The sequence below is a fragment of the Artemia franciscana genome, chromosome 8 (assembly GCF_032884065.1).
Source record: "Artemia franciscana chromosome 8, ASM3288406v1, whole genome shotgun sequence".
NCBI classification, from domain to species: domain Eukaryota; kingdom Metazoa; phylum Arthropoda; class Branchiopoda; order Anostraca; family Artemiidae; genus Artemia; species Artemia franciscana.
Window position 1 is genome coordinate 7,959,301 of NC_088870.1, and position 64,347 is coordinate 8,023,647.

At 34.4% G+C, this 64,347-nt stretch overlaps 1 protein-coding gene across 1 annotated transcript; it reads left to right on the forward strand.

The window, feature by feature from the left end:
• The first annotated feature begins 23,641 nt into the window (after nucleotides 1-23,641).
• LOC136029931 (putative ankyrin repeat protein RF_0381) lies at nucleotides 23,642-56,214 on the forward strand. Its single transcript, XM_065708466.1, has 2 exons — nucleotides 23,642-23,746; nucleotides 54,224-56,214. The coding sequence occupies exon 2, from the start codon at nucleotides 54,324-54,326 to the stop codon at nucleotides 55,908-55,910; it is 1,587 nt and encodes a 528-aa protein (XP_065564538.1). The 5' UTR covers nucleotides 23,642-23,746; nucleotides 54,224-54,323; the 3' UTR covers nucleotides 55,911-56,214.
• Nucleotides 56,215-64,347: the final 8,133 nt, after the last annotated feature.

Consider the following 64,347-nt stretch of genomic DNA (forward strand, 5'->3'; position numbering starts at 1 on the left):
TTTATTTACTTTTCTTTGAAAAACTTATACTGTGGACAAAGTGTTTTTAAATTAATTTTGATAAAAACTAGAATAAAACTTGAAAGGAGGTTAAAATAGAATTTGATATTATGCCAAAAGACATGAGTTTAAATAGATACGGCTCTTTCTATATCAAACAGTTCGTGGTAACGAACTGTAGTAAGGAGCGACCCGGCTAAATAGTAACCGAAACTCTAAAAAATTTTGATACCAATAGTTACATCAAAAGAATCGTATTTTAATGCTGATTTTAAACATATAAGTTTCATCAAGTTTAGTCTTACCCATCAAAGTTTACGAGCCTGAGAAAATTTGCCTTATTTTAGAAAAATGGGGGGAAACACCCCCTAAAAGTCATAAAATCTTAACAAAAATCACACCATCAAATTCAGCGTATTAGAGAACCCTACTGTAGAAGTTTCAAACTCCTATCTACAAAAATGTGGATATTCGTATTTTTTGCCAGAAGCCTTCACGGGTGCGTGTTTATTTGTCTTTTTGTTTGTTTTTTTTTCCAGGGGTGATCGTATCAACCCAGTGGTCCTAGAATTTTGCAAGAGGGCTCATTCTAACGGGAATGAAAAGTTCTAGTGCCCTTTTTAAGTGACAAAAAAATTGGAGGGCACCTAGGCCCCCTCCCGCGCACATTTCTCCCCCAAAGTCACCGGATCATATTAGTACTTGTTGTATTTATTTTGTTGCTATGATTGTTTATTTAATTTCTGTTCGTTTTGGGTCTCATTTACTCTTTAATAGTAATTTCTGGTCATTTTGAGTTTAAATTTTAACAGATATTTGTATCTTGTAAAACTATCTACAATGTTCACCACGATGAAATACACTCAACGTTTAGCATATTTGTGTCTCCGTCATAAACCTCCAAGGTTTTTCCTGCTATTAAGTAAAAAGCTGCCCGTTTTGGCAAATCCTCAAATTCCTCTCTATTTCCCGACGAATATAACAATGAAATTCCTCTCCATAAGTGACGAAGGGAAAGAGCAGCGTTAAAATTCGTATCTGTTTGTATCTGTATGCAAATTGCATCTGTTTAATAAGGTCTTTACTTATTTTTGAAATACTTCTTTTCCGGAAAAAGAAAAAATCAAATCAGAAAAATCCAAGTAAAAAGAAAAACAAAGTAAAGAAAGCATCAAAGTAAAAAACGTATTGTAAGAATTCTTGTTATTAAATGTATGGTTTATTTACCATGGATTAAATCTCTTATTCGTATTGCCTTGGGAGATGTTTTGTTTTTACGAGTTGATTCATGTTATTACAAGTACCAATTGTAAACAACATTTTGTATACGATGCCCGAAAGGTTTTTGGAAAGAGTTAGTTGGTGGTGGGAGCTTGGCTAGTCCTCGTAGCTTGGCTTAGATGTGAGGACAAATAAATTTTTCCTTCTCAGTATAATAATGTTAACTTACTGGTTTCTACAGCGTGACATGAATCTCACTGTAATAATTTAAATACTCCAGAACATTTTGTTTGCTCACATATTGGTTAGTCGTTAGTTTATTTTAATATCTTAAAATTTTTATTTCAGTACGAAGGCTATGCAAGATGGTACTTTTATTACAAGTTATAAAACTATTTTGATTCAGCCTTTTCAGCTTTGATAACAAACAGAGGAATTTGGCCCTTCTTGTGAAAGGTGTATCCTTCTTTATGATAATTGCTCTTGGATAAAATTTTCTATTTTCTTGTAGTATGATGTCAGTTATAATTTCAAAATTTCAATAAATATGTGAAGTGCATTTTATTATTTGAGAAAGTCTTCCTTTCTAATTGGATTTAACTGGAAAAGTTTTAAAAAAATATCAAAGTTACTTTTCAGTTTACAATTACCAGTGAAAATACTTTCTGTAGTGTACAATAAATACACTTTACCGAATAATAGTCAACCATATATAGTCAACAATAATAGTCTTTGTTGATTATAGCACAGGCTGTAGCAAATATATCACCTTTTCTTTAAATCAGTAGAACCTATTTAACAAATTCAAAATAAGGATGTCTATCTATACTTAGGGAAGGGGGAGGTTCCAGTTCGGAGGAGAGGGGTGGTGGAAAGCATCTATGCAAAAAAACTGAAAAGATTAAATAAACCTAGAAATATTTACTTACAAAGTATTTGAATTGGATTAAATCCAAAGTCATCTGAGCATCTTTAGAAAAATTAACCCATAGTAACTATTCCTATAGCTGAAGTCAAAATTCAACCTATTTTAAATCTGTTGCCATTTTCCCAGATATAATGATCTTTTAATTAGTTAAACAGTGCACAAAAATTGTTACTACTAATACTACTGATACTATAGATTATACAATGATAAAGATGTAATTTGCTTTTGCAATTATTTTGTCAAATATTGAATATTGCTTCTGTGGTTATTTGGCGATTATTGAAGGGCCAACAAACTGACAGGAAGTCCTTTTTCCAAGCAAGGAATTTCTTGCTTGGAAAATCGTGGTGGAAATCGATTTTTCTTTTAATTTTGCTCTTGACAAAATCTAATTTTTCAGGTGGACCTAAGCTGTCAGAAGGATCTACTTTGTAATATATCGCAATCTCTTTGTTATACCAGGATTAAATACTGTCGATACTCAGAAACAAGTAGAGTTCTATCTGGTTGGTGCCAAGGACTAAACACCCAATTTATGACGCCATTGGCTGGTTGTCAAAGAAATTGTGTTACGAACTTTGTTTGAAAGTTCTATTTTCCACTTTTGGTTTTGTTTTCCTTCAAAACCCTCAACGACTAAATAATCAACAAAATCAGTCAAAATTTTCCAATATTGCTCAACATTCCCCTGAATGTTAATGACAATAACCTTTTTCCTTTCCTTTTTCTTGTTTTCAAGACAGATTAAGCCTTGACCAATCTCTATACCTGATGTCTCGATGGTTTTAAAAGAGGTTTTCAAATTAAAAATGTCTTCCATTATTCTTCCAGCACTGCTCTGGAATTTCTTTACTTGGCTTATTATAGCAATTCGTGGAAGCTTTAGATCTTCCCCGAGGAACTCATCATCCTCAAGTCTTTGCGTAATCCTAAGTAACTGTATAATTTCTGTATTACATATTGGAATAGCATATCTCGATTCAAGAAGAAGTCTTATAATTTTGACATTATCTTTGGGTGAATAAATGCCTAGAAGTTTGGAAATAGCAACATTTGTTGAGCTGCTTGTCTCTTCCACTTGAGAAAAAAAGTCTTCCTCTTCACCATCAGAAGAATCACAAAAATTTAAATCTAGACGACGGAGTAGCCTGTATGAAAAACTTGCTACTGCAGGAAGATAGTCAAGGATGAAGGATGGGTGATGAAGTTCTAATATTTTTCCTACATCGTTACTCTCAGTAGTGTCGTTTTCGTCCATTATTAAGTTTTAAAACCTGCAAAAGAAGAGACAACACTTCATTTTTAAATCCACCACCTATTTTAATTTCGACAAATTAAAATGAATCACATTAGATTGATTTAAAGCATTTGAAAAAAAGCTTCCCACCTTATTAGGTATCTTAATTCTCTTTTTGCAAACATTTGCTTGATTTATTCCCAAACCCAGCAAAACAAGTTTCTATGCTTCGAGTCATTTTGGAAATTCTTATTTTCTGATGTTTTTGATGACTAAGGATTTTTTTTTCTTACTCAGTAAATCTTAACTGGAGGCTTAGCTTCTGGAACAACAAACTTATTCATTTCTTAGCCATTTGGTTTCGTAGTCTTAATCCTAATTTCTGACCCCTTTCCTTACCTTATATGCCAGCCCTTGGCAAAATACTTGGAGGATTTTTTCTTAAATGTTATTTCAAAACCTACTTCACACCAATCAAACAAGTTGCTAGGTTTCAAGTTCTGGTAAAGATAAGACTTTGGAGAATTTAATCAGGGGAGTGTATGACCTTTCTTAATCTTGCAGTAAGTTGTGCTTCAGTCAAACTCACTAGGAGTGTGTGGAAAACATTATCAAGTATAGCAAATCTACAAATGATACTCTAAAAAAAAAAAAACAGAAACTATTATTTTAAGCTTTGGTAGAACGTATTTATTTGAACGTAATTTAGATGAGACTGTGCTTTATTTCCATGTTCTTGATAATGCAATCGCAAATAATATTCAAAACTCAAAAATTATAGCTCAACTATTACAAGAAGTTTAGGAAAAGACAAGTAAATATTCAGAAAGCCTACAACTTTCAGTAATGGATTCTAAGCGCGGAGAACAAGTAGAAATAAGCAGAAACGAGTTGACTGTTGCAAAAAAAAGAAATGGAATAACGCTGCTCTTTCCCTTTGTCATTTATGGAGAGAAATTTCATGGTTATATTCGTCGGGAAATAGAGAGGAATTTGAGGATTTGCCAAAACGGACAGCTTTTCACTTAATAGCAGGAGAAACCTTGGAGGTTTATGACGGAGACGCAAATATGCTAAACGTTGAGTGTATTTCATCGTGGTGAACATTGTAGATAGTTTTACAAGATGCAAATATCTGTTAACATTTAAACTCAAAATGACCAGAAATTACTATTAAAGAGTAAATGAAACCCAAAACGAACAGAAATTAAATAAACAATCATAGCAACAAAATATATACAACAAGTACTAATATAAATGAATAAATAAATCTTAAAACGAATAAGGCTTATATTGAATATGCAAATCAAGTTTAAAACAAAAATTCATTGGGTTATTGGAGCATAAATTAAACCCAAAACAAACAGAAATTAAATAAACAATCAATGCAAACAAACATACAATATATACTATTATAAATGAACACATAAGCCTTCGGGAAAAACAATCAGGAAAGGAAAAAGGTTATTGTCATTAACATTCAGGGGAATGTTGAGCAATATTGGAAAATTTTGACTGATTTTGTTGATTACTTAGTCGTTGAGGATGAATATGATTCTGAACCTGATGCTGATTATTAAATATTCGTTGGGAATGAATTTTTATCGCAATCTGGTAGACCGTCTCCTTTTATTCGCAAATAATCTAATGAAGTATCTCTACCGAAATTTATCACTGTTTGAATCCCAAGCTTCTTAAAAGTTCAGAAAATTTCAGATTTTCGTCCCTTTTGTCTTATTGAAGGATCTTCAGGAAAGCCCTCTGAATGTCAAAGATGAAGTTTTGACCGCTTACAGAACTAATTCAACAATTGTTTGCCTCGGAATTAATCTCTTGTGTGAAAATGATAAAACATCCTTATGGGAAAAAATCTGGGACGGGGCTAGAAAAAAAGCGACAAATTTAATCGATGCTACTGTTGACTGGTTAACACATGGAAGAACCAATGAAAATCCTATTGAAAAAATGGTCATTCCCATAGTAATCAGAGTAGCAACTGGAAAAAAATACTATTGTGATGCAGTTGTACACAATGTAATACAAGATATCGAAACCTTTATTGGGAGGCGGGATCAAAAGATAAATAAAGCAGAAAGAAAACGAATTCACCGGGCTGCATAACTTAAGAAAAAACGTTTGCCTCAGTCACCAAACTATGTACATAACCATATATATTTATATCTGATAGAAGAAGTCGAACCCAAAGGTATCAATGAAATATTAAAGCTAATTCAAAACTCCGTCGAGTTGAAAAAGCTTACTACTAGCAGATTGGTCAGCTGGGAAGTTGATTTTGTGCTTGGATATTGTACATGGGGAAACTTCAAGTCCCTTCTAGTATTTAGCTTGAGAGATGCATATCACAGTGTGTCTGAGGATGATGAAACCAAATCTTTTCATTTTTGTGACCTCTTCAAATCTTTCCAAAACTTTAACATATTTTGCTGACGAACTGGAGAGAGAAATGGATGCACTCGGTTGGATAGGATTAGAACAAATGTCCAAGCAATTTGAATTAAGACATATCGATGACATTGTCAATAAAGTGAATGCAACTGCTGCATCTGTAAACAAAAACTCAATTGTAAATTCCGTTTTAGTACAACTCATGGACAGTCCTCTTTTTGATGCGGGTTTTTGCACATCCTGTGAAGAAAAATGCCCTCTCTCTGAAAGTTTTTGCTTTCTTGAGCTTTCTCACGATGGCCGTCATGATACTTTTCACCAACCAATGGGTTTAACAGGCTGGATCTTCAGACAAAATGATACATTGACTGACTATGAGTGTAACAACAGTCCCGTTGATCAGCATTACTTTTATTATGATGGAACAGAAAAACGGTTTGGTGACTTCTCTAAGGACTTTAGTACTTGGCACCGACCAGATAGAACTCTACTTATTTCTGAGTATCGACAGTATTTAATCCGGAAGCATAACAAAAAGATTGCGATATATTACAAAGTAGACCCTCCTGACAGCTTAGGTCCACCTGAAAAATTGGATTTTGTCAAGAGCAAAATTAAAAGAAAAATCGATTTCCACCACGATTTTCCAAGCAAGAACTAAGTAAAAGGACTTCTTGTCAGTTTGTAGGCTCTTCAATACTCGCCAAATAACCACAGAAGCAAAATATTCAATATTTGACAAAATAATTTCAAAAGCAAATTACATCTTTATCATTGTATAATCTATAGTATCAGTAGTATTAGTAGTAACAATTTTTGTGCACTGTTTAACTAATTAAAAGATCATAATATCTGGGAAAACGGCAACAGATTTAAAATAGGTTGAATTTTGACTTCAGCTATAAGAATAGTTACTATGGGTTAATTTAACTGAAGATGCTCAGGTGACTTTGGATTTAATCCAATTCAAATACTTTGTAAGTAAATATTTCTAGGTTTATTTAATCTTTTCAGTTTTTTGGCATAGACGCTTTCCACCACCCCTCTACGAACCGGAACATCCCCCTTCCCTAAGTATAGATATACATCCTTATTTTGAATTTGTTAAATAGGTTTTGCTGATTTAAAAAAAAGGTGATATTTTTGCTACAGCCTGTGCTATAATTAACAAAGACTATTATTGTTGACTATATATGGCTGACTATTATTCGGTAAAGTGTATTTATTGTACACTGCTGAAAGTATTTTCACTGGTAATTGTAAACTGAAAAGTACCTTTGATATTTTTTTAAAACTTTCCCAGTTAAATCCAACTAGAAAGGAAGACTTTTTTCAAATAAGGAAATGCATTCTACATATTTTTTGCAATTTTGAAATTATAACTGACATCATACTACAAGAAAATAGAAAATTTTATCCAAGAGAAATTATCATAAAGAAAGATACACCTTCCACAAGAAGGGCCAAATTCCTCTGTTTGTTATCAAAGCTGAAAGTTTTTTTTTTTTGGGGGGGGGGGGTATATTTCCAATATCCTTAGAGATATTGTTACTGGAACGTTCTACTATTCTGAACAAAATTGTTGTCTCAAAATGATGACTGGGTGTATTTTGAAAATGAATGGGCTAGGGAAAAGGGCTGCTTGCCCTCCGATCTCTTTTTACTCTTAAAAAGGGTGCTAGAACTTTTGATTTTCAATCAAATTAGCTTATTTAAAAGTTTCACTGATATGTCCAGCTATTTTAGAGTGATGCTGGCTATGAAATCACTTATAAGCTATTTTGAAAACCTGCATACAATTTGTTGTTTAATTAACCCTTTCCCCCCTCCTAAACGTTCCCTAAAACATTCATCTTAATACCCTTAACCTCAAGTTGCAGCAACTGTAGTGAATTTGGGTGGTTCTTGAGTAATTGCTTTGTCACCCTTTTGTAAGTCAACATGCTCATAGTTTGCTTTGATTTAGTTTAACATCCACCAACGTGATTCTTAAAAGCTTCACTTTAATACCCTTAGCTGGAGTAGTAACAATAGTTGTAGCAGCATTACCAGCAGTGTGCACATTACAGCTTTGGTCTTTTCAACAAACGCTGAAAGTTTCAACTTAAAAATATCAACTATTATTGACAACCTGTGTAGATTTAGTGTATTTCGACTTAGTTCCATTCAGTTTCCATATATAGAAACTGAAGTGCGAATTAAGGTAATTAAGGTAATATCCTTAGTTTTGATAACAGTAGTAGCAGTAGTAGCATTGGGATTAATAGTAGTAGCCTTAGCTTTAGTGGCAGTAGTATAAGCAGAAGTAGTAATAATAGTAACAGTTGTAGTAGCAGATGCATTAGCATTAGGTTGCACATATTTTCTTTTTGGTTAATTCAATATCAATATCCCCTACAACAACCCCTGTTAGTTTCAACTTCAGACACTAAACTATCTCAAAGATATTGCTGTTAAGCCCTTACGACAGCCTTTATACAGACGACGTGTTATGATTCAGCTCACTTTCCCTTCTCAAAATTACATGAAAATTTCACCTTCATATGAATGAACATAGTTGTAATAGTTATCAAACTATTAGTATTGATAGTACTAGTAGCCATTAATATGACGTTCCTAATATGTCCTTTTGATAACCCGTATGATCGTTTACTTGTTGAAATTTTTACCTCAATACTCTTAGTCTTACAAGTAGTTGCAAAAGAAGTAGTAATAATAAATGTCGCAAAGATAGTAGTATTAGTAGTAGTGTTCACATATTGCCTTTTGGTCAGATGACGTTCTCCTTTAAGCATTCTCTGAAAGTTCTAACTTAATACCGAAAACAAATTCTTGAGATACGCTCTTTTGACAATGTGCATACAAATAGTATCTTTTAATTTAGTTCAGATTTCCCCTCAGTATTGTAAATAGAGTAGTGTGGTAATACTAGTCACAGTGGTTGTAGTGTTATTGGTAGCATGCAAATATTGTCTAATAGATCATTTCTTATATCATTTCCTGAAAGTTTCAAATTAATATAATTAGTCATTCCTGAGTTACGCCCTTTATACAATCCGTATAGATGTAACGTTCTTTGTCTTAGTTCAACACTCCCCTCAACATTTTATTCAGGACGAAGGACCTAAATGTCCATCGTCTTGTTGGAAAGTAATATTGCAACATGAATGCCTTTCCCAATAACCTACGATTTGTTAGCAATGAACGAATTGCCTAACTTACAGCCCTCGCCCTGAAGACTGTTGTTAGTTTGAAATCCCCAAAGACATACTTACTGGAACTTTCAAAAATACTTAATAAAATAGCTCTCTTAAATTCTGATCGGGTGTGTTTTGGAAAATGATAGGCTTTGGGGGGAGGGCTGATTACCCTGTAACTTTTAACTCTTAAAAAGAGCACTGGAACTTCCAACTTCCAACTTCCAATCTAATGAGCCCCACCCGGTCATTACGACCACCCGTTCCATAAAAATCTTATATGCCTCGGAGAATAGCCTACAACCTTTGCCCCTAGGCCCGCAGTGTTTTGTCTGCCCTGAAGACTTTGTTATATGTTGTTTGGACTATTGGTAAGAAAATCGCATTCTCACAATATCGATCGAATGAGCTTGGGAAAAAAAGGATGTCAGAAAGGGGATTTCCCTCCATCACGCTTGACTTTTGAAAGGGAACTAGAACTCTAAATGTCCAATCAAATGAGCATTTTAAAAAGTTCACAAAACGACCTCTTCTATAAGAAATCTTAAATGCCCCCACCCCCGAGCATAACATACAATCCTTAACCCGTACTTTCGGGGTTTGTATCATCCCCAAAGGTCTTTTTATGCGATCTTTGGTCCATTTTTAAAAAAAACAGCAATCTTGAAATTTCTACCAGATGTATTTGGAGAAACTACAACTTAGGGGTGGCTGCTTTCCAAGCACTTTGCTCCTAAAAAGGGCATTATAACTTCTGACTTTCAATCCAATGAGCACCTTCCTAAGTTTATGCGACTGTTGTTTCTATAGAACCTTATATGTCCCCCGGGCATAACTTACAGCCCTTGCCCTGAGGAATTTTGGGGGGATTATGATCCTCAAAGACACAAGTTCCAGACTTTTCAACCTCACTGAACAAGATGGCTGTCTCAAAACTCTGATTTGAAGTGTTCGAAGAAATTGTTTGTGTGTGAGAGAGAGGTTTGGTTGCCCTCAAATCACTGTTGACTATTAAACAGGGGCCTAGTCCTCTCAATATCCAATTACATGAGCCCCAATTAAAATTTCTACGATAATTCCTTCTACAAGAACTGCCCTGGTCTAAAACAAAAACAATAGATAATAGGCCCTACATTGTGCACACATCGCTCTTTAATTAAGCTGCGCTATTGCGCTGCCTATTATAATAATCAAGGGTAAAACACTTTCTTAGGATTGGGGAGTATTTACATTGAAACACTTGTCAGAGGGGACCGAAGCAACGAATATAATCTTTCTTAAAGGAAAATATATTTGAGCAAAGATGAAAAAATGTGAAAAAAAATACAAAAAGAACAGGAAAACGAGAGTGTTTTTCAGACAATTGGAAAAACAAAGAGAATTATGCATATTTATTAGTCTCTCTAATGAATTTAAGGTAACCAAAATCCATATGATGTCCTTGTTCTTGAAACAAAGCCAATAAATATGATAAATATGATGCTGACCAAGACAATGATCAGTACAACGAACTGTTTCAGATTTCACAGGTTAACTGTGAAGAAGGAGGGGGGAAATGTTAGATATACAAATGCCAAAAAAGCAAGACACGCTTTAAAAACTTGCTCTTAATAAAATTTCGCCCAAAATTCAGATGAATTTCCTTGTTTACGAAATCCCTTTACATAAAATTCATTCAAATTCCTTTGTCACGGAGAGTCTTAAAAATTCTTCTTTACTATCAATTGTTTCTTTACCGATTTTTGACTCGCGTTATGCTTATGATTAATTAAAAAAAAGTTTTTCAACTGAAAGTAAGGAGTATCGTTACAAATTAAAAAGAATATAAATTATTACATAGTAAGGAGGGGGGCTGCTCCTCCTCAACACCTCGCTCATTCCGCTCAAGTTTTTTAGTATTTTTGGAAAAAGCTCCTCATTGTTCTAATTAAACGAACATAGTGTTTCAGGAGTCTTCCTTAAAGAATTGGGACAATTCAAACCTTAAAAAGTTTTAATGTTGCTCCTTACTTCTAGTTGAAAAAAACTTTCTTTTTTATTTAATTTCTGATCGTTTTTTAGATAATACCGGGAAATCTTGACTAGACTTGACCTCCACAAAAAAATCCCTCCTCAATACGGATTTATTCTCTAAACAATTCAATCCTGATGAAAGTTTACTCCGGACAATTACCCTTAACATCTCCACGTGTAAAATTGAGTCGGCAAAAAGAAAACAAGACATAGGAAGAAAATTGTGTAGGAATTCTGGCTAATTCCCACACTGTAAAATTTCCCCTAAAAATTTCACTCCCTGGAAACTTCGGTCCCCATGGAAAATTATCCCCATGGAAAATTCCAAAAGCAGAAAATTCCCTCTTCCCCACCCAAAAAAATGTATGCAACTTCCCAATAGCATATGCTATGCGTAAAAAATGGGCAAATTTTGTAGCTTAAAGGGTCATGATATCAACGAAGGCAAAGTTATTCGGCCTTTCAGCTATGCTGAAGAAAATGGTTTTCTCGAAATTTTGGTCGGACAATTTTGAGAAAAAAGGGGCCTGGGAAAGGGCCAGCTGCCCTCCATTTTTTTGGTCTCTTAAAAAGAGTACTAAGATTTTCGTTCAAATGAGCTCTTTTTCAATGTTTTAGGGCCCCTGGATCAATACGATCATCCCTGGAGAAAAAAAATCTTTCTTTTGACAACAAAAAAAATACAAATTCCACATTTTTGCAGATAAGCGCTTAAAACCTCTACAGTTTGGTTTTCTGGTACACTGAATCTGATGGTGTGATTTTCAAGAGGATTATATGACTTTCGAAGGGTAAATTTATTCAAATTCAGGCGAGTTTTTTCAGGCTCGTAACCTTTGATCGGTAAAATTAAACTTAATGAAACTTATGAATTTGAAGTTAGCATAAAAAGCCGATTCTTTTGATTTATCTATTTGTATGAGAATTCCGTTTTCTAGAGTTTTGGTTACTCTTTAGCCGGATCGCTCCTGACTTACAGTTTATTTTATGCGAGTTTTTTATTCTTCCACTAAAATTATTTCTGGAAAAAATTACCTGTAGTTGGTCTTGACATACCTATTCTAAAAGGTCCAGACTCCCCGCACTTAAAACATTTCTCTGGGTTGCGATCTTAATTTCCTGTGTTTGTGAATTGGACTCTGGAGGTAGCTCTTTGTTCTCCAAGGGAAGTTTTGTCTCTCGATTCAACCACCGCTGCTCCCAAAGACATGTCCGAGAAGTTACAGCCTTCTTAAACTATGGGTCGCGACCCCAAATGGGGTCGCGTAGCGAATTTCTGGGGTCGCGAGAAATTCTAAACTTAAATATTTAAATACGGGATTTTATAGTATTGACGCTCATCTCAGTGTTACTATATTGGCTTATTCCTACGAGACTTTCTTGTTTTGATGGACACTGGCCAGACAATTCTTGAATTTACTCACCGGCTTAAATCTTAGCTAATTTTATTATAATTTGGCTTATTTTTTTATTGCAAAAAATACGATTTTGATGAAAAGTAGGACATATAATGATTGTAACTATACTAAATACAATGAAATTTTTAATTTTCTATTTTTGTATGTTTCTAGACAAATTCTAAGACTATATGTCTTCATATGTATATATATATATATATATATATATTGCTATCTAATAAGTAAATTATCAAAAGATATTTATTTATCTATCTCTTATATTTCTCTCCTTTCGATCATTGTTCATCGCTAGAAAATGTTGAAGAGGTCTTACGTCCAGCAGTGGACGTAAAACATTTCACCAAACATTTCACCAAGATTTAATTTGTTATGCAATAAAAAACAAGCAGACCCATCTCACTAAAGTTTTTCTTTTCATTTTAATTTAATCTGAACCAGTCACAGACTTCGTTCGAATATATTCGATCAGACTAAGACGGTGAGAATTTTCTTTTGTTTATGTTATTGCAAAAAACGGTAATTTGATGAAAAATAGAGCTCATAATTTTTGTAAGTATGATAAAGACAATTTTTCAACTTTTTGCGGAATTTTTATTTAGATTTTTATATGCTTCTAAACGAATTCTGAAGCTTTGTATTTCCATATGTATATGCATATATTTACCTAATAGCTAAGTCATCAAAAAACATTTATTTTTCCTTCTTTTATATTTGCATGGGGTCAATAGGAAACTCCCAATCATGAACAGGTTCGTGAATGAAAAAAGTTTAAGAAGTCCTGCACTAAATCATTAGATTCAAATCTTTTTGCAGGAGCCAACAGTTCATCTTTATCATTCGTTGATTTAGCTTGCTCTAACACTCTCCTTTCGATCAAAGGTAGCATGCTCTTTTGAAAAATGCTAATAATTATGTCATTTGCGCCTGCAAAGGAGAATTCTTGCCTTAGTCAAGTCCCTTTCCCCTAATTTTGGAGCAGAATTGATGGACTAATTCAGATGGTCTTTATTTCTCGGATAAAAGTTCTTGGAGTTTTTGTGAAGCTGGTTTTCCATGTAACCAAGCTTCTTTTAGAAATGTTTTTAAATGATCTAGATTCGTTATTTTAGAAACATCTAAACTTGTTAACAGTCTTTGAATGTCTACCTGTGTATAGCAAATGGCTTGATTTATAATAGCAGGATCATTTTTTTTTAAACTACGTTGAGTTTGTTTAAGATTTATAATCCATGAGTGAATATCACTAGGGTATGTTAGTAACAAGATCGGGGGTGCTTGTTCTACGAACAGATTTTGCTCTTCTAGAGCACAGATCATAGACAGTGCCATCTCTTCTGTTGTTATTTTTTCTTCCTGACCCTTTTCTAAGGCAATTTCTAGTTATCATATCCGGTTTTAATAAGAAGTCATTATGGCTCTTTATTCATAAGCCCTTAGTGTAGGAAATATTTTGACCTTTAAATGATTTTAAATTACTAAAGTGAACTAATTTATGAATCACGTAAGAATTAGTTCAATATTTCAATTTGAATTAGCCCTATTAGCTAGTAGTATGATCACACACTCTCAAAGATGATAAACCTAGGGTACTGGCACTAAAAGGACTTAAGCTACAAATGATACGGCTGATAGAACTAAAAAAAAAAATCTAGAATAGTCTACAATGTAAAAAATTACTACTCAAGTCAAACTGTTTCTAACCTTTTCGCCACTGTTAGGCCAAAAACAACTGCCAGACAACTCGAACACACACCTTCTTGTGTGAGAAGAGGAACTAAATCTGACCAAAAAAAATCCTCCCCAACTTAAACAAAGGTTATAACGAACTTTAGTACCGTTGTCACCAGTTCTAAGGTTGCCCTCTTTCTAGGACCAGGAAAGTGTCTGGTTGTTGCCTTAAGTAGACTTCGGGTAACCCTTCTTAGTAAATACCCTTCTTCACGTATTGATTTATATTTATAAACTTCTTTACCCAAAGCTCTTAAGGAGACAACCAATCAATTATTTTGGCAGCGTAATTGACTGAGGCAATTTAATTTTCTTATACTCAAAATTCGGTGACAACTTGATTTTATTGTTAAAATTTTACAAGAGTAAAAAAAAGAGAAAACCTTGTATTCCAGGTTATTTAATGAGCCTTCCCCAACGGTTTTCCTCGGATTTGATTGGTGTGGACTGGTGTGTGTCTGCAGTCCCAAGGAGGTTGTTTCTACTGCCCAAACATCGTCGCCGAAAAAATGTTTATTTCAAAGCTTAGGATAACGGAACATTTCTAATAGAATAAAATACTCTTAAATAACTAATTAAGGCTTGGGTCTGTGAAATTATAATCCTTAGTCCAAGCTATCAAATAAGGTAAATTCTGCTAATTGAGTTAGAAATGAGGGTACTACTATTACAAGTTTTATTTAATTAGGCCACATATATCAAGTAGAATGCGAGAGTACATTAAATCGTTCTAAGGTGAGCTACGAACCTGAAATAACCTTGATTGATTAGACAAAAATTTATCAGATTAACTCAAAACAAGGTAATTACTACTTTTTTTTAAAGAGAATAAGCTTTTCTTAGACCTTAGGTAAACCTTAACTTGAACAAGGAAGAACCTTGACTGAATTTCCCTAGACTGAAAATAACTTCAAATTTTTAGCTTAACTGATGACACTTTCCTACCCCTAACCTCTTTTTATAAACATATTGACTGGTGACTATAATGCAAGACACTAGAACTTTCAATTCCATATCGTTTGAGCCCCATCCAAAGTTTATGTGACCACCCCTTCATATGAAGTGGCTTTGCGAAATAAAAAATATTAATTAAAACATTGAAACCTTATGACTCTTTACTATTTACAACACTATTTTTTTGCCTATAGACTCTAAATAATTAAAATTCAGTAAGTTTAAAGTTACCCAACAAAAATAGGAACTTGAGAAAATTTGCCGAATTTTTAGGAAAATTTGGGAAATATCTTAATTGCAGCTCTGGTATAAAGTTTTATTCATCTAGATAAACAAACTCTCAAAAGGACGAAACGACCCTGAAAAGTTTTACCATAAAATATATACATAAGAAATAGAGCTGCAATTCTATTTTAATTTCCTGGGAACAATACATCTTAATAAAAAAAAACATGAAGCAAAAATATTTACTATTTTTAGAAGACTCTAAGTTTTTAGGAAACAACTATTGACAACTACTGTAATCAAATGTATATAAAAAAAAGTATATACAAATTCCATAAATGAGGGGGCTGTCACTTGCACAGTGTCTTGCTCTTCAAGTTCAGTTCTTAGCACTTCAAAAAGGTTCTTATTATAATTAAATGGTCGTTGCATTTCAGGTGTCGTTCTTAAAGGATTGGAACAAAAAATCAAACTTAGGGTAAAGAGCGATTTATTGAATAGGGGGCAACCCCCATATAAAAAAATAGCTTCTGTTCGTTTTAATTTTATATATTGCTCCTTACTTTCAGCTGAAAAATTGTTATTTATTTACTGCTGATACCCTCGTTTTGAAGTTGTTTATCTAATCTTTTTTTCAAATAATACCAAGAAATCCACCTCCTCCTTCAGGGTAAGTTCGCCTTCACAAAAAATTCCGGCATGGATAAATCCTCCCGCATAAAAGGACCTTTTGAAAAAGTAGAAATACTTAACGATTTTAGAAAAACCATAATTAAACCACAATATAAAAAAAGGTAATAAGAGTGAATGTGGTTATTATTAAGGCATTAACATTGTCTCTGTTGGTAGCAAATTACTTAGTAATATGATACTTTTTAGACTGAGAGATGCTCTAGACCAAGTTACAAGAAAAGAATAGTAGTAGTATGAGGGGCAATACTTTGGTCAGAGGTCTATCCCAGTGTTCTCCAGGATTTTCTAACCTCTCATGTCCCTTACACACATTCGTTCACAGCCCTATCCTGGTGTTGTATTGGAGTCTCTAGCCCCTTTATTCCTTAAACGGATCCGACTGGCCCGATCCCAATGTACTTTTGAAGTTGTTAGCCCCTTGTATCCACCTATACTCCGGCTGCTGCCATTATATATCCCGGAAACACTGCATACCAAGTTTGTTTTCTTGGGAAACAATACAGCAAATACTACGACACTTATAGCGTTATCGCAGCTCCCGGTGATAAGATTGTTTCCTAGAAACATCGCTTGTCAGGTGTTATTTCAATTCACAGTACACATCTCGCAGGCATCACATGATCATCGGTATAAAATTTTGATTGGGAGTTACTTGGTATCACAATTCCATTTAGAAATTTGATTAGTTTACATTGATTCAAGTTCGAAAACAATTGTAATGTTAAAAAATGAGTGAGTTTTACACTATTGTAACTTGAAGGAGTTGACTGTGATGATATAAAGACAAGAACCCCTAATGTAGCAGCCTAAAGTGGAAAGAATTGTTGACCAGAATTTGAGTGGAATGAGATGTTCTGTATATATGGTATATCATTGAGTAAATTTGAGTTGGAAAAACAAGTATGTCTCGCATCAATAGTGAATATAATGCATATATCCAGACTACAATATTAATTGAATGCAATCATGAAGCACATTGAAGACAAAGGATTGACTCATCTCGTGAAAAAAGAGTGAAGATGTATATTATTCTATTAACACATTTCTGACAATAAAAAATGTTTTATAATTATATATTTTTGGTTAGATATATGAGTTAATAGTTTACTCCTCTCCCTAGGGAACCAATAGGCACTAAGAGTGTGCACAAAGCACAGAGAATCCTTATTCTTGGCTTTGATAGTTTAGTCTATACCTCTTGTCTGTTTAGGCCACCACTAATTATTGTCGATGACCACCTAAATGACAAAAGAAGAAGAAGAAATCTAAAAGTTGAAAACACACCCTTTTTCATTGTACATATATGTTTTATTAATTAGCAAATTTAGAAATATTATTTAAAAAATTTATTCTTAGGGCACTGACATCAATATTATGCAGGTAGGACAGGGTATTTTCCGCTATGAAGTGGTTCAATCGAGGATTATCTACATAAATGTTAGGAAATTCATTGTAAGTATAGTCATAACATTAAAAATAAAATAAAGTAATGCATGAAAACCCAAGCTTTTGGTTGATAACTCTTTTACTTGCTTCCGATTTTGAAGAATAGGATTTTTCTGATGAGAGGTCGGTAGAAGAAATATGGTAGACCAACAGGATTAAAAAATTCTATATTCTTTGCTGTTTGAAAGATACATAGCCAATGACCCATTTACACTATCGACAGACTACTATTAACAATGATAATGGTATTGTTAGCACTATTAATATGTTCAAGAAAATTCGAGGATATACAATAGGACATGTTTTTGGACATGTATGGATTCAAGTTAAATACATCGATGCCAAGTCTAATAGAACACTACCGTTGGGGCAATTTCCCAATAGGTTTCAAATTGATTTAGTGAGATTAATGCTACACCCTCCTTCAATGGTTCGGCAAAGGTACGCTCTAAGCGTACAGTGCCCGTTCGGACAATAATCATGTTTTGAGCACCAGACAAGTCCACTACAATAATACCATGGCTTTTTGCGAACATTGTAATCGGTTATACCATTTTCAAATATTTTTGAATCTCGATCCAGAAATTGCATTGTTAATTCATTTTGGGTCCTATAGGATATATCAAAGCCTAAACAGTAGAGAAAAATTCCAATTACTTTCCAACAGTTCGTGGTAAAGAACTATAGTAAGGATTGACTCGGCTCAATATTAACCAAAACTCTAAGAAATGGAATGTTGATACCAATAGCTACATCAAAAGAATCGCATTTTAATGTTAATTTTAAATATATAAGTGTTATCAAGTTTATTCTTACCCATCAAAAGTTAAGAGTCTAAAAAATATACTAATTTCGTTTTAATTATTCATCTACGTAGAGCCAAAATAAAAATATGCATTAATTCAAAAAAAGTCAAACTTTAGTGTAAAGAGTCAAACTTTAGTGTAAAGAACGGGACGTTGATGAGGGAGTAGCCCCTTTCATATACAAAGTAATTTCTGTTCGTTTTAAGTTTTAATGTCGTTCCTTACTTTCAGTTAAAAAAACTTGCTTTTTTATTTAATACACACAATAGAGGAAAGTCCAAACATTTAAAATTCGTGTGGAGAACTCTTCATTGGTCCTATGACACTGGTACTTTTTACAAACATCAAAGCAAGTTTTGAAGGAATTTCACCATTGATAAATAAAGATTCACTGAAGGTACTTGAACCAGTAGCAATATAGTGGTGATTAGTGATTGTGTGAGGAACGGGCAGTTTGATGTTATTTCCACAGGCTCTTAATTTGCTAAAGTAACAGAACTCTTAACCTGTTGTTTTTGTGCATGAAGTATTGCCATGGTGAGACTGACTTTTGCGTTGTGTTCTGCATCAAGTGTTTTTCTCAAAATGAAATTGGACACGGCGAGTTGTAACTTTATGTCAAATTTAAAATTGGAAGGCAGCCATTGAGGTATATTACATATTTCATTATTTAATTTACCAACTAAATCACATTCCTTGCTCACCGCTAAACTGTTTTCACCATGAGTATCAACATTCAATCTATAATCATAGCCCATCGCCAGACCCCTCAGTTTCTTATAGGTCTTCGGAGTCATCTTCCGATTTTGAACAGTTGAATTTTGGAAAACATTAGCGTGGGAGGGGTCTAGTATAGCCCTTCAATTTCACTTTAGTTTGTTTTTCTGATACACTGCACGAGGATAAAAGCTTTTCTAAGCTGTCCTAAATAAACGGGGGATATACATACGGGCTAATATATATTACATACTTAAAGTTATTATTCTTAACGTATTAGTATGTAATAATTAGCGTTGGTAGTTGTCCGGGGTAAATTTTCACTGGAATTGAATTGTCTAAAAACATTTCCAAAATTTGAATCGTCAAAAATTTTGTGGTATGTATTTTCTTCAGCATAGTCGATAAGTCTAATAACTATGTCTTTGAAGATGACTATCCCCACACTCCCCGGGGGAAGGGCTGCAACCTATGAATTTTGCCAGTTGTATGCGTATAAGCTAGTATTGATTGTTGGGAAGTATACAGATGTTTTCTGAAGTGATTTTTGTGATGGTGGGGTCAGGGGTTACGTGGAAGGAGTCAATACCTTGCTCTTTACTTTAAGTTTTTTTTAGTACTTTCAAAGGATATATTTATTCTAGTTAAACGGCCTTTGTGATTCAGGGGTCATTCTTAAAGAATTGAAACAAAATTGGAACTTTAGCGTAAAGATCTAGGCATTGACTTGTGGGCAAACCCCCTCAAATTAGGCATTGGTGTATTTACAAAGAGGGCGGGTTGCCTAGGCTTCCAAAATTTCTTAGGATTTATTAAAGAGCTTATTTTGTCACTGGTCGCCTTGCTTTTGATTTCTTGAAGCATAGGTTCATAATTTGTTTCAAGATTATCACAGGGATTCCCTTTTTCGTTTACACGTCTTATTTTACTTTTTACATCTAGTAAGATTATCCAAGAGTTAGTGATAATAAATTGTAAGTAAGGAACAACTCGGGCAAATAGCAATCAGAACTATAAAAAACGGAATTTTAATTCCGTAAATACATCAAATATAACATCAAAAGAATAAAAAATTATTATAACACAATAATGGTACTTAAAAAGTATAGGCTTTTACTCTGATTCCAAATGTGTAAAATACATTACGTTTACATTACGGGCGGTTGTGTGTATTTATAGTTTTTATAATTTAGTAGTTAATAAAGAGTTCATTAATTTAAAGTTACATATAAAGAGCTGTAATGGAGAGAAAAAATACGTAATTTAATAAAAGGGGAGAAATAAATCAATAGGCAGAATATCTTAGTGAAAAATTATATTATCAAGTTCATCAAATCGAAGACCCCTACTGTAACAGTTTCAAGCTCCCATCTGTAAGAATCTACATTGTTATATTTATATATCAATCTGTTTTGGATTTCCAGTTATCAGAACGGAAATAAGAAGTCGTTGAGGTTGAAGTCTTGCAACCAGGGCAATTTTTTGCTTGATTTATTTTATTACTCACTCTTCATCTTATTTTGGGAAAAAGATTAAAAATCAGATAGGTCATACCAATGCAAAAATAGTAAATTCGGCAAGCAAATCACTAATCTAATGTCAAAACAATTTTTTCCTTAGCTGAAATTGAACTGATTTTAAAAAATTACGAACCTACACAGTTCATGAGTTGTATATTTGACCTCTGTTTTTTAAATTTACAAAGATTTAAGGGAGAAAAAATAAATAATGGAAATATTCCGTTTGACTTCAACCAAATCGTTAATTTTTTTTTCAAATTTGTGGTACAGTTTTGAATTCTGAACTGGCCTCAACTATATTTAACAGCTAGACATATCACTAAGAGACTTCCTTTGTAGAAAATACAAATTGCACCTTAGAATCTGTAACATTTCGTCCCCTGAGAGTGGTTTTGTCGTATCTGCAACTTTATCGAGAAGTGGAGCTAAGACTGAATTTTTTTTGGCTCTATCTGATTCCGTCAATCATTTTACTGTATCTCAACTAGAAATGCCTCAATTTTAGATTTATCGTTTTTCGTATCTCACATTTTGCCGTTTTGGTTAGAGCGGTTTTATCGTATCTCATATGGGAAAAATACATAGGCATTTTTGTCATAACTCTGTCAACGTATATTTTTGAAGAAGAAAAGATTTGGTAAAAGTTTCACAATGAGACACAAATGGACATTATTTACATCTGCACAAGCTGCAAAATATTTACAGGAATCCAGGTACCTCATTTTTGTGGAATTGACTAATATTTTGTTCCAAGAATATAACATATATTATATCTTTTATTATATATATTATATGATATATTGTACATATATAGAATATAACTTGATATGATCAAATACCTGGTTTGTTATGATTTTTGTTGTGTATTAGTTGTCAGAATAAATCTTGGCTATGATCGTGTTTTGCTAGGGCTTCCTTGTAATGCAGCAGTCTGTAGGTAATTTTTTTGGCAGTTCATATTATTGACTTACAAATAAAGTGAACATACCACTCAATCCTTTTTTTATGTTCTTTATAAATATAATTATCCTTTTATCGCAAATTCAAATTTTAACACATTTTGCCCTCACCTAACTAACCCAGCCTAACCTAATTAATCCAAACTAACCTGACTATAAATAATTTTGGCGCTGAGAAAAAGTAGCATTATTTCGTCAAAACGACCGAAAACGCATACTTTAATTGAAAATCCGGCGTCAAGGAAGAAGAAAACGGCATAAACGGCTAAATAAAATTTATTTATCCATTTAATCGTTGAAAATTGATGCTTGTGGATTATGTAACATTAAAGAAATGAATTTATAATGAAACAGTAAGTTTCTCAAATAGTCTGAAACAGTAAAAAAATCAATGAGGTATACTGTTGCATTTGGTCCGAGTTTGAGGCTGGACGTGGAGTAAACAAAATAGCTAGTGGACTAGTGGTCATACTGGAAAAATTTCTTGATACTTACCCTGATATCTGTCAATCAATTATTTAGTTGACTCCTGCGTGTCCCAGAACCGAAATATTCTAAGAAAATTTCCACGCTTAGAAAAAGTGGTTATAAGGTTTTGTGAACCAGGTCATTCGACTATACAGGTGGTTGATGTTATACATTGCACTATTGAGCGGGGGCTAAAGTATCCGATAAAGATTTGTTTTCTCCACTAGATCTGGTGAGGAAGTTACTGAAAGTAAGAAACACGTCCTTTGAATGTCCTACAAATGACCCAGTCAAAGTTAATTGACTTTCAAAAGCCAGCAAAGCTGTACAAGTACTCGTTGGTACCGTATTCATAGGTAAACCGACTTGAGTTCCGTCAGGATAACACTAAGAGAATTTGGTTCAAAACTACCTTCTCTGTAGTCTTGCAAATGGCTATTATATCACAAGAATGTACTTCGGTTAAAAAGTGTCCCAGTACTTCGGCTGTCCGTGTTGTTGAAAGTCTTGTTTTGCCCAAACTTTGTGGCAAAAATATTGATCCACCTGATACGAAAATCAAAGATTTCAAGTATCTCTTGAAGTTCATCCCCAACCAAGACCAGAAGTATTTTGAAACCAAGATTTAACAGTACTACAAGGCCAAGGGGGCTACTGAATGTTTTGAAGTCTCTCCGTCTGCGCGGGATCCATGTCCAGAGGAGAATTCCATTGAAGCAAAACGATGGCCAGCAAAGAAACTGAAGAAAAATGAACATTTCTGATGTTTTTGTTAATTTTATGCTTTTTCAAATAGTAGTACTGCATCAGATCTCGTTTTTCGTCCCTTCATGGTGAAAAGAATAGGCAGTCCACACCATTTTGTCGTATCTAAGTTTACTAAAATGTTGGTAAGGTTGGATTGTCGTATCTGCATTTCATGTCAATTTTTGACAATGAAAACTTCACCTTTTTCATCTAATATCCGGGAGACTCAGCTAGTTATTTTTTCTCCTTTTTTTGTGTATTTGCGAAAAAAAATTGGTTGTACCGTATAAGTTCCAGGAAAGGCGAAATTTTCAAAGTCGTTTTTTTCAGAATTTTGAAAACCTTAGTTACGACAAAACCGCTCTCAGGGGAGGATTTTGGAATTGTTATTGAAATCGGATCCATTTCGGGATTCTGAGATTCTACTGTAGCTACTTTCTATAGATTCAATCTAGTTTCTGACTTTTGGTCCAAATTTTACTGAATCTAAAAAGTCATTCCTAATAAATAGAATTGGATTGAATTGGCGATAAGCCACCGTTTTTCTTACAAGTCCATTAGTTGCCCTCAAAAAGTTTAACCAATTCGGCATCGAAGCTTATTTCTTCGGAATATTTGCACCTGTGTTTTTACTCTTTTTTTTAATTCAGGTCCCTATTAGTGCAATTTAAGGCACAAAATACAAATTAGATGCTCTTAAAGTGGTTTTTCGCCAGTAAAAGTCAAATCTGGTGAATGGAAAGCTGTTTTCACTCGGCCAGTATAACCTAAATACCCAAAATGAAGAGAAGGCTTAATGCTGAAAAAAAATCCCAACCGCTGCGCTTTAATTTTAATTTAATTTTTTTTTCTCCTTATGTTGTAGGTAAGTTACCTGTACAAAAGTATTTTTAAATTTGGCTCATTTGGGCAATAGTGTTTTTAAAGTTATTTCATTTAAACAGTAACTCTTACTGGCAGAATTTTTAAAATATCAAAGCGCGAATCATTTGGGGTTTAGACTTGTTGCCAAACTAATATCTTTTGGCTTTATGCTTTAAGTTCAGTGTGACAAGAGTAATTGGTAATTATTCTTAGATGTACTTAAATTAAGAAAAAATTACTGTTTAATGGTTTTTATTTAACTCAGAGATTTGCTACTGGGCCTAACAATCAATTTGGCTCAAGGTATTGGAGTAAAGATGGTTTTGACTACTAAGTGTACAAAGAGTCAAATAAAAGCCAAAATTTTGTTTCTACTAAACATTATGAATGATATAAAGTCTGCTCTATGACTTTTTAAGCATCAAATTGTCATAGAAAAGTACAAATAAAGTTTTACAAATGACTTTTTGGTTGGTAAAATTATAACAGTACATAAAACTGACTTACCAATAAGGTGAAAATACGGTACAATTCTAATTAATTGACTTCTTGCTATCTCAGAAAAGGTTTAGGTTAGGAAAATGAAACTTTCAGGGATGGGTCTACAGGCTAAAGTATATCCCGGGAAGGCATTTTAAAGTACCCACCTCCACTCCTTCTCCCTCTAGAGGGCCCTGAAATTTGCCTACATGACAGGTCTATACCTATTGAAATTTTGACAAAACAAGATTTTACCTTAATTTTCAGTTACTATATGCTTTTTTTCTGCCTTTAGTTCTGAAAAATGCAATTCCTGTTATTTGAGCAGCATTTTGAGCCATATTAATGTTTTTTTTCAAAATTTAGGAAATGTATTTGCATATCTTTAAAACCTTATAAAATGGAATTGAGCAAAGTTAAGAAGCTGAAAATAATTTTGTTGTACTTCAATTAAGCAGAAAATTTATTTTGCAAGGTTTCATTTTTATAACACACATATTTTTAAAGGTCATCAAAGGTCAGGGCCATCAAGAGGGAGAAGGAGTGGAGGTAGTTGCTTCAAAATACCTTCCCAGGACATACTTTAGTCTGTAGATTTATCCCTAAAAGTTTCATTCTCCTTACCTAAACCCTTTCTGAGATAGCAAAAAGTCAATTAACTAGAATTTTACTGTGCTTAAATTTGAATTTGTGGTAGAAGCAATTATTATCTTCATAAAGATATTATTATAATTATAAAGAATTATTATCTTCATAAAGAACATAAAAAAGGCATCAAGTAGTATGTTTACTTTATTGGTAAGTCAGTTATATGAACTGTCATAAATTTCCCTTTTGGTTTTTTCCTTTAATAGCCTATATATAATTCACTAAAATGTCCTACAGAAGAAATTATATTGCCTCAGTGATCCATAGAGGAAACAACCAAAAGTAATACAGATGGATTTTTATAGGCCTACATGATATCATTTATTGAGCAGCCTAAATAAAGTCATACAGATTTTTTTTTTTTTTTACCTTGTAATACCATAGAGTAGCCTGGATATAGTCATACAGATGGATTTTTAATAAAGCATTCTATTATAAAGCAATATGAATAAAGTCATACAGATGATTTTTGTTTGTCCCTTTAAACATAAATGATGCACTAAAATGTCATACAGAAGACATTATACTACCCCACTTATTTATAGAAAAAACAGACTATATATATATATATATATATATATATATATATATATATATATATATATATATATATATATATATATAGCCTATATATATATATATTCTTTATTACTTTATTCATGTTTGCTCTATAATAGTATTAATTATAAGGCTGGGGAATAGATTGGGGAACAAACTGCTAAACATATTGTTTTACCAACAAAATAAATTGAAAGCAGCAACTTTATATGTATGTCAAGAAACTAAATGATCAAAAAGTTTAATAACATACTATATTGACTTTAATGTTGACAATCAAAAGGGATTTACAGGATCAATGTGTGAGATATCTAGAAAGCATGAAGAAGCATTCTTCATGAATGCATACTAAAAAGTCATTTCAGAAAGGATTTGGAAAGGAATATGCTACTTGAACCAGCCAATAGAAGTTTTAATTCTCTCTTTAAGAACTTAACTTAGCTGCTGTATAATTGTGTTAAAAAATATTTAGCTATCTAAGTAAAAAAGGTTTGAAAATCTTGATAGTTTTCTGAGATTCATTACATCAGTTAAGGGGGAATTGAAAAATCAAGGGCTTCTAACATAAACTTAAAATTAAATCAATAGATTATGCTAATTACCCCAAGAATTTGTTTCAGTCAGGTTCAAGTCTTCATATAGATGAGTTACCTATGTTGACCAAGCACAGACAATATAATGTTCAAACTCAATCTCATTGCACTATTAGAATTATATTATGAAGGAGGTCTATTTTACAGTCAAAAACTTGAAACCAATTGTCTTTGGTATTATAAACTCACCATTTGACTTTAGCATTAATGCTAAGTATAGTCTTATTTCTGGTAAAAATCATTCTCTCACCATGATGTAGGAAAGTTCTATTGAATAAAGCTAAAGCATATTGACTGAAAATCTATTGAATAAGCTTTCAATTTTGCAGCTCCTCCATAACTAATGCAATGAGGCTAAGAAACATATATCAAAATTTTCAAGTCATCATTGCATAGATAGCTTTATACTTTTTCAGCAAATTCATATGGTAACTCAGTAAAGTTGTTAAAGAGAGAATTAGAACATCTATTTGCTGGTTCAAGTAACTCATTTGGTAAATTTATAGCAAACAGTATTACTGGCTTTCATATAAAGTGAATATACCAATCAATGCCTTTTTTTATGTTCTTTACAAATATAATAATCACTTCTACTGGAAATTCAGATTTAAGCACTTTTTGACCTCTTAAAAATGACCTAAATAATCAAAAAGGCTTCAAACATTGGTCTCAAACTTTATAACATTGGACTCAAACTTACCGTTTCATTATAAACCCATTTTTTTAATGTTATATTATGAACAAGCACTGATTTTCCATGATTAAATTAGATAAATAAATTTTACCAATGTTATGGCGTTTTCTTCTTCTTTGTCGCCGAAATTTCAATTAAAGCATGCGTTTTGTGTCTTTTTTTTACAAAATAATAGGATATTTGAAATTGCAAATCTGTAATAGTTTAGAAACAAATTTGGGCTATATATTTGCACATCAGGGGGGTGCGGGTAAAGCATAGCATATGTTAAATAGGTAAACTAACCATTGCTGTATTTAATATAGTTAAATTTATAGCAAACAGTATAACTGGCATTCGTAATAGCCGGCTTTTGGCCATATTGTCGACCAAAAACGCATGCTTTTATTTAAAATTTGATGTCAATGAAGAAGAAAACACCATAACATTGGAAAATTTAATTTATCCCAATTAATATTGGAAAATCAGTGCTTGTGAATTATATAACATTAAAAAAAATGGATTTATAATGAACAAACAAATACAACATAGAGACAATAGGGAAAAGTTTTCCAAGACAGTGGAAATTATTTCTGTAGATATTTCAGCCCTATGTCCAAGGGCCGTCTTCAGCACAATACAAGAATAAGAGAGAAACTATATATATATATATATATATATATATATATATATATATATATATATATATATATATATATATATATCAGTCCTGGTTGAACTTCGTTGAAGTAAGGATGCTAGGGCTATTTAAAAAAAAAGTTTTAAAAAGTGTTTTTAATTATTCAGTTTTAATTCTGCAATTGACAAAACAGCACTGACAAAACATTGACAAAAATTGGCACTGACAAAACAGCAACAACAGTAATGATTTGTGATCTAGCAAGAGCCAAGGGATGGGAAATCGACAAATAAAATAACTTGTACCTTGTATATCTTAACAGTTAGTTTTAATCACAATAACAATTTCTTTGGATTTTGAAAAATTAGGGGATATCCCCAAAATCTTGGGCAATTACATATTTTACAGGTTGCATGTTCACCGTAATAATGTGTTTTTAATTACTTTTAAACCAGACTCACAGAGTCACTCTGGGAGAAGAGAGGACCTACTACTTTATGTCCTATGGCTCTATGTTCATATGCCCTGGTTACCCCTTAATTTGCTAGTATCTTCATATTATATAAATCCCCCACAACTCCAAAAAATATATCCCATGTTCACCTATATAATACCATATTAAGGCTAAAAATCACCCTTAGTTGAATTTTTTTTTCATATCTACTTTGCTAGCTAGCAACTTTTCAATGAAGGGATTAAAATCTGAATCCAATGGACTTTGAGGTTGGTCAAAATCCAGCTCCTAAGAATCAAAATCATATAAATCATCCCTATATATCCGTTCTCTTTAAATACTTAAGAGCAACCCTATAAAAAATACTTTCCAGATAACGAAAATAAAACAAGTTATCTTACTAAAACTAGCAGTCAAGGGTGTTAGAGGGTAGAGTAAATTTACAATTTGGTTAGAACTTCTTGACCAAATAAAATAAAAAAGGCAAGATGTTAAATTCTCAATCTAATTTTATAATTCATTTGACTTGACTTCTTATGAGGGTGGGAGTATTAGTGCAATGCCTGGAAGGTAGTTAATGCCTTTTGAGTCTGGAGGTATATTCTTTAGAGTTCTGACTCAAGAACAGATTAAAACTTGGTTGGATTTACTCAAGCCTGTACCCAAGAAGTCAAACCATGGGACCATGCCTACTCTCTATCCTTTTATATTGGGTAATTCTGCAGGACGATTCCTCAAGAAAAGTAAACAAAAGTCTAAAATATCAAAGATTGGTACCTTTTCTGTACTCATTTCACACTCCTTCCAAATATGATCATCACACTAACCATTGGGTTTGGCTTCTCCTACTGGTCCCTGATGTAGCCTTAGATTATATACAATGCTTGGATAAAAGTGGATTTAATTGACTGAGTTATGATAAAATCTTAACAGAGATTTTCTACAAGTTGTAAAGTGAAAATTTTGTTATTAAAGTGGGTATTGGTGCTGTATTCCCACTCAACGGAAGGAAACACTATAAAATGCCACTTTAAACAATTCTAAAATAGTTACTGATACCATTCCTTAAGATTTGCCACATGACTCTAGAGTCATACCCACTCCCAATAATGATCGAAAATTACCCTGAATTAGGCTATAGGTCTGATGCTAAATAAAAATTATATGTGCGGAATCCGTTGTTAAACCTAAATTTTCAAGTCGCACTTGTTCACGGATTCTCAATTTAATTACAACAATCACAGAGGAAAGTTGAAAGTCAAAAATTTAATTTGAATGAAATATCTTTTGATTAGAAATCTGTTTTCAGAATACATATTTTTTACTCTTTTGTAGGGAATAGGAAGTAATTTTCGAAGGGAATGAATTATAAGCCTCTAGGTAAGAATTTTTGTTAATCAAGATTGTAATGGTACATTTAATATATTTTCTTGCATTTTCATTCGAGAAAAGGCGCCTAAAAGTGCCATTGTTAGTTCCTAATGGCACTGAATTGTCATGTTATCAAGACAGATTTATGAAGACACTTAGGCTATATATGAGTATTTTCTTTCAAATACACCCCTAAGCAACTCCATGATGTTCCAGTCTCCCATTGGAGCAGGAGAAAAACAACAACAAAAACACATCAGTGACATAGAAGCTCAACTACTGAAAAAAATAAGATTGTGCTAATCAAGGTGACTGTAAAGCACTAATGAACAAAGACTGAATGTTCAATACATATTGACATTAGTTTTTGGAATCCCATTATTTTTTTTTTAACTTCGGAAGCACAAATTTTACAAGAGGAAAAGTTACAAATTTATTTGGTTTTCAGTTATATGCTTATGAGGCTATTTTGTCATTTTATTAGTGTTTAATTTATTATTTTCAATTACATTATTTGGCTCTGGTTTGATTTTCAATCCTAAATATAGGCTACAGTTGACCTTTCGATGTTTTAGAATGAAATGACTTTTGATCAATTTTCAGGGGGAAGTACAAGCAGAAAAGGCCAGGGAAGAAAACTTCATAATTTTGAATCAAGAAAAATACTGGCGCTCAAACCTCAAAATACCTAGTGGGAGTTCTTATTACAAGTTTATTATGCGTGAATTTACTTTTTATGGAATATTATTTTTAATGCTACTCTCAAAACAACTACATGTTGATATTCTTTTCATTATTCATCTGCGGTCAAAAGATAAAGTCGTAAGAAAGGATTCAAAAGAGATTGAAACCTCTCGAGATGAGTAGAGAATGAATAGACTGAGGTGGAGAAGCATTTAATAAACGATTTATAGTTATTTTTAAAAAGGTAAATAAACGTGAAAACTATATTATTTTATTCTTCTTCTGATTCCGCTTTGAATGTCATCTTATTCCTCTTGTGAAGGAGGCATTTCTTCCGTGGCCCCCCCTTCAATGATGCTTATTTAATAATTTTAAATTCCTCAGATAAGGTAAATCACTCTAAAGTACCACATAAAAATTGTCCTACACCCCCACAAGAAAATTGGTTTTATTTTTAATGATTTTAATTACCTAATGATTTAATCCATAGCTAACAGAAATTGCAGTGGTTTTAAATAGCAACGAAGTTCACACTGGTTTTCCATAAAAATCACCAAAAACAAGAAGAAAGAATAAGGAATTTCTCAAGACAGTGGGAAACAAATTATAATGAATATTTCTGCCCTATGTCCAAGGGCTGTCCTCAAAGGACCTATGGGAAAAATAAACTTGGGGTTTTTTAGATCACTTTAATACATATGATAGGAATTTACAGTTTACCTTAGAAATTGAAATTGCAAATAAAGTCTCATTCCTACCAATACCAAACAATAGAAATTTACATTTTGAATCAAACCAACCCCCACAAGTTAAAAGAGGTGTCGTAATATCTCTCGTCGATCGTGCCATAAACATTTGTTCTGATTCCTACATCACAGCTGAACTAGACTTTATCAAGGACATACTTTTTGGAAATGGGTATCCTCTTTTTTTTATTAATAATAGAATTTAAGGTAGACTGAAAAGACACTCCCGTAAAATCAACGATAATTTACCATTTGAGAATCCTGATAAGCCCCAAAACATAATTTACCTCCCATATATCCCAAAGATCACTAGAAATCTTAAAAAAGTATGGACACAAAATAATCGGTATGTTGTATTTACCAATAATTTGAAAATTATAAATCTCATAAATTCTGGTAAAGATAAAACTTCAGTTACTCGCCAAAGAAGTGTCTATCAAATACCATGCGACTGTGAGAAGCCATGTTTTCGAAAATTCTAGCCACAAAATACTTTTTGAAGAATCCGCCATTATTAGCAATGATCGAGGCATAAAGCAAGTAGTTCGAGAAGTAATTGAAAGATTAATAATAATCTCTCTTTAAATAGGGACTTAGGAGTATATTCACTGAATGTTCTATACACAAATTTAATAAAAAATGACCTTACGAAATATTATAAAAAACCAATAGATATTAACACAGAACCTTTCACAAATAGACCTATAAGATCAGCAGCGAAAAAAGCTAGGCTTTAAAAGCTAAAAAATTCCCTATTGTTCTTCTTGTTTTTGGTGTTTGTGATGGAAAGGCAGTGTGATCTTTGTCGGTATTTACCACGCTCTTTACGCTAAAGTTTGACTTTGTCACAACTCTACTTTTTGAAACAATCGAAACTTTAGCATAAAGAGTGGGGTGTTGAGGAGGGGACAGCATTTTTCACATAAGGAATAATTTCTATTCGTTTTAAGTTTTAATGTCACTCTTTATTTTCAGTTAAAAATTTGTTTTTTTTATTTAATATGCTGAAAGATAAACAATGTCTAAGCCTCCATTGACCGTAAGCTTGGATTTAGAAATAAAATCATCATTCGCACTGCATTAATACTTATTACTTATAGAGTGATAGCTTCAATGCATAATTTTTTTTCCAGGCCCTTTAGCATGGAAGGAATTGTCGTTGAAACATCAGAGGTAGCTCATACCAGTAAAAATTGAAAGTTTAGTAGCAAGCCAAAATCTTTTATTTTTGTTGAAAAATTAAATAAATAAAAAAACAAGCTTTTTAACTGCAAGTAAGGAGCGGCAATAAAACTCAAAACGAATAGAAATTACTCTGTATATGAAAAAGACTGTCCCCTCCTCAACGCCCCCCTCTTTAAGCTAAATTTTGACTCTTTCTCACAACTCCACTTTTTAAAATAATAAAAAACTTTAACGTAACGAGCGAGGGGGGCCAGTTGTCCTCCAATAATTTTGGTCACTTAAAAAGGGCACTAGTACTTTTATTTTTCGCTCAAATAAGGCCTTTCTCGATATTCTAGGATTATTGGTTTGATATGATCACCACCCCCTCACCGTGGTGGGGGAAAATATACAAAAACAAACTAATAAATAAACACGCTTCCGTGATCTTTCTTCTGGCAAAAAAATACAAAATTCTACATTTTGCAAATTGAAGCTTGAAACTTATATAACAGGTTTCTCGAATACGCTAAATATGATAGTGTGATTATCTTTAAGATTGATTCACTTTTAGGGGGTGTTTCCCCCCCCCCCCTTGTATGGAAATCAAACAAATTTTCTCAGGCACGGAGCTTTTGATACGTAACACTAAACCTAATGTATCTTACATATTTAAAATCATAATAATAAGCCGATTCTTTTGATATATGTATTGACATCAAAATCCTGTTTTTAGGGTTTTGGTTACTATCGAGCGGCATTGCTCCTTGCTTACAGTTAGTTGCCATGAATTGTTTGATTTAAAGATTTTTAAGCCGGCGGAATAGTTTCCTGGTCTTCCTCAACACATACCTGGAAATAAGACGGCTGCACAAGATACTACAATGTGCATCGACAAAGTGATTTGATTTAGTTTGATTTAGTTTAAATTTCCTCAAAATTTTCAAATGTAGTACTGTGGTTGTAGTAGTAGTAGTGGTAGCAGTAGTTATGTTGGTATTACCTTTTTGGTCAATTGATCATCTCTTTTTTATGGCACTTGCTATTTACCAAGTGACATATAACGATCGCAAACTCTGTTGGTCTGTCTGTCTGTCTGTCGGTCCTGGTTTTGCTAGTTTAGGCACTTCTAGGTAAGATAGGATGATGAAATTTGGCAGGCGTATCAAGGTGATCAAGGTATCAGAGTGGAGGGACGGTTAATTCAGAAAAATTAGAAAAAAGAAGATATTTTTAACTTATGAACAGGTGATCGAATCATAATAAATTTGATATTTACAAGGATATCTTATCTCATAGCTTTTATTTTAAATCCCGACTGGATCCAGTGTTATTGGGGCGGGGGGGGGGGGGGTAGAGATGGGAAACCTAAAATCCTGGAAAAGGCTTAGAGTTGATGAATCAGGATGAAACTTGGCGGGGAAAATAAAATAAAAGTCCTAGATACGTGATTAACATAACCGTAACGGATCCGCCCTCTTTGGGGTGGGTGGGTTAATTTTGAAAAATTAAGCAAGGTTAAAACTTAAAACAAACAGAAATTATTAAGTATGTGAAGGGGGTTGCCCCCTCCTCAACACCTCGCTCTTTTCTAAAGTTTTTTTTAGTACTTTTTAAACAGCTTCTTATTGTTCTAATTAAACGACCCTTCTGTTTCAGGAGTTGTTCTTAAAGAATTGGGACAAAATTCAAACTTTAACGTAAATAGCTGGGTATTGAGGGGTGGGGGCAACCCCCTTCATATACGTAACAATTTCTTTCTGTTTTAAGTTTTAATGTTGCTCCTTACTTTCAGTTGAAAAAACTTTTCTTTATTTAATTCGATCATTTTTTAAATAGCTCCAGGAAATCTGGCCCCACCTCCATGGAGAAATCCCCCTTTCCATGGAAATATCCTCTTGACAATTCAATCCCGGTAAAATTTTCTTCTTAATGGCTCCACGCGTGGTATTGAGACGGATTTAACAAGAATTTTGTATAGGAATTCTGGAAAATTCTTTCAGTGTAAAATTTCCCCTGATAAGTTCATCATCTGGAAATGTCTCTTCCCTTGAAAACTTTCCCCGTGGAAAAAATCCCAGCAGAAAATTTGTCCCTCCTCTTTCCCTTTAATGTATGGATACTTCCCAATAACAAATACTATGCTTAAACAATGGACAAATTTTATAACTTAGATATTTCCCCTGGGGCTCGGGGGGGGGGGGTCATGTTATATCCAAAGGCGTAGTTATTGGTCATTTTAACTATGATGAACAGAAAAGCTATCTTAATATTTTGACTGGACAATTTTGAGAAAAACAAGGTGGGGAGGGGGCCTAGTTGCCCTCCAATCTTTTTGATCATTTATAATTTCTGTTCAAATGAGCCCTGTCTTGATATTTTAGGACAGTTGGATTGATGTGATCACTCCTAAAAAAAATAAAATAGACACATCCGTGATCTTCATACAAAATATAAAATTCTACATCTGCTGGTGGGATTTTCATTAAGATTCTTTGACTTTTAGGGGGTGTTTCCCTCTTTTTTTTTAGAAAATCAGACAAATTTTCTCAGGCTCGTAGATTTTGATATGTCACACTAAACTTAATGAATCTTGCTGTATTTCATATCAAAATGAGAAGGACAACCCATTGATGTATCTATCTGTATCAGAATTTTTTTTTTTTAGAGTTTCGGTTACTATTTAGCTGAGTTGCTCCTTACTTACAGCACGTTACTACGAGTTATTTGATCAAATACAAATGAATAGAATTTTTTACGGTAATTCCACGATGCTTATTTACGAAACCTATATATTTGGAATCAGTATAATAAGCCAATTCTTTTAATATATCTATCGGTTTCGAATTTCCAGTTTTTAGAGTTTCGGTTACTATTGAGCTGCGTCACTCCTTACTTACTGTTCGTTATCAAAACTGTTTGATTACCAATTGAAGTCTAAAAAGATTTTTTCAGTTGTTAAATTTCCATACTTCAAATTAAATGGAACAAAAACGGGAAAAATGCTTGTTGTTTAAAAGGAAAAAATGGAATGTCTCAGTTGTTTCTATTCTAAGAAATTAATTGTTTTTCCTATAAATTCGATCGATGTCCTGTTTGAAATTAGTTTTAGAGAAAGGCTCATTAACTTCTCAGATTAGATTATGTGAAAAACATGAAAACTCTCAAAAACAGATAGTATTTAGTTTTCTTCGGTTGACAGTGGGCAATGATTGAAGCTCCTGCCTCAGTCAGGTTCTCAAAAATTGCTTGGGAAATTGAAGAGGCAGGTACGAAAGATAACGCCAAAAATCAAATAATTAAAAAAAAATTAGTTATATGAAGAATCTTGAGGTTTTTGGTAGGAAAGTTAGGGAAGTGGAAGCGAAGCTCTCCACTCGTGTTTCTGCCTTGCCTGCCGCTCAACCAAAAGTTTCTGCGCTATTTTGCATTTAAATTCTGCTTTCTCCTAACATCATCCCTCACAAATATTTTGTACTTGCATATGGACCCGTGCATCCTGCCCTGAAATATCACAATTAGCGTGATTTGTCTTGTAGTTCATTAAAATTCTCCCCACTCTCTAAAATTTTACCTCAAAAGAAGTTTCCTATCATATTTAAATCCATTGATGTCACGATTGATCAGTTTTTACAAATTTCGTGTCAAAAATTGACATATGGTAATTTTTTCTTAATTCTTCATTGGCAAAACAATTTTAGCCAGACGATTTAGGAAAAATTTTGAGCCTATATATATATATATATATATATATATATATATATATATATATATATATATATATATATATATATATATATATATATATATATATATATTTATATAGAACCATAATGCAGAATATCGAACCATAATGACTTTTAGCTAACCATACGCTAAGAAATAAATATACTTTTCATTCATAGTTCAATGCTTTGTCCAGTATAATAATAGTTTCCTGCACACATTCCATTCAGAAATTTTGAGTGTATCAACGGATGAATTCGGTACATCCTATAAATTTTATAAATCAAGGTGTTAGGGGATACAGAGGGATTAGGGGAGGTCGTGGGATTGTGAGTGCGGTCAACCAAGATTCTAAAACCCGGAAATCCCAAAATTCTCAAAATATCTGTAGGAACATGTAAGGTAAGTAATTCACATATTCAGATAGAGGACTGAATTCTGAATCAAGAGGTATATTTGGTTTTTGGCCATGTAATTATGGCTTTATATCCCAAATTTGCTTAAACTTATAGGCTATAAATAATTATTGCTGCACTAAAACACAAATCCGAGTGCAGTCCTCTTAAAATGTTTACCGCCTACTACCGATAACAAGGAATCTTGTTGCTTAATGTAAATAAAATATTATTAAGGTACGATGATGATCTTCTTTCATTCTTTCTATGATCTTAAACAGCTTCAAGAACTTCAACGAATTCTAGTTTTGAACAAATACGGAAGTACATCTTTCGAAGTTTCGAGAAGTGATGACCCCTAACCACCTGAAGCTGCTCCATCTGAAGTGTCTGGCCTTTATTGTCGAGTTCGTGTTACTAATTCAGAAGAAGAACGACCACAACAATCCAAGTTTAAAAGCCTTTGCCTGCTTGGGCCCGGAAGTTGCACTTGAAGGAAGGCTCGACACTGTCGTTGGCCTGCCGGCCGTTTCTCACACCGTCTTGGGAAATCAGAACCAGACATTGGTGACCAAGTTGGTAGAAACTCTACAGGATTGGACAATCCTCTCATAGCTGCAAAAAATCTTCTCGAAACAGCACAAAAATGAAACAATTACTGCCGTTGTCGGAAATCACGTTCCAGATAGAATTGGATGGTGAAAAGCTTAAAAATTTATTAATGAAATAATTCAAAATGTTCCTGACTTTGACAATTAGCACATTATCAAATTTTGATCTCCATTCTGAAGTAAGTCTGAATATTATTTTTTTCTTTCGAACTTCTCCACATTTATCTCTGAATAATTCCTGTTCCTGGGGAGTGTCATTTTAAAATAATTTTTAAAAGAGTCAATGATGTTACATCTGTTTGTAGATTTAGAAAATGATCTCAAAAGTGAAGAATATTTTGTGCTAATTTTGTTGATCTGTTGTCAAATGCTGGTCTTTTATCTGAAGTAAAAGTTTTGTTTGTAGGGAGATATTTTTTGAATGTGGGATTGTAAGACCCACATAGCCACCACTCAAAGGGGGTTGAGCTTTAGTCAAAATGGAGCCTAGGTTCTAGGTCTCCCCACTCAAAAGCAGTGTACTCCATTGATATTTTATTGCATAACGGGGAAAACCGCATGGCTTGATGTGCTGAGATGGGTCTTTCCTTCCAAGTTTATTTAGCAATATTCATGTCAGGTATTACCAAGAGAAACAGGTACATTTTTCTAAATCAAATCAAAACGCTTTTTTTAGTGAAGCCGAGTGAAAAAATTTTGAACTGATAATGATCAGGTATTATTCTAAACATAAAGGAGACTACAGCTTACTTTAACCTGAAGTTTAACCTGCGTTTTACTGAAAGCATTTTATAATTCAAAAGAGCATATTGGATAGTAAAACTTCCTGAAAACATTTTAGGAGGGCTTTAGAGTGTAATTAAATAAAAAAAAATAGTTTTTTTAACTGAAAGTAAGGAGTGACATTAAAACTTAAAACGAACAGAAATTACTTCGTATATGAAAGGGGCTTCCTCATCAACGCCCCGCTCTTTACGCTAAAGTTTGACTCTTTCTCTCAACTCTTCTTTTTAAAACAGTAAAAGCGACCCCACTCTTTAGTGTAAAGAGCGGGGCGTTGATGAGGAAGCAGCCCCTTTCATATACGAAGTAATTTCTGTTCTTTTTATTTTTAATGTCGCTCCTTACTTTCAGTTAAAAAGAAACTTGTTTTTTTAACTGAAATTAGATTTGATCATTGATGATTAGTTTTGCTCTAAATTCATTGATGAAATTATGATTCTTTTCAAATGATCAAATGATTTTGAGATAAAAAGAGCGGGAGAGGAAGTCTAGTTACCCTCCAATTTTTTGGTTACTTAAAAAGGCAACTAGAACTTTTAATTTTTTACGAATGTTTTTATTTGTAAAAGATATACGTAACTTATAAATTAGCTTACGTAACGAACTTTTGTATTCTCATGTTTTTATTACATATATGAAGGGGTTCACCCCCTCATCAGTACTTCGCTCTTTACACTAAGGCTTAAATTTTGTCCCAATTTATTAAGAATGACCCCTGAATCACAAATGCCGTAGAATAAATAGTTGAAATTACTAAAAACACTTTAGCGTAAAGAGCGAGGTATTAGGAGGAGGTGAGCCCCTCATATGCGTAATAATTTCTGCTTGTTTTAAGTTTTAATGCTGCTCCTTACTTCCAGTTGAAAAAACTTTTTCATATTTATTTTTTCATTTTTTTTTTTTAAATAATGCTAGAAAATCCTGCGAAACAATGAAAACAATGAAAAAATAAATATGAAAAAGTTTTTTCAACTGGAAGTACGGAGCAGCATTAAAACTTAAAACGAGCAGAAATTATTACGCATATGAGGGGCTCACCTCCTCCTAATACCTCGCTCTTTACGCTAAAGTATTTTTAGTAATTTCAACTATTTATTCTACGGCATTTGTGATTCAGGGGTCATTCTTAATGAATTGGGACAAAATTTAAGCCTTAGTGTAAAGAGCGAAGTACTGATGAGGGGGTGAACCCCCTCATATATGTAATAAAAACATGAGAATACAAAAGTTCGTTATGTAAGCTAATTTATAAGTTACGTATATCTTTTACTAATAAAAACTTTCGTAAAAAATTAAAAGTTTTAGTTGCCTTTTTAAGTAACCAAAAAATTGGAGGGTAACTAGACTTCCTCCCCCGCTTTTTTTTTCTCAAAATCATTTGATCAAAAGTATGAGAAAGCCATTTAGCCAAAAAAGATAAATAAATATGCAAGTTTCGTTTTAATTATTCCTCTGCGGAGAGTAAAAATACTTAATTTTTTCTATTTTTTCCGAATTAACCGGCCCCCTACTCCCCCCTCCCAGATGGTCAAATCGGGAAAACGACTATTTCTAATTTAATTTGGTCCGGTCCCTGATACTCTCGCCAAATTTCATAGTCCTAGATTACCTGGAAGTGCCTAAAGTAGCAAAACCGGGACTTTAGGTCCCCCCCCCCCAAATCCCCCCAATGTCATCAGATCCGGTCGGGATTTAAAATAAGAGCTCTGAGACACAATATCATTCCAAACATCAAATTTCATTAAGATCCAATCACCCACTCATAAGTTAAAAATACTTTATTTTTTCTATTTTTTCCGAATTAATCGACCCCCACTTCCCCCCCCCCCCCAGATGGTTAAATCGGGAAAATGACTATTTCTAATTTAATATGGTCCTAGAAAAAAAGAAAGAAAAAATCCCCCTGAAAACGTCTCTACACTACCCAATAACCATTACTATATGTAAGCACTGGTCAAAGTTTGTAACTTGTAGCCCCTCCCACGGGGACTGTGGGGGAGTAAGTCGTCCCCAAAGACATAGTTATAATTTTCGTCGACTACGCTGAATAAAATGGCTATCTCAGAATTTGATTGGAAGGGTTCTAGGTGCCCTCCAATTTTTTTGGTCACTGAAAAAGGGCACTAGAACTTTTCATTTCCGTTAGAATGAGCCCTCTTGCAACATTCTAGGACCATTGGGTCGATACGATCACCCATGGGAAAAAAACAAAAAACAAATAAACACGCATCCATGATCTGCCTCCTGGCAAAAAATACAAAATTCCACATTTTTGTAGATAGGAGCTTGAAACATCTACAATAGGGTTCTCTGATACGCTGAATTCTGATGGTGTGATTTTAGTCAAGCTTCTATGACTTTTAGGGGGTGTTTGTCCCTGTTTTATAAAATAAGGCAAATTTTCTCAGGCTCGTAACTTTTGATGGGTAAGACTAAACTTGATGAAACTTATATATTTAAAATCAGCATTACAATGCTATTCTTTTGATGTAGCTATTGGTTCATTTTTTAGAGTTTTGGTTACTATTGAGCCAGGTCGCTCCTTACTACAGTTCGTTACCACGAACTGTTTGATTATCTACAACTGAAGGCATTAAAAAAAATAGACTCGTATTGAAAAGAAGTCTTTGCTAATGGGGCTATTGCACGATGCGGGAAACCATCCGTACTTGACTAAAAGTGAAAAATCGTACAGTTTTATGTTTGGATTTGACTAATATTGCTGTATTTTTTTCACAGTACTAAATTTTTGCTATCCCAAATCAATGTGTAAAATCGTGCATGCCCGAATCCGCATGGAAAACCGCACAGTTTTTCGCATGAAACAGTTTGTGGTAACGAACTCTAAGTAAGGAGACCCGGCTCAATAGTAACCGAAACTCCAAAAAATGGAATTTTCATACAAATAGATACATCAAAAGAATCGGATTTTTATATGAATTTTAAGCATCTAAGTTGCATCACGTTTTTGCCTTATTTTGAAAAAGGGGGAAACCCCCCTTAAAGTCATAGAATCTTAATGAAAATCACACCATCAGATTCAATGTATCAAAGAAGCCCGACTGTACCCCGATTGAACCCGAGGTTTCAAGCTCCTATCTGCAAAATGCGGAATTTTTTATTGTTTTGCTAGAAGAAAGATCACGGATGTGTGTTCATTTGTGTTTTTTTCCAGGGGTGATCGTATCGACCCAGTGGTCCTAGAATGTCGCAAGGGGGTTCATTCGAACGGAAATTAAAAGTTCTACTGACCTTTCATAGTGACCAAAAAAGTTGGAGGGCAACTAGGCCCGGATCAAATTTTTTAGATAGCCATTTTGTTTAACATAGCTGAAAAATCTAATAACTATGTCTTCGAGGAAGACTTAATCCTCCAGAGTCTTCGGGGGAAGGGCTGCAAGGTATTAACTTTGCCACTTGTTCACATATAGTATTGGTTATTGGGAAGTATATAGACATTTTCAGGGGGATTTCCTTTTATGGGGTCAGGCGGAAAGAGTTCCTTGGGAGGATCTTTCCATGGTGAAATTTTTCACAGGGGAAGAGCATTTCCATAAAAGGGGCGCTGATCAGAAAAAAAAACAAAACAAGTTTATTCAGCTGAAAGTAAGGAGCAACATTAAAACTTAAAACGAACAGAAATTATTACGTAAATGAGGGGGTTTACCCCCTTGTCAGTATCTCGCTCTTGACATAAAATATTTTTAGTAACATCAAAAGGGCTATTTATTCTAATTAAAACTCTTTTGGGATTCGAAGGCATTCTTAAAGAATTGGAACAAAATTTGAACTTTAGCATAAAGAGCAAGGTCTTGACGAGGGGGTGAACCCCGTAATATTGCGTATATGAGGCAGTTTCTTCCCCTCGTCAGTATCTCGCTCTTTACGCTGAAGTTAGAATTTTGTTAAATAATGGCCGATATAAACAATAATTTGTTTGTGTTATTTTTGGACCAATCTTCGGATTTAATATTATCTTAACCAGCTTTTAACTATGATTTTTGTGTTAAGATAAACCAAAGATATTGTATTTTTTCACCTTGTGGTTGCTTTTAAATAAACAAACACATTTTCTCCAACTGAAAGTAGGCTAAGGAACAGCATTATACCTTAAAAAGAACAGAAATTGTTACGTATATGAGGGGGTTGTCCCCATCTCAGTACCTCACTCTTTACGCTAATGTTTGACTTTTTTTCCAATTATTTAAGAATAACTCCAGAGAAAACTTGCCTTATTTTCGAAGAAAGGGGGAAACAACCCATAAAAGTCATAGAATTCTAATGAAAATCACACAATCCGATTCAGCGTATTGGAGAACCCGACTGTAGAGGTTTCAAGCTGCTATCTGCAAAAATGTGGAATTTTGTATTTTTTGCCCGAAGAAATATCGCAGATGTGGGTTTGTTTAAGAAATTCAGAGTTTCTCTTAAACAAAAAGAATTTATCTTTTTTCCTTGTTTAAGAGTTTGTTAAGAGATTCAGATCTCTTATTTTAAATCTCAACCGGTTCCAGCGTCATTGGGGGGGGGGGGAGTTGGGGGAGTTGACCGGAAATCTTAGAAAATATTTAAAGTGGAGAGATCAGGATGAAACTGGATGGGAAGAATAAAAACCTGTCTAAGATACGTGACCGACATAACCGGACCGGATCTGCTCTCTTTGGTGGAGTTGGGGGGGGGGAGTAATTCCGAAAAATGAGGTATTTGTAACTTACGAAAGGGGGACCAGATCTTAATCAAATTTGATATTTAGAAGGATCTTGTGCTTTAAAGCTCTAATTTTAAATTCTGACCAGGTCCTATGACATTGGGGGGAGTTGGAGGGGGAAACCGGAATTCTTGGAAAACTTGAAAATTGGGGTATTTTTATCTTACGAATAGGTGATCGGATCTTAATGAAACGTGATCTATATAGAAGGATCTTATGTCTCAGATGCTCCATTTTTGACTCGAATTGGATCCGGGGACATAGGGGTCTGGAGGAGGGAAACAGAAATCTTAGAAAACGCTGACAGTGGAGAGATCGGGATGAAACTTGATGGGAAGAATAAGCACAAGTTCTAGATACGTAATTGACATAATTGGAACGGATCCGTTCTCTTTGGAGGAGCTGGGGGGGGGATGTGAATTTGGAAAAATTAGAAAAATTGAGGTATTTTTAACTTAAGAACGGGTGACCGGGTCTTAGTAAAATTTGATATTTAGAAGAAATTCATTTCTCAGAGCTCTTATTTCAAATACCGACCAGATCTGTTGACATTGGGAGGAGTTGTAGGGGGGAATTTTGGAAAACATTTGGAGTGGAGGAATCAGTATGAAGCTTGGTGGATAGAATAAGCAAATGTCCTTGATATGTGATTGACGTAACCGTACTGGATTTGCTCTCTGTGGGGGAGTTGGGGGGAGGGGTTCGGTGATTTGGCGAGTTTGGTGCTTCTGGGCGTGCTAGGACGATGAAAATTGGACGACAAATTGACTTGATATAGTCGTTTTCCTAAATTTGACCATCTGGGGGGTTAAAGGGAGAGGAAAAATTTGAAAAAATGAGATATTTATAACTTACTAGTGGGTGATCAGATCTTAATGAATTTTGATATTTAGAAGGACATCGTGACTCAGAGCTCTTATTTCAAATCCTGACCGGCATTAAGCCTCTGATTTTCCTTTTAAATTAATCTATTGATTCTTAGAATTTTGTTAGAGCTCATACCATATGTGCTCGTGGCTCTTAGCTCTTCTTGCCTCGTCACAAGTGCCATATGAGCTCTTGTTTTTTTTTTCTAGCACCCCGATTTCAGCTTATTCCTAGAAAGTGGTAAGGGTCTAACCTCTGCTGTTTTTACGGACAGTGTTGACCTTAGGCAGGATTGATGAATATGACTTTGCATTTTGGAAAACTTCGTAGAATTCAGGCCCTTGGGCCAAAAATCTATTGTTTCTACCCATTTCTATTCGTGATTTCAGCTGAGTTGATCATTCGGTTTTTTGCACTTGGGATTGCGGTAGAGAAATGGTATCAGGTGTGCCTCTTAAACTTTAAAAGTTCTCTCATTGCTAAAGAAATTAGAGTATATCCTTTGCTCGTTTCTAAGTGATGACGTTAGAAACTTGGCCTAAGGCAATAAAGTCAACTTTTTGAACTAAGACAGATAGATTTTTTTTTGATGGCAGTCGATAGCTCTTGATGGGCTCATCAAAGTATATGTCATTCATTTTTGGTAGAAAAATTCCATCATGATATACCAATTTGAAAGTTTAAAGGGGTTGACAACATCAGTAGCAAGGCACTCCTTGAAACCAAAAATAGGCCGATACCAATTGTGAGACATATAGGGGAGTCTTAAGCAATAGTCGGCTGTTAGCTCATAATCATCTTCGGCAATGAGGGGTTCACAACTTTTGCTGGTTGCAATGAGGGTTTACAACTTTTGCGAGTTGGTGTACCTAGTTTTTATTTTAAGATCCTTACAGATTAACAACTTCAGCGTCCAATCGAAGCGAGGAAGATAAAGCAAAGTGTTATTCTCGGAACACTTTACTCGGCGAAGCCGAACAAAGGTTGCCGCAACACCTCACGCTGCCCATGCAACGTAGATATATTTTTATTTAATTTGGATTGTTTTTTAAATGATGAGAGGATATCTGGCTTTACCTCCATTGAAAAACACCCTTTCCCCCGGAAATATCGTTCGGACAATGCAATCCCGGTGAAAATTTACCTTAGACGATTACCTTTAACATCTCTAGAAGTAAAGTTGTGTTGGCAAAGAGAAAGCAATACATATAAAAAAAGAATTATAGAAATTCTGGCAAATTTGCCTGGTGAAAAATTTCTTCTGAAAAGTTTACCACCTAGAAACTTCCCTCCCAATGGAAGTCTCCGTGGAAATTCCACATAGCAGAAAATTTGCCCATATCGCTCCTTGTTAAGCCTACCGTTAGTTACCGTGAACTCTTTGAAAATAAGGAGTATTATTAAACCTTGAAACGAACAATGGTTATTCCGAATACGGGGGGGGGGTCTGTCCCCTCCTGCATTTGTGACTTTTCACGCTAAAGTTTTAAGTAGTTTAGAAGAAAGTTTCTTGTTCCAATTAAAAGGGAATTGTGTTTCAGGAGTCGTTCTTAAAGAATTGAGAAAAAAAAGCCAACTTTAGCATAAAGGGTGAGGGTTTAAGGAGAGATAGCTCCCATCGCATATGTGACAAATTCTGTTTGTATTAAATCTTAATGTTCCTCCTTGCTTTCAGTTGAAAAAAAACGTTTCATTTAGTTTCTGATTTCTTTAGAAGTAATGCCAGGGAATACGCCTCTCCTTCGAAGGAAACACCAAAACAAAAAAAAACTCCATGGAAATTCCTACCGTGTAAGCCTTTCTCCTCCCAAATTGAGCTCCCTCCAGACAACTCCGTTCTCATTGAAAAGTCTCCCTGGAAAATTTCCCATGAACAATTCCCTAGAAGACTCATCACTTTTATTTGAAAAAATTGCATTAATTTTTTGGTCGTTCTTCAAATCACGTCTAAAATCCCCCCCCCTCCTCAGAAAATTTTTCCTGTGGAAAATCCCCTCCAGGCAAAAATCCTCCCAAACTATTCCAGCCATGCAGACAATTTCCCCTGACAGTTACCTCAGAACATCTCTATATACTATTAAATAAAAAAAAACTAGTTTTTTTTAAATGAAAGTAAGGAGCGACATTAAAACTTAAAACGAACAGAAATTACTCCGTATATGAAAGGGGCTGTTCCCTCCTCAACGCCCCGCTCTTTACGCTAAAGTTTGACTTTTTTCTCAACTCTACTTTTCAAAACAGTGAAACACTTTAGCGTAAAGAGCGGGGTGTTTAGGAGGGAACAGCCCCTTTCATATACGGAGTAATTTCTGTTCGTTTTAAGTTTTAATGTCGCTCCTTACTTTCATTAATGTCTCTCCTGTTCCTTTTAAGTTTTAATGTCGCTCCTTACTTTCAGTTAAAAAAAACTTGTATTTTTTATTTAATTTCTGTATGTTTTTGAATTAATGCATGTTTTGATTTTGGCTCTCCGCCCATGAATAATTAAAACAAATTTGCACATTAATTTATTTTTTTGGCTAAATGGCTTTCTCATAGTTTTGATCGGACAATTTTGATAAAAAAAAAAGGAGCAGGGGAATAGGCCTAGCTACCCTCCAATACTTGGGTTACTTAAAACGGTAACTAGAACTTTTAATATTACGAACGTATTTATTAGTAAAAGAATACGTAACTTACGAAATAACTTACTTAACGAACTTCTAAATTCGTATGTTTTATTACGTATATGAGGGAGTTTGTCCTCTCGTCAATACCTCGCTCTTTACACTAAAGCTTAAATTTTGTCCCAATTCCTTAAGAATGAGCCCTTAATCACAAAGACCGTAGAATAAATAGTTGAAATTCATAAGATTACTTCAGCGTAAAGAGCAAGTTATTAGGAGGAGGCGAACCCCTCACATGCGTAATAATTTCTGTTTGTTTAAGTTTTAATGCTGCTCCTTACTTTCAGTTGAAAAAACTTTTTCATATTTATTTTTCATTGGTCTTTAAAAAAATGCTAAGAATCCTGCGCCCCCTTCATGGAAATTCTCTTCCCCATTAAAAATTCCTCCATGAAAATTTCCCCCTCTCGCATAACCCTCTCCCCTCAGTCCCTTCCCCTAACCATAAAACAAGAGCTAAGAGCTCATATGGCACTTGTGACGAGGCGAGAAGAGCTAAGAGTCAAGAGATCATATGGTATGAGCTCTAACAAAATTCTATGAATCAATAGATTGATTTAAAAAGGAAAATAAGAGGCTTAATGCCGGTCAAGATTTAAAATAAGAGCTCTGAGTCACGATGTCCTTCTAAATATCAAAATTCATTAAGATCCGATCACCCACTCGTAAGTTATAAATACCTAATTTTTTCTAATTTTTACTCTCCCTTTAGCCCCCCAGATGGTCGAATCTGGGAAAACGACTTTATCAAGTCAAATTGTGCAGCTCCCTGACACGCCTACCAATTTTCATCGTCCTAGCACGTCCAGAAGCACCAAACTCGCCAAATCAATGAACCCCTCCCCCCAACTCCCCCAAAGAGAGCGAATCCAGTACGATTCTGTCAATCATGTATCAAGGACATTTGTTTATTCTATCCACCAAGCTTCATCCCGATTCCTCCACTCCAAGTGTTTTTCCAAGACTTCCCGCTCCAACTCCCCCCAATGTCAAAAGATCTGGTCAGGATTTCAAATAACAGCTCTGAGATCCTTCTAAAATCAAATTTCATTACGATCCGATCATCTATTCGTAAGATAAAAATACCCCAATTTTCACGTTTTCCAAGAATTCCAGTTTCCCCCTCCAACTCCCCCCAATGTCACAGGATCTGGTCGGAATTTGATATTAGAACTTTAAAGCACAAGATCCTTCTAAATATGAAGTTTCATGAAGATCCGATCACTCCTTCGTAAGTTAAAAATACGTCATTTTTTCTTATTTTTCAGAATTACCCCCCCCCCCCCCAATAGAGCAGATCCGTTCCGATTATGTAAATCACGTATGTAAGACTTCTGCTTATTTTTCCAACCAAGTTTCATCCCGATCCCTCCAATCTAATCGTTTTCCACCATTTTAGGTTTTCCCACCCCACTTCCCCCAATGTCACCAGATCCGGTCAGGATTTAAAATAAGAGCTTTGAGACACGATATCCTTCTAAACATCAAATTTCATTGAGATCCGATCACCCGTTCGTAAGTTAAAAATACCTCTTTTTTTCTAATTTTTCAGAATTAACCCCTCCCCCAACTACCCCAAAGAGAGCGGATCCGTGCTGGTTATGTCAATCATGTATGTAGGACTCGTGATTATTTTTCCCACCAAGTTTCATCCTGATTCCTCCACTCTAAGTGTTTTCCAAGTTTTAGGTTTCCCCCTCCCAACTCCCCCCAATGTCACCAGATCCGGTCGGGTTTTAAATAAGAGCTCTGAGCCACGATATCCTTCTAAATATCAAATTTCATTGAGATCCGATCACCCGTTCGTAAGTTAAAAATACCTCATTTTTTCTAATTTTTCAGAAATGACCCCACCCCAACTACCCCAAAGAGAGCGGATCCGTTCCGTTTATGTCAATCATCTATCTAGGACTTGTGTTTATTTTTCCCACCATGTTTCATCCCGATCCCTCCACTCCTAGTGTTTTCCAAGTTTTAGGTTTCCCCCTCCCAACTCCCCCCCGTCACCAGATCCAGTCGGGATTTAAAATAAGAGCTCTTAGACACGGTATCCTTCTAAACATCAAATTTCATTGAGATCCGATCACCCGTTCGTAAGTTAAAAATACCTCATTTTTTTTTAATTTTTCAGAATTGCCCCTCCCCCCCAACTACCTTAAAGAGAGTGGATCCGTTCCGAATATGTCAATCATGTATCTGGGACTTGTGCTTATTTTCCCATCAAGTTTCATCCGGATCCCTCCACTCTAAGTGTTTTCCAAGATTTTAGGTTTTCCCCCTCCAACTCCCCCCAATGTAATCAGGTCCGGTCAGGATTTAAAATAAGAGCTCTGATACACAATATCATTCCAAACATCAAATTCAATTAAGATCCAATCACCCGCTTATAAGTTAAAAATACTTCATTTTTTCTATTTTTTCCGAATTAAACGGCCCCCACTCCCCCCCCCCAGATGGTCAAATCGGGAAAACGATTTCATCGTCCTAGCTTACCTGGAAGTGCCTAAAGTAGCAAAACCGGGACTTTAGGTTCCCCCCTCCAACTCCCCCCAATGTCATCAGGTCAAGTCGGAATTTAAAATAAGAGCTCCGAGACACAATATCATTCAAAACATCAAATTTCATTAAGATCCAATCACCCGCTCATAAGTTAAAAATACTTTTTTTCCGAATTAATCGACCCCCCCACCCCAGATGGTCAAATCGGGTAAATGACTATTTCTAATTTAATCTGGTCCGGTCCCTGATACGCCGGCCAAATTTCATCGTCCTAGCTTACCTGGAAGTGCCTAAAGTAGCAAAACCGGGACCGACAGACAGACAGACAGACCGACAGAATTGGCGATTGCTATATGTCACTTGGTTAATACCAAGTGCCATAAAAACCTGAAAGTGTATGTACATTTCCCAATAACTGTTACTATGTATAGACACTGGTCAAAGTTTGTAACTTGCAGCCCTTCCCACGGGGACTGTGGAGGAGTAAGTCGTCCCCAAAGACATAGGCTTTAGGTTTTTTGACTATGCTGAATAAAATGGCTACCTCAAAATTTTGATCCGGTGACTTTGAGAAAACAAGGAGCTTGGGAGGGGGCCTAGGTGCCCTCCAATTTTTTTGGGTCACTTAAAAAGGGCACTAGAACTTTTAATTTCCGTTAGAATGAGCCCTCTCGTGACATTCTAGGACCACTGGGTAGATATGATCACCACTGGAAAACAAAAAACAAAAAAAAACACGCATCCGTGATGTCTTGTGGCAAAAAATACAAGATTCCACATTTTTGTAGATAGGAGCTTGAAACTTCTACAGTATGGTTCTCTGATACGCTGAATCTGATGATGTGATTTGCGTTAAGATTCTATGACTTTTAAGGGGTGTTTCTGCCAATTTTCTAAAATAAGACAAATTTTCGAAGACATTTTCTTAACTTTTGATGGGTATAATTAAACTAGATGAAACTTATATATTCAAAATCAGCATTAAAATGCGATTCTTTTGATGTAACTATTGGTTGGGAAATTCCGTGATTTAGAGTTTCGGTTACTACTGAGCCGGGTCGCTCCTTACTACAGTTCGTTACCACGAACTGTTTGAAATTGAGTCGCTAAAGAGAAAGCAAAATAATAAATGAATTCTATATTGGAATTCTGTTACATACAAAATTATTCAAAAAATTTCCCCGAGTCATAGTTTTGGGACTTTTTAACTGTGCTGAATAATATGTTCTTCACAAAATTTTGATCGGATGTCTCTGGGGCAAAAAGGGGTGTGGAAAAAGGGCTACTCAAGTTGTTGTACTGCTTGGGATGAACTAATTTTAAGTTGCCCTCATTTAAAAAAAGATTTAAAACTTCTGATTTCCGTTTGAATGAACCTCTCCTGATCTTATAGGAGCATTGGGTTGACACCATCACCCATGAAAACAAAACAAAACACGCATCCATGATCTTTCTTCTGACAAGACAGGTGTCTGAAATGTATACCGTAAGGTTTTATGATATGCTGAATCTGATGATATTATTATCATTACGGTCCCTGGACTTTTCGGAGGCGTTTCCTTCTTTTTCAATAGTTTTATTTGGTAAATAAATATTTCATGAATGTTTGAATTCAATTAATTTCACCCACTACCATTTTATTATGCTCGGGCCTTAGGCTATAATTGAAAGAGTGAGGCTCTTTTCAAGTCATTTATATTATGCATCTTTCAAAAGTAGTGCAAATAAATTGTAAGCTGATGAAACCAGTTCTTTTGTTAAATAATATAATTATGTAATTAAAAAATACCGGTACCATTATTACCTATGATATACGTTTAACTTTCTCTCTAAACAAAAATTAAAAAATTTACAGAATTAATGTGGAGGGATTGGCAAAATCTACATCTGCCCCCTCCTCCCCCCTCCCAGCCGGAGAAAAACTATATGTTGCTCTGGGTAGTAGTAATAATAGTAGTAGTAAAGAAAATTTTTTATTTTTCTTAAAAATTTATATTTTTGTCGGAATGTAGTTTCTCAGCATCAGACACCCCAGAGACAGAATGGTCTGCGCGCTTTACGAATGAGTTTGATCCTGTTGACCCTGAAACCAAAGCTAAAGCAGAGCATGAATCGACAGAATTTCTGAACGCGCAGTCGGCCATTGATTTCTTAGTTACACGAGAATCTGTCAACTGCCATCACTCGCTAAAGCGCAAACGATCTTCGGGTATTGACAATGTTAGTGCTCTCCATATAATTAACGGTGGTTCTCTGCTTTTTGACCATATTTGTTTGTTAATGCAGATGATTTTTGATACTAGCACTCTTCCTGCAACGTTTTGTGTAGGAGACCTTATTCCAATTCCGAAAAAAAGGAAAATTTAATACCACGCCACAATGTTTAAGCTTCCGTCCAATTACAGTGTTCACGACACTTCGTAAAATTTACGAATTGTTATTTATTGATGAATTAGGCAGGAGGTGCTATGTTCCCCCTTTACGGTTTGGTTTCCAACCAGGTATCGGATGCACCCATGCACTAGCTGTAGTTGCGTCAGCATTGACAGATGCGAAAAACTCAGTTGAAAGTATGGCCCTAGCTGGCCACGATGTCCGCCGAGCTTTCGACTCTTTGATTCAGGCTGTTATGCTTCTGCATGCGGCAAAGCGAGGCGTTAATCGCGCTGTAGTATTGTCTCTTTAGAATATGTACTGACGGCTCCGAGTAAGGCTTAAGCTGCCTCAAAAGTTGCTAGGATCGCCTCAACCTCGTTATTTTATCGCACAGTTTCAGTTCGGAAGGGCATATGCTAAGGGGCCATCTCTTCGCCAACGAAGTTCAACAATAGTGTTTTAGATGCGCAGTCGCTATGTTTTTGTTCATGCGTTTTTCAAGCTATCAACATTTCTTTCGTGTGTTATGCTGACGACGTCTTCAATATAAGCAGGTCTATCCAACGGATAGAAGAAAACTTTCAACTTATGCAAAATGGATGTGATCATCTAGGTCTCAAATTTAATTCGGCTAAGTCTAATGTTGTGCTATTTAATTGGAAAGCTGAAGGCCCCTTGCCCACCATTGTTCTTGGTGATAGTTGTCTAAGAACCGTTGAAAGTGTTGTTTATCTTGGTCTTCCCATTGGTTCCTCACTGAAACACACCCGCAGGCTCCTTTCTGAACATTTTGTACGAAAAATTTGCGCTTCTTACGCTCTACTTGTAAAAAATATCACACGTTTTTACCGAAAAGTCCTAGCGTCCCTTTATAATTCTGTTGCAATACCTCAATTCCTTTACCTAGCCCCTTTTTGGCAAATTTTTTCAACTGGTGAAAAAAGTAAACTCAGGTCCACTTTCTTCAGATTTTCTAAATATTTACTTAAGTTCCCCCCTTTGACAACAAATACGAAAATGATTAAAATGTATAAAATGACTCATCCTGAGCTTGCCATTTCCAAATTGATAAGTTGAGTGTATATATATGTACGTACATTTAGTTGTAGATGGGTGAGTTTTTAGTTCATAGCTGTTGTTTTTCTTCTTTTTGTGGAAGTTTAGTGGTTTTTTTTCCTTTTTGTTTTGTTTTTTATACTGTGTCTTTCTTCTGTTGGAATTACGGGTGATAAATAAATAAATATTTCGAGTTGTGCGTTCTTGTATTTGTTATAATAAAATCAACAGCGACACACTTAAAAAGATAATTTAATGTAACAAGACTAATCATGGTTTAGAAATAAGACAGGCCTACTTCTACAACCACCCTAATTTTCTAAGCAGTTTGAACAACATTGATTTTGAACAGTGTTTTTAGTTTGTCAAAAGAGCGAAAGTACTCATGAAAATGTTGAATTTTTAATATAAAAAAAATTAAGCCTAAATGTTGGAAATTATTCGGTTTTCACTATAGTACAAATGAGGCAACCGTGTTATTTTATTTGTTTTTTATGGCACTTGGTATTAACCAAGTGACATATAGCGATCGCAAATTCTGTTGGTCTGTCCCGGTTTTGCTACTTTAGGCACTTCCAGGTAAGCTTGTACGGTGAAATTTGGCAGGCTTATCAAGGACCAGACCAGATTAAATCAGAAATAGTCTTTTTCCCGATTTGACCATCTGGGGGGGGGGGAGTGGGGGGCCGGTTAATTCGGACACAATAGAAAAAATGAAGTAATTTTAACTTACGAACGGGTGGTGGGATCTTAATGAAATTTGACGTTTGGAAGGATATCTTGTCTCAGAGCTCTTATTTTAAATCCCGACCGGACCCGGTGAAGGGGAAATTGGGGGAGGGGGGAGGAAACTAAAATCTTGGAAAATGCTTAGAGTTGAGTGATTGGGATGAAACTTGGTGAGAAAAATAAGCACAAAACCTAGATACGGGATTGGCATAGCCGGAACGGATCTGCTCTCTTTGGGGGAGGTGGGGGGAGAGTTAATTCTAAAAAATTAGAAAAATGAGATATTTTTAACTTACGAAAGAGTGATCGTATTTTAATGAAATTTCATATTTAGATGGACCTGGAAACTCAGATTTTTTTTTTAAATACTGACCAGATCCAGTGTCATTAGGGGGGGGGGGGACCGGAAATCTTGGAAAACGCTTAAAGTGGAGAGATCAGGATGAAACTTGGTAGAAAGAATAAGCACAAGTCCAAGACATGTGACTGACATAACCGGACCGGATCCGCTCTCTTTGGTGGAGTTGGGGGGGGGAGTAATTCGGAAAAATTAGAAAAAATGAGGTATTTGTAAATTGCGAACGGGTGATCAGATCATAATGAAATTTGATATCTAGAAGGATCTCGTGCTTTAGAACTCTCATTTTACGACCAGATACGGTGACAGTGAAGGGAGTTGGAGGGGGAAACCGGAATTCTTTGAAAACGTGAAAATCGAGGTATCTTACGAATGGGTGATCAGATCTTAATGAAACTTGATATATAGAAGAATCTTATGTCTCAGATGCTCCATTTTCAATTCGAATCAGATCCGGGAACATAGAGGGCTAGAGGGGGGAAACAGAAATCTTGGAAATCGTTTAGAGTTGAGAGATCGGGATGAAACTTGATGGGAAGAATCAGCACATGTTATAGATACGAGATTGACATAATTGGTACTTATCCGTTCTCTGGGGGAGCTGGGGGTCTTTAATTTGGAAAAATTGAGGTATTTTTTACTTAAGAACGGGTGACTGGATCTTAATGAAATTTGATATTAAGAAGGAACTCATGTCTCAGAGCTCTTATTTCAAATCCCGACCAGAACTGTCGGCATTGGGGGGAGTTGGAGGGGGGAAACCAGAAATCTTGGAAAACGCTTATAAATGTCATAGATACGTGATTGACGTAAACGGACTGGATCCGCTCTCTTTGGGGGAATTAAATGGTGGGGCTCAGTGCTTTGGCGAGTTTGGTGCCTCTGGAGGTGCTAGGACGATGAAAATTCGTAGGCGTGTCAGGGAGCTGTACAAATTGACTTGATAAAGTCGTTTTCCCCGATTCGACCATCTGGGAGGCTGAAGGGAGGGGAAAAATTAGAAAAATTGAGGTATTTTTAACTTACGAGTGGGTGATCGGATCTTAATGAATTTGTATATTTAGAAGAACATCGTGACTCAGAGCTCTTATTTTAAATCCCGACCGTTATTAAGCCTCTGATTTTTCTTTTAAAACAATCTATTGATTCTTAGAATTGCTTAGATTCTTAGAATTTCTAGAGCTCATTCCATATGAGCTCTTGGCTCTTGGCTCTTCCGACCTATGGTCACAAGTGCCATATGAGCTCTTAGCTGTTGTTAATTAAACCAATAATAAAAATTTAACCATTGATTTTTTTTTAAAGTCTATTAGATTATTGAGCTCTGACATTCGGTTTCAAATGATAAAGTTGCGTTTAAGAATTCCACAGAAATTAGAACCTCATAAGATGGGGTAGAGAGTTAAGCATTAAATAGATTGAGTTGGAGAAGTCTTTGTATGATTTAGATTTATTAGTAATATTATAAAGTAAACGTGAGAGCCATATTATGGGATCACTCTTTTGATCACCATTTTAAATGTTTTCTTGCTTCTCAGATGTGGCAGGCATTGCTACTGTTCCCCTTCCAGTGGTCTGTTTAATCACTTGAAACTCCTGAATTAAGTTAAATCACTCTTAAATGAAGCTTGACCTACGTCGAAATTGTTCTACGCACCTATGAGAAAATTTGTTTTTATTCCTTAATAGTTTTAACCACCTTTTGTTTCCCTGCCTCTAATCGATAACTTACCGACATGTAAGCAGACATATTAAGAAATATTTTAAACGATAACGTCTTTAAGAAAGATTTTATGTAGTCATATTTAAATATCATATTTATATTATATATAAATATTATACTTTTAAAATAAATATTATGTTTATATAATATAAAGTTGTTTTCTTTCAGGGGGAATCAATAAAGTTCATCTAGAGAAGAGGATTTAATTCAAGGGCCGAAGTTTTAACCACTAATACCCCAAAAATTGTTGAAAAGGAGTGGAGTAGCCATGTGTGATAACTATGATGTTAACTATAGTTTAATTCGGGCAGTTCGTCAAGGAGAACTGGAAAGAACAAAGGAGCTAATTAATTCGTTTGGGCTCTCTTACTCTAAAGGATGGTCAGAAGGATACGTATTACTTCGTGATGCTTTGTTCAACAGAAAAATAGAAATTGCTAAATTGCTTTTAAATCACGGGTGTAAAGTAAACAGTAAAAACATGTCTTCTGACACGCCACTTCATTTGGCTGTTGATAGTAGTGATACAGAAGTTGTTGAAATGATTCTAGACAAAGGAGCCAAAATTAATGCAGTCAACAAATGGGGAGAAACTGCACTTCACTGTGCGATAAAAAACAGTGATAAAAACGTTGAAATGACCAAATTACTTCTAAAGCATGGAAGTAATGTTAACGTAAGAACAAATTATGGTACAACTCCACTTCATTTAGCAGCTTCTCGAAGATGCCCACAAATTGTTTATTATCTTTTGAAGCATGGAGCTGATGTTAATGTAATAGAAGATAATGGATATACACCTCTGCACTGTGCTGCTGAAAAGGGCAGTACAGAAGTTGTTCAGCTACTTTTGGACAATGGTGCTAATATTGATGCTAAAGGGGAATATAATGCAAATGTTAACCTGGGAACAAAAAAAGGAGACATGCCTCTGTGTCTCTCTTCTCTTAGAGGAAATGTAGAAATTTGCACAATGCTTCTGAATAAAAGAGCTAATGTAAATGTGAAGAAAAACGGTGGAATTTCTGCACTCCACATTGCAGCTAAAAATCATCACGGGAACATTGTAAAACTGTTGCTAAAATACGGTGCCAGAGTTAACTCTCAAGATGATGATGGTAGAACAGCCCTTCACTATGCTTGTTATAATGGGCATGTAGAAGCTGTTAAAGAGCTTCTGGAACATGGGTCTGACATAAACATTACGAGTAAAAATGGTTGTACAGCTCTTGATGACAATGCTGCTGGGATAAAGTCATTTTATAGAGACTGTAACACCTATGATTCTGATGCTTCTGATTACTTTGATATTTATCGTGCTGTTTTTGGGGGGGAAATAACTCTTAAGCTCATTATTTGTCTTATAGTTAAAATGAAAACGGCAAATTTATATGTAAGTGAAAAAAATATACAATCGATGAGTACAATAAGGTGTGGCAGAATTGCTCAATCCATTGATTTAGATGATGAATGGGAAATGCAGGATCAATACTTGAGAGAACTAGCAAGGATGAGGAAAGAGAAAATTGTTAATTCCAATATTTCATTTTATGATATTTTGGTAAAAGGAGCAAGCTCGTTAGCAGCATGTATGAGGAATAAAAATGTAGTGGAAATTTCAAAAACAGCAAGATACGAAACGCAATTTCCATCATATGCTAGCATAATAAAAAGTCAGTTTAGAAAGGGTATGGAAAGGAATAACTTACTTGAACCGGCCAATAGATGCTTTAGTTCTCTCTTTAACGGCTATACTGAGTTACCATATGAATGTGGTGAAAAGATATTGAAATATATAAGTAATGAAGACTTGAAAAATTTGATAGATGCGTTTGAGCCTAATTATATCAGTTAAGAAGGAATAGTATTATTAAGAACTTCTAATATAAAGTTATATTTTGTGAAATTTAACAGTACTTTTGTGCGCAAGGGTAAGTTTTAGAAGATTTTGAGTGTCATGTTCAGAGAATAAAGGTATACACAGTGAACTCAGAGATGGATAATATTAAATAAGGCGGAAAGCTTGGAATTAGAAATTGAAACTTATTAAAAGAGGAAAAGAAGAGATAAATTATAAAAGTTTTGTGTATTGCGATCAATATAGTTGAGAGCATTTCTTATATATAATTTTTTTTTTCATATATTACACGGTATATTAGATTAACAATCTTTTTTGCCTATAAAGGCAATTTGACAGATAGATCACAATATAGGACTCAACTATTCAGAAAGGTGAGTAGAATACAAGCAGTAGTAGAAAGGAAAGTACCTAATTACTGTTATCGTGAAACGAAAGGAACCTATTGTTTGTCAATTAATATATTATCATAAAGCTACATCGTAAATAACCATGTTGGCACAATGGATTATTATTATTTTTGAACTCAAACGAGCAAAAACTAACATGAGTAGGATTGACAACCTCTGAGGCTTATCAAGGCCAGACAATAATTTGTACCTTACTAACAAAAATACAAATGAAGTTGTTGTCAGTCTAATATGCATATGTTGATATTTACTCCTTAAAGTATTATTAATTTTTTATTTATTAAAGATAAAAATATAATTATTTTTTTTCAATGAAGTCCAAATTGTGCTCTGGGCTTGAAAAGCCATGGGGGTTCTCAGCCCTACTCGTGTTAATTTTTGCTCGTTTTGAGTTTGAATCGGTTATTTTTTGTAATTTCTGTTTGTGTTTGCTTTATTTATTTATTGAGTCATTTGTGGTAGTTTTATGCTTTATAGATTATTTGATATAATTTTTGCCCATTTTTCTTTATTTTTTTTTGAAAAACTTAGTCTGTTGACAAAGCTTTTTAAATTAATTTTGATAAAAACTAGCATAAAACTAGAAATTTGGTTAAAATAGAATTTGATAATCCGTCAAACGACACAAGCTTAGCCAGGGACGAAATCAGATATGGCTCTTTCTATAGTGCTGGTGGAGTTCACAGTTTATTTGGAGAATTCTGAGGTGGCTAATTTTTTTAAGTGAGTATTATATGTAGCAAACATAAATAAAATAGAGCCAAAAATTGGTGAATAATATCCATTCACTGGGGAAGGGTTGGGGCAAGCTGCTCTGGGTGCTGTGATTGGGTGGGGTGCCCACGTTCATCATATTTTTCACTTTTTATTCGGATATTTTTCATTATATTTGGACCCTGGGCACTACTAACCTTAGGAACGACACTGATATAAACTAACTAATAAGTTATTACTGATTAATACTGACAAGTTTGCCGCTTTTACTGTCAATAAGAAGTTTAACATGTTTTTGATACTCTATAGTATGTTAAAGACAAAATCCATACAAAATTTAAGGCAAGTATGCTGGATGTGTTTAGTCAAAGTTAAAGCTGTTTTTTTTCGCTTACTCTAGTTTTTATTATTATTATTATGTATCTGCTATTTGCATATTAGGAATTTCAATAAGTTTGGGATGTTTTAACACTGCTATGAGAGTATCAGAATGTCGGTGATGTGGTGTTTAAATGACAAGATATAAGGAATCCATCTTTATGTGATGGTTTTGCTGGCGACTGAGGGAATTCTCATGTTATATTAGATAATTTTTTTCACGTTCTGCTTTTGTCCTGAGATTCTATGTTGGTCAACCCGATTCGGAAGATATTCATCATGTGTTTGATGATTTTTCTGTTACTATGACTTGGGGTTTTCGTTTACAAAATTCAAACTTATGACAACCTGAAATTTCAGCAATTTAAAGAATATTTGAATTTAAAGAATATGGTCATTTTTAGAAGAGTATGCGCGTCAAGTTAAGAGGAAAATAGCTTATGTAATCAAAAAGTTCAATAGAAACGAACGGTAACGAACTGTAGTAAACGATTCTAAAAAACTGGATTTTGAGATTTTTAGAAAAAATAATTTTAAATATATGTTTCATTAAGTTTAGTTTTACCCATCAAAAGTTATGAGCCCTAGAAAATTTATCTTATTTTCGAAAATAGGGGAAACCATCCTAAAAGTTAAAGAATCTTTATGAAAATCACACTATCAGGTTAAGCGTATCAGAGAACTACTGTAGAGGTTTCAAGCTCCTATCTGCAAAAATTTGGAATTTTGTATTTTTTGGCAGAAGAAAGATCACGGATGCGTGTTTATTTGTTTGTTTGCTTTTCCCTAGGGGGGGTCGTATTGACTTAGTGGTCCTAGCACAATGCGACGGGTTCCTTTTAACGGAAATTAAAAGGTCTTGTGCCCTTTTTAAGTGACCGAAAAAGTGAAGTGCAACCACCCACGCTCATTTTTTCCAGAGTCACCGGATCAAACTTTTGAGATAGCCTTTGTTCAACATAGTAGAAAAAATATAATAACTATGTCTTTGAGGACAACTTAATCCCCCACCGTCCCCAGGAGAAGGGCTGCAAGTTATGAACTTTGCCAATTTTTTACATATAGTATTGATTATTGGGAAGTATACTGACGTTTTCAGGGGGATTTTTTCTGGGGGTAGGGAGGTTAGGGGGATGGAGCTACGTGAGAAGATATTTCCATGGGGGAAGATAGTTTTCATGACGGGGCCGCTAAATTTTCGAGCATTAATTAAAAAACAATGAACAAAAAAAACAGTTTTTTCAAATGAAAGTAAAAGTAACATTAAAATTTAAAATGAACAGAATTATATGTATATGAGGTGGTTTCTCCCCTCCTCAATCCCTCGCTATTTACGATAAAGTATTTTTGGTAATTTCAAAAGAACTATTTATTCTAATTAAACGGCCTTTGTGATTCAGGGGTCATTCTTAAAGAATCGGAACAAAATTCGAACTTTAGCATTAAGAGCAAGGTATTGACGAGGGGGCGAAACCCTTGATATACGTAATGAGAAAATTAGAATATATAAGTTTGTTACGAAAGTTAATTTATAGGTTACGTATATCTATTACTAATAAAAATGTTCGTAAATAAAAAAAAAAATTTCTAGTGGGCTTTTTAAGAAACCAAAAAAATTGGAGGACAACTAGGCCCCCCTCGCCCTTTTTTTCTCAAAATCGTCTGATCAAAACTTTGATAAATCCATTTAGCCAAAAAAGTAAAATTAATGTATATTTCGTTTTAATTATTCATGTACAGTGAGCCAAAATCAAAACCTGCCTTAATTCAAAAACGTTTAGAAATTAAATTAAAAAAAAAACAAGTTTTTTCTACTGTATGTATCGAGCAGCATTAAAACTTAAAGCAAACTGAAATCATTATGTATATTAGAGGGTTTGTTCCCTCCTTAATACCTCGCTCTTTACGCCAAAGCATTTTTAGAATTTTCTTAACAACTATTTGTTCTAATTAAACGGCCTTTGTGATTCAGGGGTCATTCTTAAGGAATTGGAACAAAATTTGAACTTTAGTCCAAAGAGTAAAGCATTAACAAGGGGGCGAACCCCCTCATATACGTAATAAAATATACGAATATAGAAGTTCGTTACGTAAGTTACTTTGTAAGTTATGAATATTTATTACTAATAAAAACGTTCATAAATAAAATTATAAGTTCTATCGGTCTTTTTAAGTAATAAAAATTGGACGGTAACTAGGCCCCTCCTCCACCCCTTTTTCTCAAAATCATCTGATGAAAAATTTGAGAGATAGTTAGCCAAAATAAAAAATTTAATATATTAATTTCATTTTAATTATTCACGTACGGTGAGCCAAAATCAAAACCTACATTAGTTAAAACGTTCAGAAATTAGATATATTAGAAACAAGATTTTTAAATGAAAGTGAGGAGCGACATTAAAACTTAAAACGAACATAAATTATTCCGTATATGAAATGGGCTTTCCCCTCCTCAACGCCCTGCTCTTTACGCTAAAGTTTGGCTTTAATACAACTCTACTTTTTGAAACAATAAAAATTTTAGCATAAAGAGTGAGGCGTTGAGGAGTGGACAGCCTTTTTCATATAAGGATTAATTTTGTTCGTTTCAAGTTTTAATGTCACTCTTTATTTTCAGTTAAAAAACTTCTTTTTTATTTAATATGCTGAAAGATAAACAATGTCTAAGCCTCCATTGACCATAAGCTTGGATTTAGAAATAAAAAATCATCATTGGCACTGCATTAGTACTTATTACCTATGGAGTGTTAGCTTCAATGCATCATTTTCCCCCAGACCCTTAGTATGGAAGGAATTGTCGTTGAAACATCAGAGGTAGCTCATACAATTGAAAATTGAAAGTTTAGTAGCAAGCCAAAAATTTTTCTTTTTTTAGAAAAATAAAATAAAGTTTTTTAACTACAAGTAAGGAGCGACAATAAAACTTAAAACGAACAGAAATTATTCCGTATATGCAATTTTCGGAGGAGTTGTTCCCTCCTCAACACCTCGCTCTTTACACTAAAATTTGACACTTTCTCACAACTCTACTTTTTAAAACAATAAAAAACTTTTGCGTAAAGAGCGAGGTGTTGAGGAGGGGACAACCCCTTTCATATATTGAATAATTTTTGTTTGTTTTAAGATTTATTGTCGTTAAATTAAATTTGCATTTTTTTTTTTTTTTTTTTTTTTTTTTTTTTTTTTTTTTTTTTTTTTTTTTTTTTTTTGGCTAAATGGCTGTCTCATAGTTGTGATGGGACGATTTTAATAAAATAAGGGGATGGGTGAAGAGGCCTAGTTGCACTTCTATTTTTGGTTAATTAAAAAGGCAGCCAGAACTTTTATTTTACTAGTAATAAATATACATAACACAAAAGCATAAGTACATAATATATAATATATAAGTCCAACAGTCAAGACTATCTAAATGAGGGCCAAGAATAAAGTAAAAAACGAAATTTACCCCAATTGCAGAATACGTACACTTTTACGGTGAATATTTGAGAAATTATTGATTATTCTCGTAATTTGGACCAACAAAGGCTTCAACATTAAATTTCATTTCCGTCATACTTTTAAGGTACTTTAAAATTATCCTTCCCTCCCTACTTTTAAGGCATGATAAATTTTAAGGATGTGGGGTGGAGGGAGGGCTGATTTCCTTCTAATCATTTTTAATTGAATGTCCAATCGAATGAGCCCATTTCAAAGTTTTTACGGCAACTCCTTCTATACCAAGTGCCCTGACCAGAAAAAAAAATATGTTTTACCACATCGCTCTTTACTTAGGCAGTGCTATTGTGCTGCCTATAATACACCCCTTCAAGTATTTATAAAAGGAGGGAGGTCAGAAAAATCACAGCTCTGAAGTCATTATTTCCATATCTCTCCAGGCGAGTTCTCTGAACGGATCCCTTTTGAATTCGGGACCCTGTAAAAACTATGATTGTAAAAAATATTTCAAAATCTACTTCTTAAAGTATTTCTTAGAAATATTTAAGACATTTTGTGTTTGACAATTTGTGTTTCGGGCTTTCTTAAAGCTCAAGTTTTGACGCAACAGAATCCATAAGAAGTTTAATAGAAACGATGTAATTTTTTTTTCAGAAAATTACTAAGATTTCGGAGCAACATTTCTTCTCTATTTCAAGTTCATGATTAAATAAGAATAATCGATGCAGGAAATCTGCGTCCCCCCTCAAGGAAAATTCCCCCTCTAAAAAAATTTGCTCCATGGAAAATTCCTCATGGGTAAAGTCCTCCCTCTCCCCCCTGGAAAATATCCTACAGACGATTCCACCTGGAAAAGTCTCTTTATCGTACTTTAATTTGAATTTTCTAGATTTATTTGCTTATGTTTTCTAAATTGTGCTGGAAATTCCCCCTCTAAGAATAATTTTGTCGTGGAAATCTCTCCTTCCAATGGAAAGTTTCTCCCACTCAAAAATTTTCCCTTGAAAAACTTTTTCATGGGATATACATACCCCTCTCCAGCAGAAAAATGTCCCAAACAACTCAAACCCAGCTCAAAGTATGTATCGGACGATTCTCCCGGAACATATTCTGATGTAAAATTCAAACACGAAAAGACAGTAAGACAAAAAAAAAATTCGTATAGAAAATCTGAGAAATTTTCCCCATATATGAAAAGACTCATTCCCGGAAACTTCGCTCCCCGCAGAAATTCACCTCTTGAAAATCTTCTACTAAAAATCTCCCCTCTCCCCAAAAATATCTATATACGTCCCAACAACACATAATATTTATAAACAATGGACAGCTTCCACAACTTAAGACTCTCCCCCCTAAGGCTGTGGGGGAGTATGTCATCCCCAGGATGACATTATTGGGCCTTTCAACTATTTTGAGCAAAATAGATATCTCAAAATTTGATCAGATGACTCTGGGAAAAAAGGAGACGGGTATGGGGGGGGGGGCTATCTGCCACCAAATCTTTCTGGTCAATTAGAAAAGAAACTAGAGCTTTGAATTACCGTTTTAATCAGCCCTCTCCTAATCTTCTATGGCCGTTGCTTTGATACAATCACACCTGAAAAATAACAACAAATAAACGCATCCCTGATTTTCTGGAAAAAAACACAAAAGCCCTCTCCTAATCTTCTATGGCCGTTGCTTTGATACAATCACACCTGAAAAATAACAACAAATAAACGCATCCCTGATCTTCTGGCAAAAAACACAAAAGTCTGCATTTTTGCTGATGGGAGCTTCCAACTCCTACAGTAGGGTTTCCGATACGCTGAATCTGATGCTGCGATTTTTATTGAGATTATCTGATTGTTAAGTGGTGTTTTCCCCTTATTCAGGAATCATGCAAAATTTTCAGGCTCGTAGCTTTAGATGGGTAATAGTAAACTTAATGAATTTTGTATATTTAGAATCAGGATAAGAATTCAATGTATCTGTTGTTATCAAATTTCCGTTTTTTAGTGTGTTGTTTTCTATAGAGCCAAATCACTCCTTGCTCACAATTTGTTCCTAAGCTACAAGTTCCAAACGGAGGACAATCGGTAAAGACATTCATGCAGCTATGTGAGAGAAGAACTAATCGAATGTGTAATTAACTAAAAACAGACCATTGATTATAATAAATCACACTTTGCAACTACTATCCAGATTCGGTTCCACTCCTGACTGATGTCTTTTCAACCAAATCCTTAAGCAGGTTTTCCCCCTCTCTGGAGATTAGAAAACAAATGTAGAACGAAACAAGATATTCAGAAAACTACTGAAGAATCAAGAATGAATTCATGTTTATTGTTGACGGGGGGTCATAACCAGGGATATTCTTCGGAGGCCCTGAACTGGAGAAAACCCCCTATTGTCAACTTGTTTCCTTAAATCTAATCACTTATTAAATTTAAAAAAACAAGTTTTTTAACTGAAAGTAAGGAGTGAAAGCCAGGAAACTGGCAGTCTGAATCTGAAAGATCGGAGTAATTGGACAAACAAAACAAAATTGCGTTCCCAGCTGTGGTGTTGTAGTACGATCTAAGAGGCGTCAAGTTCAGAGCTCTGTACCAAAAGCTTCTCCTGGGCAAGATAGGAGTTTTCATAACTGTATTGTATGTCTAAGCTGTGTTGGACAGATAAGCTGGGACTGTTAGGAACGAAGTGAGTAAATTCATTTTTCATAGGAAATGATTTTCTTCGAGTTCTGCCGAAAACAGCTTCATTAAACTTAACAGAAATTGAAACTTATAGCCTAGTTATTCTTATTTTAGAGAAAAGGTTCTGGTAAATATTCAGGTGTTGGCTACTTCTAAATTAAATACTCTAAACAAATAAAAGTACTACAATTAGATTCCTTTTTTCAAGATAGTCCAACATCTCACAGTCACTTTTCTGACGATGCACCCTCGCCCCCTGTTGGTTTTGGACATAGTCCGATTCTTCCGTTAGCCTACTTAGACCTCGTGGTGCAAGTTCAAGTTCTTTATTATTCTGTAACTATACATGTTTTAAAACTATTCACATAACATCCCCGATAGGGAGACAGGCTCGAATGCCGGGCGACAATACGAACGGTATGAAGAAACAAACCCAGAAGAAACGGATGTCATCACACTTGTCACTCTATCTCACACCAAAAAATAAATCCCAAAAAACATTTATTAAAATTAATTATCAATATTTATCCGATAGCTGAAGGGCCGGGAGCTACTCAAAAATTAATATTTACTATTTAACAGAGCTTTTATTTCAGTTTTTAATGTTAATAGCCATAGACTGATCACAAAAAGATTCAAATGTGGTTCCAATAATTTGTAATAATATTTTTAGGTGAAAATCTTGACCGTTCGGAGACAATGAAAGGCACAATAAGCTTACTTAAAGTAAAACGAGTATTACATGGTCGGACTGAGGGAGGGCCTATAAAAAATGATTTAAACAATCTGGTTCCAGATCCTTTAGATAACGGACACGGA

Bases quoted from the DNA above. Each gene is read 5' to 3' on its own strand.
- LOC136029931 (XM_065708466.1), top strand. From the start codon at position 54,324: ATGTGTGATAACTATGATGTTAACTATAGTTTAATTCGGGCAGTTCGT.